The following is a 60,948-nucleotide window of genomic DNA, read 5'->3' as shown; positions in this document are numbered from 1 at the left end:
TTAGCACCAATCAGCATATCATCCACATACAATAACAGAAAAATAAAAACACCACCACCAAAGCTCTTAACATAGACATAATAATCATACTCACAATGTGTGTAGCCAATTTGAATCATTTAAGCATCGAACTGCTTTTACCACTACCGTGGGGCTTGTTTCAACCAATACAATGATCTTTTAAGCCTACAAATCATATGCTCACCTCCAGGTTTAACAAACCCTTCAAGTTCTTTCATAAAAAAATTGTTCATCTAGATCACAATGCAGAAAAGCAGTCTTCACATCCATTACTCCAAATACAAATCTCAAATAGCTAACAAAGCAAGTACTAATATGATAGAAGTATGTCCAACAACAGGAGATGAAACTTCATCATAATATATCCCCTTCTGTTGAGAAAAATGCTTTCGCAACTAACTGAGCTTTGAATCTTTCCCCTTCTTTTTCTGATACTGATGGCTTCTTCCTATAGACCCACTTGCACCCTATAACCTTATTACCTTGAAAATGATGAATAACTAGCTCCCAGGTATGATTCTAATGTAAAGATTCCATCGCCTCAATCATACCTGTCATCCATTTATCTTTCTCCTAGCTAGAAATAACCTCTTGAAAGGTAACTGGATCATTAATTATTAGTAACAAGAAGTACAAAAGAAACCGTATCCTCGAACCCATACCTGCGAGATGGTATGACATTGGTGCGTCTCGGTCTATCTCTAGCCAAACAATAATCTTGTAAATTTTCTAAATTCAAACCTGCTACAAATGTGGAATCTGCAACTTCTTGAGTCTCAACCGTATGTGGATTATCTGCTCTTTCATTTAAAGGTACACTATCTATATCCACTTATATTGTGCTAGAACCATTAACTAGTGTATCTCCTTTCTTCGTCTAAAGCATGGAATGCTCATTAAACATTGCATCTCTACTAATCACCACCTTCTTGGTTGCAAGATCCAAAACTTGTATCGTTTTACACCTTTCTTGAAGCCTACAAAGATGCACTTCTTTGACTTGATATCTAATTTTGATCTCCCATCACTTGGAACAAGAACATATAGCCGTGACAACAAAACACTCGCAAGTGATCAAAATTCATAGGATTACCTGTCCAAGCCTCCTCAAGAACCTTGCCGCAAAGCGATGTCAGTGGTGATTTAATTTATTGATCAAATAACATGTCATGTTCATTGCTTCTACCCAAAAACAATTAGAGAGCCCAACATTCAATCTGAGACACCTTGTTATCTCAGCAATGGTCTTATTAAGCTGTTCAGCAACACCATTCAATCTATTGTGGTGTCTTACACACCGTACAGTGCCTTTGAATTTCATATTCTGCACATAATTTTTGGAATTCTTTCTAAGTATACTCTGTCCCATTGTTAGACCTCAAGTACTTTAATTTATTTTTCTGTCAGTCTGGTTCTCAACCTCAACCTTCCACAGCTTGAATTTTTCAAACACTTCAGATTTATGTTTCAAGAAATACACCCAGATTTTCCTAGAAAAATTGTCAATAAATGTAACATAATACCGAGACCCACCCATTGAAGGATCATTGGTAGGTTCCCAAACATCAGAATGCACATAATTTAGAACCCCTTCAGTTTTATGCTTCCCAGTAGAAAAACTAACTGTGGACTATTTCCCAAGGACACATAACTCATAGAAATCTAGCTTACAACATTTAACTCCTTTTAACATATTCCTTTCGTGCAATTCAAACAAACCTCGTTCACCAATGTGACCTAAACATAAATGCCACAACCTAGTAGTATCATCACTAGACTCAACAGAATGTGCTCCACCTACAACAGTACTGACCAACAACCTATAAATGTTCCCTGTGGTCATTTTTCCTTTCATTACAGTTAAAGCACCATTACTGATTTTAAAGGTTTCCCTATCACTTTCAAATTTATGAATAAAACCATTAGCATGCAAATTGCCAAGAAAAATCAGATTTTTAGTTAATCCTGGTATATGTCTCACATCATGCAAAGTTTGACGATACCATCATACATATGGATGTTAACATCGCCAATACCCACGGTATTATGACGTCTATCATCACCCAAAAAAATCATAACTGAAAGTACCTGACTTATAGGTTGTGAACCACTCCTTGTTAGGTGTAATCATATGATAGGAACATCCCGAGTCTAGAATCCAAACATCTGACAATTGACTCGATGAAACTGCTAGAACATCACCTTCATTATAATCTAAGTCATCAGCATGTACCACGTTCGTAGCCTCTTGTTGCTTCTTCAACTTTTGACAATCTCTTTTCATTTGCCCAATCTCCCTACACTTGTAGCACCGAATTTTCTTACTATTTCTAGACTTAGACCTAGAGTTTCTCTTCCAAAAATTATCCATCTCTTGCTTCCTTCCACAATCCTAACTCCCCTTAGCATACAAAATGTCACTAACAGAGCCCTCTCATGTATTCTGTTTGCGCTGATTATGAGCCAACATGACTATAGAGATCTCATTGAATTTAATCATGACTTTCCCGTATGTAAGAGTAGTCATCAAATGTTCAAAGGAAAAAGGTAGTGAACATAGCAAGATCATCACCTTGTCTTCATCTTCAATTTTGACATCATGTCTAGCCAGATCTGAGATTATCTGGCTCAAAACATTAATATGATGCACCAAGTCAGAACCCTCCTACATCTTAAGCTCATAAATGTCTTTACTTTATATACAGTTTGTTCATCAGAGATTTTTCCATGAACTGAGTTTCCAATTTATCCCATATATCTTTTGGAGTTTCGAAAGCCCGTGATACACGATTTCATCTGCAAGGCATAACGGAATGGTTCCTGTTGCCTATTCTTTTAAATCCCCCAATCATTTTAGCTGGCTTTTCTGCCCTCAAGGTTTTCAAAAGACCCTATTGTGCCAACAAACCTTAACCCTAAACTGCCACAACCCGAAATTCACTGTATTCCTTGTACCATCAAACTTTGATACATCGAATTACGTACTTGAACTGGTCATCCCAACAATGCTCTGATATCAATTTGTTGAGATTAACAAGAACAAGAAATAATAACAATGACAAAAAGGTAATTAAAGGAGACAATATATATGTGATTCGGCAATATGCCTATATCCATGGGAGTAAAACTATTCCTCTTTTAATTGCATGTGATGGTGATACCACACATAGGGATACAATCAATATATTTATAGACATCTACCATTGTACTATGGGTCCGACCCAATCCCCTTCACCCTTATTTCTTATAGGAAAAAAACTTATATTCTCCATGTGAAACAAATTTTTATTTTTTATATAAGACAAACTCAACATAATTGATAGATCAATGACCATGAGAATGAGATTGACATTTAGAAACATCTTCCTTGATCCCTTATTACAATGGGGATATGGGTAACCTGATTGGTGTGGGTAGTACTATTAATTATGAGAATCACCAATAATTATGAGACGAAACCATCCAATGAGTATATCAGTTGACTTTTCTACAGACGTGTGTAATTGTGCATTCCCACTTGCGATTGATCAACACTGTAATAGCACATCTATATATATATATATATATATATATATATATATATATAGGCTACCTTTCTAGTGCACACTACTCTTAATGTGTGAATTTGTGGAATAATGCGGTGCATTGATATTTTTGATCTAGTGGCTCATGTTCGCAGTGCACCGGCCATTCACTGATCCGCACAACAGGGTGGTTTGGGGGCACTCCCGTAAAAACACACTCTTTATGTTTGAAATGGATAACGATGCATGTTATTCGGGATTCGGTGATCGAGAGTAGCAGTCTGGCGTCTGCGGGCGGTTGCGGAATTTCAAAGCTTCCGATGTGTGACGGTGCGGGAGTAGTGATGATGGGCGGAGAACGCAATTCTCACGCCAGGGTGGGCTTCGAGAGTGTGCATCCCCAGTTCTGGAGACCGGCTGTTGACAGCGCAATCACGCCGGCTGTTGGGCGCCGGTTTACGTCTATGGCCGAAGGCATCCAATTCTATACAGACTACGCTCGGGCGTGTGGGTTTGACGTTCGGCTTAACACCCTCAAACGGGACCGCGAGGGCGAAATCGTGATGCGATACTTGGTTTGCAGTCGACAGGGAGTTAAGGGTGGTGGTACCCGCAAGCCGATACCGGAACACGGCAGTACCGGCGGGAAGCCTAAGCAGCGTAGACGACGGGTATCTAACCGGGTCCAGTGCCGAGCAAAGATCTGCTTTAAGAAGGAGGGCCCCGAGGAGTTTGAGATCGGTATCTTTGTAGAGGAGCACACCCACCGTATGTGCTCTGAGACGTCAAAGTATTTCATGCGAATGAACCGGAAGCTGGATGCGGCTCAGCAGTCGTTGGTGGCAAGTTGTGTTAAAGCGAACATTGGATCTTCCAAAAGTCTGAATTTATGCAGGGAGGTAACCGGGTCGTATGCAAATGTGGGTGCTACTGAAACCGAATTTCACAATTTTAAACGAGACTTACAGACATATGTGTCGGCCTACGACGGTGAGATGATTATAGAGAAGTTTAGAATGAAGCGCGAGGCATCCGAGAAATTTTATTCCGATCACTACCTTGACGGCGAAAACCGTTTAACGCGACTTTTTTGGGCTGACCCAATTGGTTGCAGCAATTTTTCCATGTTCGGTGACGTGATCTCATTCGATGCAACGTATGGCACAAACAGGTACGAGTACGAATGTTGTTATACAAATGAATGGTAGTGTAGTTGTATGTAGGTAGATATGTTGGTAAGGGGGAATTAAAAGAAGGGTTAAAAAGAACAATGTGGTGGTGCGTACATGTGTGTGTTGTGTTGCAATAGGGGTAATATATTGTAGGGGAATGGATGGTTGGTGATGGGGTCCAGCTGGGGGGGGGCGGGGGGGGGGGGGGGTATTGGAACTGGATCTTTTATTAGTTAATGGTGTGGCAATGAACCTGGGATGCATTCATTACTTGTCTTGTAGTATGTGGTCCTAGGGGTGTTTTAGTGTAATTGCAATTGTTATGTGCATGCATTTCAGTTTGGGGCAATCAAATATGTATTCATATAGGGACGTGAACAAGTGCACCAGTGTTTCAATACATACACTACTAAAACTGCAATCCAAATTTGTTATATGGGACTAAATTTTAAGCTTAGTGTTATGCACATTTAAAACTGTTATGGTGTGTGATTAAATACTCATTTGATGGAAAAACTATATTCAAAGCTTGATGGCATTCAAAAAAAAAAAAAAAAAAAATATTCAAAGCTTGATGTTTTCACTTTGGGACACTGGTCTGCAAATATTGTTTGGCAATAAGGTGTTTGAATACTCATTTTGATGGACAATTCGAATTAACAGCTAGATTTTTGGAAACCAGATGCTTACCAACGAATACTAGATGGATTAAAAAATGGATTATTTGCATTATGCAGGTTAATTAGTTTTGGTGGGGTGTGTGGCAAGCTTAACATTCCGAATGGACTAGATGGGTTAAAAAATGGATTATTTGCATTGTGCAGGTTAGTTAGTTTTCGTGGGGTGTGTGGCAAGCTTAACATTCTGAATGGACTAGATGGATTTAAAAATGGATTATTTGCATTATTAGGCAGGTTAATTAGTTTCTGTGGGGTGTGTGGTGTGGCGTCCATGCGTTTGTGTTAGATTACAAGTTACTGTGATTAATTATTGTCCATCGTGCGGTGCGTACTACGAATTGTTTACCTACGTCCTAACCCCAACTATTAAAATGGTTCATTTTGATACAGGTATAGTTTGGTGTTCGTACCTTTCACTGGGGTTGATAATCATAAGCGGTGCATTACTTTTGTTGCTGGTTTGCTGACTAAGGAAGATGTTGAATCGTATGCGTGGCTGTTGGATAGATTTAAGGTTGCAATGGGCAAGAGCCCGACATGCGTTGTCACTGACCAAGACCCTGCTATGAAGGTTGCGGTTGCAGAAGTTTGGCCGGAGTCTCGCCACCGTTTCTGTATGTGGCACATCATGACAAAGGTCAACGAAAAGATCGGTCCTGATTTGGTAAAGGACCAGGATTTTCGTAGCAGACTGAATGGCATTGTTTGGAACGAAACTATCAGCCGCAACGCATTTGAGATGCAATGGGGTCTATTAATGGAGGAGTACAATTTATCTAGCCACCGATGGTTCACCAAATTGTATGGTGAGCGGGAGTTTTGGATTCCAGCGTACTTCACAGACATCCCGATGAGTGGGTTGCTCCGCACTACGTCTCGATCTGAAGCAGAGAACGGCGTATACGGGAAGTGCACCCGGCCACACTTTAGTCTGGTCGAGTTCTACATGCAGTACGAGAATGTTTTGGAAACCCAGCGTCTTAAGCAATCTAAACTGCACTCACAAAGTGAGGGGTACTTGCCTGATTTGAAAACGCCCTTAGCGTTAGGACGTTATTTGGCACGGGTGTTCACAATAACAATTTTTTATGATCTCCAAAGGGAAATTGAGGCTGCTTGTTTCTATTGCAAGGTGGTGGGTATTCGTGAGACTGAGGGTGTTATCAGTTACATCATTACCGGGGGTTGCACCACCCAACACACTGTGAACTATACCCCTATCGATGGCAACGCATCTTGCAGTTGCAAGATGTTTGAGAGGTTGGGGCTAGTTTGCCGGCATATGTTCTTGGTGTTTAAGGATGCCCAAATGGAGAGGTTGCCACCGGCGTGTGTGATGACACGTTGGTGTAAGGGAATTGGAGTTAGCGTTTGTTGTGGGTGGTGAAACGTCCATCCATCCGAGACTGTTCCTAGCCAACTATGGAGTGAGATACACGCATGCGTTGGGTTAGCAGGGAACAATATAGCCCATCAGTCACGATTGGTGCAAGTTTTGAAGGATCTTAAAGCTGAGTTCCTAAGAACGGGAACTAGCGTTGGCCCTACAATGGGTAACGGTGCAGCCATTGCTGCTTTGTGTGGAGTTGAGCGTCCGACGTCCATAACCATCCTACCACCAGCTCAAGCTAAGAATAAAGGGACCGGGTAACGTATTAAAAGCCAAAGAGAGTTAGCAGTGGAGAAAAGTGCCAAAGCGGTGCGGAAGTGCGGGGTGTGTGGCGAGTATGCGCACCATAACGCCCGTAGTTGCCCATACAAGTGAAATGCCCACACAAATGTGGTTCGTGCTGGGGTTTGGTAAAATCATTTACTTCATTTGTTGTCACCGTTCTATTATTTTATTTTTCGGGGTTTCAAAGTATCTGTTTGTTTTTATATCCAGATGTGCTGGTGGATGTGCTGTTCGAAGTGTTCACTACTTGGGGTGCACTTGCCTGGTTCGCCACATCGTCTCCTTTGCACAGGCATTTGTTGATTAATTTTTGGAGAGATCTGGTGTTTGAACCGTGTTTTTAGAGGAGCCATGACGTTTGTCCGTGGAATTCGTTTCGTTTTTTTTTTTTTTTATTGTTGGTTTTGGTTTTTTTTTTTTTTTGTTTTTTTTTTTTGTTTTTGTTTTTAATGCATTTTTAGACCAGTCCTTTAGTGCTTTAATAATTTGGTTGTTGGCATTGCTCGTTGAATGTATTGAACATCTCGCACCGTGAATTAAATTGGCATCTATACAACATATGTAGACAGGGAAAAATATAGCACACAAGTATGAGCCTTATGAGGGATCAAATTGACACATCAATCAAATGTCAACTATGAGCGTTATGACGGACATACTCATAACGAGCTGTTATGGGGTGGTGGTAAATTGTTGCTATTACTAAACTAAAAGGAAATAAACTAAACTAGCAGTGGGTGACAAGTACATGTCAAACAGGTTTCAAAAGGGAGGCTTCACATCTCGGATCCAGGAATATGTTGCTTTCATTTTCGGATTGTGTTATTACTATCAATCAAGTCACCGACATTGGGAATACTTACAATAAATTAATTTGGCATCACACATTGATTACTCCCATTACTGTGGCAAGTAACAATTACGCATCTATTTTAAAAGCTCAACATAAGTGCATTTTGGCAACTTTCTTTTGTTTGGCGCATTGGAAATACTTACAGTATATTAGATTTCTTCTCCCAAAAGTATATTAGATTTCTATTAACATATTGCTAGGATACGTATACATAGTACTGCACCACTGCACCTAGAAATACAATGCTAAGTATTCATCTCATATTCGTTTAACAGAGCAGGAAACACCAAAGAGAGTATTCGTTTACCAATATATTACTTAATATTTAAATATACGTACATACAAAATACACAGAATCACCTCCAATGATTATGAAGGCATATATATACGAACATATGTATACAAGTATGAAATGGCAGGATTATACTTAATTATGAACATAATTATTTAGCAACCCAAATCTAGCTTCTTAATACCTATATCTTCATGTTAATATATATATATATATATATATATATATATATATATATATATATATATATATAAGCAAACACGAAGCAAAATACTCACTAACCTCATATACAGAACTCATACCCAGACAACATGTACCCGATGTATTCAAACAGTTTATATACCGGATGCAATTTTCATATAGAACATAATATCTACCAAGATCACGAATCACATAACAAATGTCAAAATAACAAAATAGATCACCTATTTAGCACAGCAAGACTACACACCTGCCCAGATTATTTTTGCAAAAAGGATAAGTTAGTTGACTACTGCAATCGGTCACAGTGAACTAGCCCCAACCTGAAACATCCCTGTACCCAAAATCAAGTCCCAGTTTATTAACTATTGCTTTTCAGAGCTGCCCCCTAGGCAGTTGTTAGGACGGTTGGCGCGCCGTTGATTGGAGCATCTGTGCAGCCCTCATGCGGTCGTACTCCCCCACACGTGCGATAATATTTTGCACGTGGACATTTGCGGCGCTGAGGATGATGTTGTGCAGGAAACGCTTGCGAAGGTTGAGCATCAGCGCCGCACCCCCTGCTTGTAGCCCGCAATACCAGGTGGTGGATTTCTGACCAACATATTCCTCCATGTGTCTCATCGTATATACCGCTGACTCTACACCGGCCGTGGGTTCTCCCCATGCCACCATCATCCTTTTAGGTTGCATGTCCCTCAGACGTAGTGCACGCACCGGCTGTTGTTTTCTCTCGAGATATGCAGCTAGGAGGTCCCTCTGTAATGCTGACCAACTTAAACTAGTAAGTGGATTAGAACTAACGGGTGTGACGCATGGTTAGCCGCATGTGATAGTGTGATACTCACCAATTCCCCCGGGATGCGTCCGTATATCTCTATGCTATCGCTGACCGCTGGAGCGCTGTCAATAATGTCAAAGGTCCCATGCTTGAAACTGATGCTGATCATGAAGAACCGCCTGTTATGCATAATCGGGAAGATATACTGCAAGAACAAGTACAGAATATTACACGGTAAGCACATGCAAACTTTAATATTGCAGGCAATTAGAAAGCGTGTACGACTTGGTACTGTAGCAACTGCCATTCTCTTTTTTACATCAACGAACAAGATTCTAAATTACAAGGCAATATAGAAGATAGCAGCAGTAATTCTACTTGAAACTGAGAATATAGTACTGAAATGCACAACTATTTCCCATGGTATTGTTACTCAATGCAGCTTTGTGTTTTTTTTTTTTACTGAAATGTCGTCACCAACATAGCATTTGCACAGATATACCGAACAAAAAATCAGTAGTAATTCTATTCGAAACTACTAATACAGTGCTCAAATGCACAACTACTCCCCATGGTATTGGTGTTAAATGTCGCTCTGTGTTTGTGCCTCTCATTCGTGGAGAGTTTTTTTTTTTTTTTTTTTTTTTTTTTTTTTTTAAGTTTACTGAAATCTTGTTGGTATCACAATCCCATTTTTTTGTTAACTCACACTGCCCTTTTTTTTTTTTAATCGAAATGTTGTAGGTATCACACTGCACTTTCGTTTTTTTTTTTTAAACTCACAGTGCACTGAAATGTCCTAACGTAGCTAGCAGTGAACTAGAACCAACACTGTAATCTCGGCCACCCTAGTAGGACTACTGCAATCTCGCCCATTAATGAATCTGACTAAAATGTTACGGGATCCCCACATTACAGGACCCTGAAAGTTTACCATGTCGAGCGTGGCGATCCCCACATGGTCGGTAGCTTGCACCTCTATATCAAGTCTTCGTGTGAACCACGCTAGTCTATCATTCCGGTTGCAGGTAGCAGCGACCACCGTCCCAATCTGCAAGCACACATTGTTACGGACTGCCAGGGAGCACATAATTAGTGCATGCACAGACAAAGTAGCCCCGCAAGTGGTTTCTGTTATTTGTTTTTTTTTTTTTTTTTTTTTTTTTTTTGTGCAGTCTGTATTACTAATGGATTGTATTTTTGTTACAGCGAGTCCTAATACCTATTGTGTAATTACACACTGAGAGAAACCTGATTTTTAGATTCGTAGGTACTAACAGTAACACTAGGTATGCATTATAATCTTCCAATTAACCGCCTTTTAAAGTTATGATAAACCCAGAGGCTAAAACTATGACTACCATAATTATAGTGCACAAGAAACAGAAAGGACAATGAAGACATAGGGGACTGCTAATGGTACGTAGAGCTACATACCGTAGTGGCTGGAGTTAAAAACATGCGTGAAGATACCCCGGGTTTCCTATAGTTTTCCCTCGTATTGAGTACAAAGCACCAGGCATCGACCATCACTTTAGAGATGTTTGACCCCTCCTTGAGTGTGCTGAAGTCCGCCCATCTTGCTTTCCGGTCCGCATGCTGGAACAACACTTCATTGCTAATAAAGCAACACATACAAACGCGTGTTACATAGAGTTCATGCCCCCCCCCCCCCCCCCCCCCCCCCCATTTTCCAAGGTATGGTGTACAGTACTTACCGGTCGCCGTGCGGTGAGTCAAAAAGCCACTTCCAGACGACATAAACGGGTGGCAGGGGAGCCGTGGGGTACCCCTTTGCGGCGTTGAAAACCATGCAAAACGGTTCGCTCTCATTCCCAAGTGGGCTCTTTCCTTTGTGGACTGCTCCAGGCCTCCCGCCCAGTGGCACACGCGGCGGTGGCGATTCCAGGACAGCAGGGCGGTGCACCTGCACAAGCTAATTAAATACCCCTGCATTACTGCCCTAGTGCACACACTGCGTGATGTCTAACCTGTTACCTGGGGAGTCAGTGTGGTAGCATTTGACAGGCCATGCGTCCTACGCTCAACCCTCAATGATGCCAGCGTGCGCAACCCCCGCTGCGGCGTAATGGTCCCCCCCGTCCGCTGTCGCTGTAATGGTTAAGTGCACGCATCAGTAGATAACTCATGTAAACCCTCAAGATAGGCAAAACTAAAGTAAATCAGTAACCTGCATAAGTGGTGTGGCCGCATTTGACGGGCCAGCTGTCAACCCCTCCATCTCTGGACGCGTCTCCCTCGCCTGCACCACCTGACATGGGGGAGTAAATCAATCACCCATTACGATCGAAATGAAAGCTTAACTAAACTACACCCCAGCACATATTACATTCAACGAGCCAACCGACATATCCTCTACCCTCTGTGATGCCAGCTCTTGTGTCATCCCTAGGCTAAAACTCGGTGGCTCAAACCCTTCCGGACTGGGCTCCCTGACTTGCACCCCCTGAAACAAACGGTTGCATAAGACATGTAAGTTTTAACGCCCTCCCCCCGCAGTGCACTGTTGATAAAATAAAACAAAATTATTTGCATCGGCACTAACTATAGATTCTAGATTGATAAAATTGTAAGTGAAGAGATAATCGGAAAACTAAATCAAAAGAAAACTTCCATAATGGTATCGAAAGTGAATAGAATATAAAAATAATAGACAGCAGAATGAGTGGCGTTTAGGCCATAACCTGTCGAGATTGCATGGTTCCATTTGCCTGGCCAACCGGCATACCCACCATCCTCTGTGTCGTTAGGTCTCGCGTGACGGCCTCCTCAACCCGATTGACCTCCCTGAATAACTGGGAGGAGTGCCAGAACGGGTCTTCATGGTGCTCTGGAGGTAAGACTGGTGCGGTGGTCACTTCAGGGATCCGATTGGGTGCGACTTCAGCCAACTCTTGTGTCATCCCTAGGCTAAAACTCGGTGGCTCAACCCCTTCCGGACTGGGCTCCCTGACTTGCACCCCCTGAAACAAACGGTTGCATAAGACATGTAAGTTTTAACGCCCTCCCCCCGCAGTGCACTGTTGTTAAAATAAAACAAAATTATTTGCATCGGCACTAACTATAGATTCTAGATTGATAAAATTGTAAGTGGAGAGATAATCGGACAACTAAATCAAAAGAAAACTTCCATAATAGTATCGAAAGTCAATAGAATATAAAAATAATAGCGAGCAGAAAACTTCCATAACCTGTCGAGATTGCATGGTTCCATTTGCCTGGCCAACCGGCATACCCACCACCCTCTGCGTCGCTAGGTCTCGCGTGACGGCCTCCTCAACCCGATTGACCTCCCTGAATAACTGGGAGGAGTGCCAGAACGGGTCTTCATGGTGCTCTGGTGCGGTGGTCACTTCAGCCGGGGTCGGTATCAAACCCGAGATTAAACTGGCGACCCCGCCGAGGTGGTGGAAACACTGGCGTCCCTGGGCCTGTCTGGGGTCTTCGCGAACCTTATTTGCAACGCGTGAGGCTACTATACGGAGGTCAGCAATCATGGAATCTAGTTCACAGCCAAACCCCTACAGGATGAACATGGCCCACCAACAAAAATAGCGCGGGGAACAAGTTAACTACGCCAACATCATGATGTCTTAGCACATTTAGCAAATCGCCGCATGAATATTTATACCTTGTCTGTAGCCGGAATGAGGCCATGGTGCACCGGGTGGTCCCCTGTAGCGCCACGGCTGCCCGTGGTATCCCCTATAGAGCTTGGGACCGTTGGAGCACGGGACGCTGCGCTGATCTGCAACCACACGTAGAGGGTGTCTAAAAGATTTTGGCAGTTGTAGAATTTTAATTACCTAACACTAGAATATCAAACTAGAACTTCTAGCTCACGCCTCCAATAAAAACTACTAGGAACGTACCATGCTAACACCTGGTGTGTGATCTTGGTGCACTGGTTGTGGTCTGCTATCAGCCCGGCCATACCGTGTCTGTTCCACGGAGCTACGACGCGCGGGACGCGCGGCTGGTGTCCAAAACGGTTCCTCCAACCGCCCGTACCCGAACCCCCCCGCATCAACCTCCTGTTGCTCCCATGCATCCAACGCCCTTTTAGTCCATCCGTGTGAGGCCGGGTTGGCCCTCGGCACATTCCGCTCGCCGACTTCGACCCTGTCAACATATAACAACTGCACAAATATGTTTGCACGCATTATACCCCCATAAAACAAGCACCAGCAAGTGTACACATCTAATTATACACCCCAAGCGAATGCATAACTTACAGTCAAGAACAACAACGGGCCCGTGAATTTCCTTGCGGTGTTCTGGGACCAGCTATCATGGGTATTTACCAGCGAGCTTAGAAGATAACCACACCAATCAAGATCCTTGATCATCCTCACATCCTTAAACATGTGTACGGTCTTCTGGTTGGCATAGCCGTTGGGTGTGCTCGCTACCAAAGTGCTCGCCACTACCAGACAGAAATGGCGTTTGAACCACACCCCACCTTCTTTGAGACTTAACGCCAGCGTGGCCAGCGCGTGCACCGTGATATTACCGTTACGCTTCTTAACCTTACACCGCCATGCAAGCAAGTCTGGACCAACCATATGGCAATCCCGTTCGGTCATCGTAACGGATCCATTCGGGAGGTCCAGCACAGCTGCCACGCCTTCCTCCGTGATGCGTAGGAACCTCCCGTTGCTCAACTTTATGGCCATTTGTGCAGGGTTGAAGTTGCTTACCAACCAATGGCCTAGACGCAAGGGTAAAGCCTCAACCCGGAGGCCTAGAAACCCCCCCATGCCAATAGAAATAACATCCTTCCTCTGCTTTGTCGATAATCCAGTGAGCAGCCGTACAAGCTCACCCGGCCTCCCCCGCGTCTCAATCTGGGAGAACGGGGATGCACCGGCTCCGTATCATCCAACTCCTCGGGGTCACTAGGGGGGGTGTGGGCCTCGTCATCCACATCGGTCCCATCGTCACTTAAAACGATTGGTTGTCTAGCATCAGCCCCTGCACCACCACAGAATTTGGTTACTAGCAGCATGAAAATGAAAGGGAATTTATATTAGACCCTATCATAGATTAGAGTGTATGGCATGAATTTATATTAGACCCTATCATAGATTAGCATGAAAATGAAAAGGGAATTTATATTAGACCCTAAATATAGGGGAGCATACATTTAGGACACTACCTGCCTGTATTTAAGAAGTTACCCCCTGTTAAATGACTAGGTTTCATTACTGAAACTGCTTACAAGTTATTTAATTCATTCCCTACTACTTACGAAAATTTGAGGGCTGTGCAGTAGTGCCTCGGGCCAGAATTAGGACTGTGCAAAATTAAACAGCTTTTAAAGACCTGATTAATTAATTGGCAACCAGATGTTCATTTGGAAACCAGATGTTTAATGTAATTGCACTGCATGTAATTCTGCTGTAACAAAGAATGCAATATGATTTATGAGTCACCCCAAAAATTAGGACTGCGCACAATTAAACAACTTTTAAAGATATGATTAATTAATTGGCAGTTCATTACTGCATGTAATTCTGCTATAACAAAAAATGCAATATGATTTATGAGTCACCCCATTTTTGGAAACCAGATGTTTAATCATATGGTTCATTTGGAACCCAGATGTTTAATGTAAGTGCACTGCATGTAATCCTGTTGTAACAAAAAATGCAATCTGATTTATGAGTCACCCAATTTTTCACCAGTAGGCCCTTCACATGTAACCTTCCTCTGCATATACATATGTAATTACTACCATATATTTGGAGAATCCCTATCTAAAATGGAGTTATTGAGTCTGAAATAGTCGCGGATCATTTGAGATGATCACCAAATATATAATGTCAAGAAGGATTTGGACATCATTTAGCGATATGATTAATTAACTGGTAGTTAAATCAGGAACTAGATGTTTAATGAAAATGCAGTGCATGTAATGGGAATGCAGACAGGCAGCGTCGTGTTGTACACCATATTAGTAGTTTTTGTCTGTTCCAAAGTCACTAACTACCTTTTAAATGGGAATACTCCTAATAAGGATGCAACCATAAATCAAAAATTAACAGTTTTCATCAGATTGTGGGAATGCAGACAGGTAGCACCCTACTGTAAAACATATTAATAGCATATATTAGGAGAACCCCACAACCAAATGAAGAAGGCAACTGTGATCAACTAAACTAATTCTTTGCCTAGTACTGATGAGCATTTGGTGGGCTATGCAGTAAGTGGGTTATGCAGTTGTGCCTCAAGCCAACCTTAGTGATCAAGTGAACCATCAAACTAAAAAAATAAATAAAAAAGTACTTAATGCTACCAGCCAATACTGTCCACTAACAAGAAAAATTAACAAATGATGTGGCAAATAAGCTCAGTATATAACATAGAACATTAAAAATGCTAGCTTCCACATAACCTGGAGTTTGAATTTGTTAAAATCCCATTTTAGTGTTGAATGTACCTCAGAAACCCCCACTGTCTGCTTACTTCTGATAATCCTAGGAGCTAAAACTACGCCCAGGCCCAGTTCAATTCTCCCAGCCCCCAAAGAACTACCCTAATTAGAGTTCTAACCTGAGAAATCAAGCTGGAGCGCCGCCTGCCGCCGGGCTGCGACCCTAGCCGCTATGCCGGACGCAGACAGAATCCCGCTGCCGGACCGGCGTTTAAACGTCCAGGAGCCCCTCGACGCTCGGTGCGAACCAGCCGATGGCGGTGTCACCGGCGACAGTAGCTGCCCCACCACCCTCCTCCTCGAACCCCGCGCGCCACTCAATCAAGTCATCACGAGCTTGTGAATGCACGGCGTTACACCGGAGCGACCGTTCTGGTGAGTAGACTAGTCCGATTAGTCAGCTGGTGAAACACCACCCCCCCTGCCTTGGGAGCAAAAAAAAAGACTCGGGAATGCACTCCAGTGCTTGGTTGAGATTACAAACACACCCATTCCACAAGTAAAGTGTTAATTATTAGCCGTGATCCGGTGCAGCAACCTAATGTGCACCCTCGCTGATGCCCGTGCATCATGCCACATGCACGCCTGCTAATAGTGCACAAGTGCACATGATAAGAGGGATTTGCACCAGAACTTTTTCCTATATATATATATATATATATATATATATATATATATATATATATATATATATATAAGTAAAATTCTCCTAACAAATTTTTCCCCCAAAACTTTTGTAGTAAAACTTATTTGGTAAGTAAATATCAAATGGAAATTAAATAAAATCTATTAATTGGTAATATTATATATGGTATTATATTCTATAATATAATATAATTGATAATATTATTGTTCAAGTATAATAAAAATATTATTGTTCAAGTATATATATATAAAAGTAAAATCCTCCTAACAAATTTTTCCCCCAAAACTTTTGTAGTAAAACTTATTTGGTAAGTAAATGTCAAATGGAAATTAAATAAAATCTATTAATTGGTAATATTATATATGGTATTATATTCTATAATATAATATAATTGATAATATTATTGTTCAAGTATAATAAAAATATTATTGTTCAAGTATAAAATAAAATTAAAATAATAACAATAACATTAACAACAACAACAACAACAACAACAACAACAATAATAATAATAATAATAATAATAATAATAATAATCCAAACAAAACTATATACAAAATAAAAATAAAATTAAAATTAAAAAAGAAAAAAAAAAGACAAAGATGGCCCCCGTTAGTAAATGATGTAGAATAATATAACAAAAAATGTATATGAGTTGTTTTAGTTTTAGCAGTTTCGAGCAAATTGTTAATTTATTAAATAATATTTTTGGTGTTTTGATAAAATATAAAATGTTAAACAGGCGAATTTCTAAAAATTATGACGAATTTGCGAAATAATCAAATAACAATATCACAACAACAACAACAATAATAATAATCCAAACAAAACTATATACAAAATAAAATTAAAATTAAAATTAAAAAAGAAAATCAAAAAACAAAACAAAAAACAAAAAAAAAAAAAAACAAAGGGGAGTCACGGGCTCCCTTTGTAAATGATTTTGAGATCATTTTTATCCCTCATTGAAAATGTTTGAAAAGAGAGAGCTCCTCTATATAAGAGGAGCAATGATCCACTTACAAACATAATTTCTTGCCCATTAATATGGGCAAGTATTGAGATGTCAAAATGTTCTTATTTAAGAAGCCTCAACTTTGTCTTCTTATTTTAGTTTGTATTTATTTGTTATTAATGGGGGTTGTGAAAGATTAACACAAAATGTATATGTTGTATTAGTTTTTAACTATTTGGAGCAAATTACTGAGTTACTATATAATTTTTTGGGGATTTTGATTAAAGTTAAAATGTTAAAATGACGAATTTGTTAAAATTTTGACGAATCTATCAATAATAATAATAATAATAATAATAATAATAATAATAATAATAATAATAATAATAATAATAATAATAATAATAATAGTAATAGTAATAGTAATCCAAACAAAATGATATACAAAATAAAATTAAAACTAAAATAAATAAGAAGAAGACAAAAGGGTGCCACAAACTCCCCTTTGTAAATGATGTTGGATCATTTGATCCCACATTGAAAATGTTTAGAAAAGGAGCTCTTGAGTTCCTCTATATAAGAGGAGCAATACTCCTTTTTCAAACATAATTGTTTGCCCATCAATGTGGGCAAGTATTGAGAAGTCCAAAGTTTTTTTTTTTTTTTAGTACTATTGACCCGATAAATTATGCTTTGGAATTGTGTCCACCTTGCAAGGTACACACGATTCTAAAATTCTTCATAATTATGAATATATTGTTCAACAATTATGAACATATAGTTCTATAATTATGAACATAGTGTTGTGAGCATAATTATGAACATATAGTTATGTAATTATGAATGTAGATATTCAAAACTTATTTGGTAAGTAAATGTCAAATGAAAATTAAATAAAATCTTTTAATTGGTAATATTATATATGGTATTATATTCTATAATATAATATAATTGATAATATTATTGTAAGTATAATAAAAATATTATTGTTCAAGTATAAAATAAAATTAAAATAATAACAACAACAACAACAATAATAATAATAATAATAATAATAATAATAATAATAATAATAATAATAATAATAATCAAAACAAAAATATATACAAAATAAAATTAAAATTAAAAAAAAAAAAAAAGAAGAAGAAGACAAAGGTGGCTCCCCTTAGTAAATGATGTGGGATCATTTTGATCCCACATTGAAAATGTTTGGAAAGAGAAGCTCTTGATCTCCTCTATATAACCATACAATTGCCTACCCATCAATACTGGCAAGTATTGAGAAGTCCAAAGGCTTTTTATAGTACTATTGACCCGACAAATTATGCTGTGGAACTGTGTCCACCTTGCAAGGTAGACATGGTTCAAAAATAGTTCATAATTATGAATATAATATAATAATCAATATATAGTCCAAAAATTATGAACATAGTGTTATGAACATAATTATAAACACATAGTTATCTAATTATGAATATAAAGATTCAATAATTGTGAATATGAAGTTTTAAAATTATGAATATATATCTGTATAATTATGAACATATAATTCAATAACTATGAACATAGAGTTCTGTAATTATGAATATAGAGTTCAATAATTATGAATATGAAGTTCAAAGAGTATGAATATATAGCTTTATAATAATGAACTTATAGTTTAGTATTTATGAACATAGAACTGTAAGGTGGACACGGTTCCACAACCTATTAAAACCCAACGTGTCAAATGACTCTTATTTAAAAAAAAAAAAAAAACTTATCTTAATGTATTCTTAATTTTTTTAAAAAATTTATTAGGGGGTTTGGGAATGATTAACCAAAAATGTATATGAGTTGTTTTAGTTTTTAGCAGTTTCGAGCAAATTGTTAAGTTATTAAATAATATTTTTGGTGTTTTGATAAACTATAAAATGTTAAACATACGAAATTCTTAAAATTTTGACGAATTTGTCAAATAATCAAATTACAATAACAACAACAACAACAACAATAATAATAATCCTAACAAAACTATATACAAAATACAATTAAAATTAAAAAAAAAAAAAAAAAAAAAAAAACAACAACAACAACAAGAACAAAGGGGAGTCACGGGCTCCCTTTGTAAATGATTTTGAGATCATTTTTATCCCACATTGAAAATGTTTGAAAAAAGAGAGCTCCTCTATATAAGAGGAGCAATGATCCACTTACAAACATAATTTCTTGCCCATCAATGTGGGCAAGTATTGAGATGTCAAAAGGTTCTTATTTAAGAAGCCTCAACTTTGTCTTCTTATTTTAGTTTGTATTTATTTGTTATTAATTAATGGGGGTTGTGAAAGATTAACACAAAATGTATGTGTTGTATTAGTTTTTAACCATTTGGAGCAAATTACTGAGTTACTATATAATTTTTTGGGGGTTTTGATTAAAGTTAAAATGTTAAAATGACGAATTTGTTAAAATTTTGGCAAATCTATCAATAATCAAATAAAAAATAAAAATAATAATATAATATAATATAATAATAATAATAATAGTAATAGTAATCCAAAGAAAATGATATACAAAATAAAATTAAAACTAAAATAAATAAGAAGAAGACAAAAGGGTGCCACAAACTCCCCTTTGTAAATGATGTTGGATCATTTGATCCCACATTGAAAATGTTTAGAAAAGGAGCTCTTGAGCTCCTCTATATAAGAGGAGCAATGCTCATTTTATAAACATAATTGCTTGCCCATCAATGTGGGCAAGTATTGAGAAGTCCAAAGAATTTTTTTTTGTTTAGTACTATTGACCCGATAAATTATGCTTTGGAATTGTGTCCACCTTGCAAGGTAGACACGATTCCAAAATTGTTCATAATTATGAACATATACTTCAATAATTATGAACATATCGTTCTATAATTATGAACATAGTGTTGTGAGCATAATTATGAACATATAGTTTATGTAATTATGAATATAGAGATTCAAAACTTATTTAGTAAGTAAATGTCAAATGGAAATTAAATAAAATCTATTATTGGCGAATTAGTATATGTAATTATATTCATAAATATAATATAATATAATGATATATTATCAAGTATAATAAAAATATATGTTTCAAGTATAATAATAATAATAATAATAATAATAATAATAATAAAAAAAATAATAATAATAATCAAAACAAAACTATATACAAAAATAAAATTAAAATTAAAAAAAATAATAATAAGAAGAAGACAAAGGTGGCTCCCTTTAGTAAATGATGTGGGATTATTTTGATCCCACATTGAAAATGTTTGGAAAGAGAAGCTCTTGATCTCCTCTATATAACCATACAATTGCTTGCCCATCAATGTGGGCAAGTATTGAGAACTCCAAAGGCTTTTTATAGTACTATTGACCCGACAAATTATGTTGTGGAACTGTGCCCACCTTGCAAGGTAGACATGGTTCAAAAATTGTTCATAATTATGAATATAATAATAATCAATAATCAATATATAGTTCAAAAATTATGAACATATAGTTCTATAATTATGAACATAGTGTTGTGAACATAATTATGAACACATAGTTATCTAATTATGAATATAGAGATTCATAATTGTGAATATGAAGTTCAAAAATTATGAATATATATCTTTATAATTATGAACATATAATTCAATAACTATGAATACAGAGTTCTGTAATTATGAATATAGAGTTCAATAATTATGAATATGAAGTTCAAAGATTATGAATATATAGCTTTATAATAATGAACTTATATTTCAGTATTTATGAACATAGAACTGCAAGGTGGACATGGTTCCACAACCTATTAAAACTCAACGTGTCAAATGTCTCTTATTTAAAAAAACTTATCTTAATTGATTCTTAATTTTTTTTTTTTAATTTATTAGGGGGTTTGGGAAAGATTAACCAAAAATGTATATGAGTTGTTTTAGTTTTTAGCAGTTTCGACCAAATTGTTAAGTTATTAAATAATATTTTTGGTGTTTTGATAAAATATAAAATGTTAAACAAACGAATTTCTTAAAATTTTGACGAATTTGCCAAATAATCAAATTACAACAACAACAACAACAATAATAATAATAATAATAATAATAATCCAAACAAAATATATACAAAATAAAATTAAAATTAAAAACAAAAACAAAAAAAAAAAAACAAAAAACAAAAAAAAAAAAAACATAAACAAAAAAAAAAAAAAAAAAAAAAAAAAAAACAAAGGGGAGTCACGGGCTCTCTTTGTAAATGATTTTGAGATCATTTTTATCCCACATTGAAAATGTTTGAAAAGAGAGAGCTCATCTATATAAGAGGAGCAATCATCCCGGCCTTACAAACATAATTTCTTGCCCATCAATGTGGGCAAGTATTGAGATGTCAAAAGATTCTTATTTAAGAAGCCTCAACTTTGTCTTCTTATTTTAGTTTTTATTTATTTATTATTTATTATTTATTTATTTATTTATTTATTATTAATTATTAATTATTAATGGGGGTTGTGAAGGATTAACACAAAATGTATGTGTTGTATTAGTTTTTAGCCATTTGGAGCAAATTACTGAGTTACTATATAATTTTTTGAGATTTTGTATTAAAGTTGAAATGTTAAAATGATGACTTTGTTAAAATTTTGGCTAATTTATCAATAATCAAATAAAACAATAATAATAATAATAATAATAATAATAATAATAATAGTAATAATAATAATAATAATAATAATATAATAGTAATAGTAATTCAAACAAAACGATATACAAAATAAAATTAAAACTAAAATAAATAAGAAGAAGACAAAAGGGTGCCATGGACTCCCCTTTGTAAATGATGTTGGATCATTTGATCCCACATTGAAAATGTTTAGAGAATGAGCTCTTGAGCTCCTCTATATAAGAAGAGCAATGCTCCTTTTACAAACATAATTGATTTCCCATCAATGTGGGCAAGTATTAAGAAGTCAAAAGATTTTTTTTTTAGTACTATTGACCTGATAAATTATGCTGTGGAATTGTGTCCACCTTGCAAGGTACACACGATTCTAAAATTCTTCATAATTATAAATATATAGTTCAACAATTATGAACATATAGTTTTATAATTATGAACATAGTGTTGTGAGCATTATTATGAACATATAGTTATGTAATTATGAATATAGAGATTGAAAACTTATTTGGTAAGTAAATATCAAATGAAAATTAAATAAAATCTATTAATTGGTAATATTATATATGATATTATATTCTATAATATAATATAATTGATAATATTATTGTTCAAGTATAATAAAAATATTATTGTTCGAGTATAAAATAAAATAATAATAATAATAATATCAATAATAATAATAATAATAATAATAATAATAATCCAAACAAAACTATATACAAAATAAATTTAAAATTTAAAAAAAAAAAAAAAAAAAAAAAAAAAAAAAGACAAATGTGGCTCCCCTTAGTAAATGATGTGGGATCATTTTGATCCCACATTGAAAATGTTTGGAAAGAGGAGCTCTTGATCTCCTCTATATAACCATACAATTGCTTTCCCATTAATCTGGGCAAGTATTGAGAAGTCCAAAGGCTTTTTACAAATGAGAAGTTTAAAGGCTTTTAATTTTTTTTTTAGTACTATTGACCCGGCAATTGTGTTGTGGAACCGTATCCATCTTGCAAGATAAACACGGTTCCAAAATTGTTCTTAATTATGAATATATAATTATACTATTATGATCATAATTTTGAACATATAGTTTAGTAATTATGAACATAGAGTTCTGTAATTGTAAATATAGAGTTCAATAATTATGAATATGAAATTCAAAGATTATGAATATATAACTTTATAATAATGAACATATAGTTCAGTAATTATAATCATAAACAGTGTCCACCTTGCAAGGTGGACACAATTCCATAGTATAACTATTCGATTGACCCTGTTACAAGTATACTTTCTCAACCTATTGAAGACCAACGTGTCAAAATGCTTTTATTTAAGAAACCTTATCTTAATGGCTTCTTATTTTATTTTTTTTTTAAATTTTTTTTTAATTTATTAGGGGGTTTAAGAAATATTAACCCAAAACGTATATGAGTCGTTTTAGTTTTTAGCAGTTTGGATCAAATTGCTAAGTTATTAAATAATATTTTTGGTGTTTTGATTAAATATAAAATGTTAAACAGACGGATTTCTTAAAATTTTGACGAATTTATCAAATAATCAAATTAGAATAACAACAACAACAATAATAATATCAACAACAACAACAACAACAATAATAATAATAACAACAACAACAACAATAATAATCCAAAACAAAACTATATACAAAATAAAATTAAAATTTAAAAAAAAAAAAAGAGTCACGGGCTCCCTTTGTAAATGATCTGGGATCATTTTGATCTCACATTATAAAAATGTTTGAAAAGAGAGAGCAATGATCTTCTTACAAACATAATTGCTTGCCCATCAATGTGGACAAATATTGAGAGGTCAAAATGTTCTTATTTAAGAAGTCTTAACTTTGTCTTCTTATTTTAGTTTTTATTTATTTATTTATTTATTTATTTATTTATTTATTTATTTATTATTTATTATTAGTGGTGGGTTATGAAAGATTAACCCAAAATGTATGTGCTGTATTAGTTTTTAGCAGTTTGGAGAAAATTACCAAGTTATTATATAATTTTTTTGGTGTTTTGATTAAAGTTAAAATGTTAAAATGACAAATTTGTTAAAATTTTGGCGAATTTATCAATAATAATAATAATAATAATAATAATAATAATAATAATAATAATAATAATAATAATAATAATAATAATAATAATATAAACAAAACAATATACAAAATAAAATTAAAATTAAAAATAATAAGAAGACAAAAGGGAGCCATGGACTCCCTTTGCAAATGATGTTGGATCATTTTGATCCCATATTGAAAATGTTTGAAAAGATGAGCTCTTGAACTCCTCTATATATTACTTCTCTTACAAACACAATTGTTTGACCATCAATGTGGGTAAGTATTGAGAAGTCCAAAGGCTCTTTTTAATTGCACTATATAAACGATCTAAACCATATCTTTAATTGCACTATATAATATTTGATGTTCTAATTTAAATAATTATATATAAATTCATATATTCTTAACAAATCCATTCCGTGCATCGCACGGGTGCAAATACTAGTTTCATATGGTAATAGTGATCTCTAGTCCCGCCTACTACTATTATTCTTCACACCATTTGACATGAAAGATTTCTTACGAACTTTTGGCTTATTCTCTAAAATTTCACTAGCTAATTATTCATTCATGTGGTAATAATAACAAAGCTATGGGAAATTGACTTCAATGACTTCCAACAGCAGAAATGGCCAAACGGGCCAATAGTGGACATGTTTTAGTAATCTTATCATCAAATCATGGTGGGAAAAGGATGTGCCTTTTAGGCCACCTCAATTCCTTAGCAATCTCAAATCTGAATTCCCAAAATTGAAGGGAACATTGACAGATTTCTCAATCAACGAGCTAATGAGCACTGATAAGAGGTAACAAAATTAGTAATAATAATAATATATAAATAAATAAATAAAATCAAGAATCTTTACATTGTTAATGACGAAAACAATAGCTTAAAAACGCAAAATGGTTGATTGCTCTTGGAGAGCAAACAAGTAGAAACATGACATTTTCTCCTTTCTTCATCTTTTTAGTTTTCATTGTTTACTCCACAGCTGGTTTCTTCGGTCAAATTCATTTTGTCATTTCGCGGAGGAAAATATATTCTTAAATGTACTTTCTGAAAGAGTTTTTCGCACTTTTGGTCCCACGAGTATTGTAACATTAATAGAATTGCTCCACGATTTTCGAACATTGCAAACTTGGTCCAACATTATCATTTTTTTTTTTATCACAAATGGTCCTTTCGACTCAATTTCCGTCCATTTGTGACTGAGAAATTTTTTTTCCCTTTTATAATAGGGTTGAGCCATGGATGGAGATTTAGCCAGAAGGACCATTTGTGCTAAAAAAAAAAAAAATGATAATCGTGGATTAAGTTTGCAAGGTTCAAAAATCGTGGCGTAATCCTGTTAGTGTCATAATAGGTGGTTGAACAAAAAATTAATATTTACCTCCTAATGTTGTAATAATTTTTTTTTTATATATATATTTATTAGTTGCTCATAAATTGGTTAACCAACATTTTTTTTAAATAAAATTACTTATTAATTATATATATAAACATTATATGTGTCAATTCATTTTACTTTCCTTATTTTTGTCTCTTTTTTGTGTGCTAATAAAGGTGTACATTGTAGTTTAAATGTTATACATTTCATTTTTATTAGACAAAATTATGTTTAATGTATTTTTTTATATAAAATTACTTTTATGTACATCATTATAACTTTGTAACTATTTAATAAATTTTAATATTGAATGACTCCTTCACTATTACTATATATACACCAGGGCTACATCTACTATACTTTTTCATATTCTTTAATTACATTTTATTAAAATAAACATAATTAAAACACTTAATTTAATTGTAGATTATATTTTACTTTTTTTTTTTGAAAGTGTAGATTATATTTTACTTAAATAGTTAAGAATGTCAAATCATGTGTGTCTGTATATAATGCATACGTTATTTGTGTATACATACCAATACCAATATATTTATTAGGTGTAAGCTTCGTAATATATATATATTTTTGTTTCATTTCTATTTTTTTTGTATATATAAGTCTTTTTTGAAAATTGTTTACATTATTACTAAATAAAATATAAAATATTACATTTTCTCTATATTTTTCAAATATGATAATAAAGGAATTCAAAATTATAATTTGAACTAATTTTTTAAAATTATTTTTATTTATAAATATTTTAAAAGTGAGCATGATATTTCACATATCGCGCGTACAAAATGTTAGAATATTTTTATTCTAATATTAATTATTGTGGCACATGTACCAGATGGTCTGCACAATTAAAATCCATTGTGAAATCTCATTGTGATAGGTAATGGCAATAAAATATGTAACAGATCAAGAGATTTTTATTTCCCCCTCTCTGGCTTTTAATGAGGCTATTTAAGCCTATTTAATGATTTAGTTTGTGGTCCATTATTACCATAATTTCAATAATCAATATTAGAATGTCAGTTATGTTAGAAGGCAATATATAAGGGCATAAACATTTTCCTATACTATCACCTGTGAAACTTAACGTGAGAGAACAGAGGGAAAAAAACATTATGTAAACACAAAGGGCAAGAAGTGGTGAAAAAAGAAAGGTTCCATGGAATCAGGTTATTATTTTAACCTTTTCTATGAAAGTATTGGTTGAATTATTCAATATCTATTATAATAGTTTTACAAAAAAAATGCTTGTGTCTGTGTTTCTATGTGTGTATAAACTAATTAAGTAGTCCCATATAAGAATTTAAGTATTTAGAGATAAATTTAATTGGGAAATGTAACATTATATCGCTCTTCAACTTTATGAATTATGAATGAAGTATTTCGAAAAAACATATCATAACCCATAGTTAAATAGCTAAAAGGGTTAGTTGAATGTCCAATTAATCTCTTAGTTATATTATTAATAGGTGTCATTCTTAATTATATATGCTTCAAAGTGACAATTTTAGAACACCAAGTGATCGATTATGTTAACCAAGGATAACTCAGAAATTTTGCAAGGAAATTTCTAAGATCATAAGGATAAGGCAAAAACCATAAGATTGACTTAGGAATTCTTGGAATTGTTTGGAAAGAGGAACTTGATTAATCATGCAAGCATTTATGGTTCTTAAGTACTAAACAAAATCCAACTACTAAATGGAGTTTACTAAAGCCTAAAGAAAACTTAAACGGTTGCCTCGGACCAAAGTTCCTTTGTACACAATCTTGATAACCAAAGCTCAACCTTGCCCCTGATGGACCATCTCTGAAGGGACCTCGATTCCAAATCGGGATTCAACATTCGTCATCCTTAGGTGAAGTTAGAAATGTCTTGATTCATTCTCTACCAAGATAGGAGAATTCTAACTCCACACTATTCTGTAGTACAGTTCATCCATCACTTATAACACGAGTTCTTAATCTTGACCTTTCTTTATTCTTGTCTCTTTCAACCTTGATCGTCATTCATAGAAGCATTGCTAGAATCCAGTATCTCATAATCTTCCTCATTACCTTTTTCATATTGACGTCCTTACCACTTCTTCAGTCTCAACACCTTAACTTCTACGTTTCTTGCATGAAATTTGAAGGCGATTCATAAACACTTTTCTTCTCACTCAAAAACAACTTGCTATTCTTTACAAGGGTCAGATACTCACAATTTCAATCTAATACAAATTGTAATATCTTTTGTTTGGAGTATTAAGTACTTCCCTTACAGACTGTTTACCGTTTTCATCCATCACTGATATGTTACATGTAACACTATCATGTTCACTTCAATCATAGCTAATAAACTTCAACCATGCACTACAACCACCACATTTGATCATCATCAATTCCTCACCGTTGCTTAATTCTCCAATTATCATTAATAAACATAGTCAACCCTCATTATCGCCTAATCATTATATTCATCATTTGGTCTCTATCATCAAACTAGTCATAATATCATAGTCTCATCTTTCCTACCATACATGATAACTCATCTTAGAGCTACGTAGGTCAATCCATTTGTCCACTTAGTGTGGTCCAACTCAATCTTAGTTTCCTTTTACTGTAGGTTAAGTGTAGTAACTCCCTTTAATCTGAACCGATGTATTCCTTTTATAATTTCTTTGTTAACTTCAGGAATATAACTTAACCAATTAATGAGCACTTTATCCAAAAATTCTTGATAATACAAACTATCATTTACTTCATTTGTCAAGTGATTCAGGATAGAGTGTCATGCCTCCAATAACAGAAGATCTTAACTATCCTTGCTGCTTTTAACAATTTGTTGCTTAGCCTTGTTCACTTTCTCTACTTCAAGAGAATTCACACGCGACGAATTACAGTCATACTTCTTCAATACGCTTTAAATACTTATCCACTTTAGTTGGCATTGCCAACCTATAAGTCTCTTTTCCCAAATCTTTTCCAAGATTTCTTATGGTCCAATAAACTCCGAGTTTTGATTTGCTCTTCTTACTGATCTTCATCGTTTTCTTTCAGACGAAACTCTTGGCAATACTTTCTTTCATGCCATAACCATGATACATCCCTTCAAAAATCCTTCGATACAAAGTCTCATTCTTTTTCAAGAAAGTTCAACAATTGAACTAACCCTTTAAGTTTACTTCTACCAATCTTAGTCTTTAAATTATTCATTCATTCTATCATAAGTTCAACTACCCCCTGTTTCATTCTTATTACTAAAATTCCTTCTTTAAGCTCTCATATAAGTTATCGTTTCTAAGTCTTCATCTCTTAACTTGTCCTTTACTTAATTCATTTCTTAATTTCATCACACTTCATAGGAACCTACAACTTATTTACAGCGTTTCTTCTCACATTCATACATCTCAAAAGTCCAAAATTTTCTTCTCTCAATCACCTTAAGTATCCATCCCTTCCAAGTTCACCACTCCTAACTTATCTCTTCTTTATATCTTTAAAGATGAAGGGATTTATCTTCACATTCGTATATTCCAACCTTAAGTCCAAGTTCTCAGTGCTCCAAGTTTAACCTTTAACCTTCGAGTTTGATCTTTGAAAGTCCCTTTCACCATTGATCCCAGAAGCATCCACTTGGCGTGAGTTGACTTCTTCTTATTGCATCAACATTTACACTTGTCTTTCTTCCAGGATTGGGAATCCTTAACCCGCAGCCTTTAAACTCTAATCTTCCTTTTCTTCATATTTGTCTCCAGTTGCACGAAGATTCACTTCAATCCTTGGGGTTAACTTAGGTCTTGCAGACGATACTGCACGAGAGAAGACACTGATTCCATCGAGCGAGGACTGCTACGGCTGACTCCGAACCGCAACAGAGTAGTCTTCTTCATCAGGTTTTTCGATTGTTTAGATGCATAATTAAACTACCACTTTACCTTTTGCATCAATAGACTTCCAAACATCATTTTTCTTTCTAATCAGGTCCTTAACATACCCTAAACGATACAGCTACTTGTCTAAAAGATAAGAACTTACCCGATAGGTGCACACCATCAGGGTGCAACAGCCATAGAATTCAGTTAGAAAATATAAAGCATAGCTCTTACACTTGTCAATTTAGCAAAACTTATCACATAACTTTCAACTTATGAGAATAAAATAAACTGAATGCTAAACAAGTTAGATAGCATATAATCATGTTATGCATGCGCATGAATCTCACAACCTCACCGCGTTTCTACACATAACTGATAACCTCCAAGAAACTTCATAGCCTGTAAATATTATTCTTAAACACTTAGCTTATGGTCAAATTCTCTAGGCTCAAGTAAGGCAATCTTCTTCACCCTATAACTTACAACTTAGGGCTCATTTCTTTAACTTTAACTACCCTAGGACTTCAACCTAGGGCTCTGATACCAACTTGTAACACCCCTTTTTTCAAAACTCTAGAGCCCATAAATAATCATTCTAAATAAGTTTAATCAAGGAAAGATTAATTAAACTAGGATAGAATTCAAAACGTAAACTGAGGGGAAATGTTACCGTCACAGCTACCCACTCATGAGTAACTGCAAACGTAAACCATGGGTTCTTTCAGTATCCATGTAGATGGAAGTATTTCGGTTTAGGTCGGGTTAAAATTTATGTCTAGAAAGCATAAAAACAAAACCCTAGCGCACTTCTTGTTCTCTACATAATGATCGAATCCATTGGGCTGCACAGTGAGTAGTATTGCCTGAAAGTGAACTATACAAAGATCCTGTAGCCACCCAACTCGAGCACTGATGAAGCTTGGCGCGATATTTATTCACCGCGGAACATGACATCGTCAGATTGGATTAGTTTCATCATTAGAGCATAGTTGTATCATGTATATTTTTACTTTTCGTGCTAAAGATGAGTGTCAAAGTGCATATTCTTCAGCTATTGAGGCTACATGTCTGCCATGGATAATTTTATGCCTCCTGAAGAAGCTGTTAAAAGTTAAAAGGATGAATTTGAAAAAGCGGTTGAAAATATCAAGTGTGAATTTTAAAAAAGTTGATGAAAATTCAAAACGTGCATTTGAAGAAGTTAATGGAATTAAGAAGGATGGCGTAGAGTATAGATTATTAGATATAATGGAAAAATATCATAATGATCTACCGTGTTTTGTTTCAAAGTTATTTAATTTTGAGGAAGCCATTAGATATACTCTGATGAACTCAAAGTAGATCGAACATGCTCTGATACCATGTCAAATGGATAATTCCATAATTTTTTTTCAAACATGGATCTCTGATACCATGCTAAATTAAATATATTCCTACCATAACAGGTTTCAAGCGAACAATAATGAGGGAACAAACATGTTTTTGAGACATGGCATTTGATCTGATCTCTATAACTCTCAAGGTCATCGTTAAAAGGGGTCGCCTGTGATATCAACATCTTCTTCGGAGGAGGACTGTCGTGCACCTGCTGATGTAGATTGAGTCTTGATAGTGTTAATCATCGTGTTCAAGGTCTCTATGTGCAACTGGTACTGAAAAACCCTTATTGATTCCCAATCTATAACTTGCGGAAACCTAGCGGAGACCACAGGTAAATTGGGTAGTGGGGCTTTAGTGGCAACGGGTGGTGGAGCAGGCACCGTAGGTGGAGTAGGCGAACGTGGTGACGACTTAGGTGATAGTGGGGTAGATGCTTGGGATTTTACTTCCGCTTAAGCGAAGGAATCGGAATAACCCCTTCCATATCAAACTCTGATAATGGAAATGAAATTACAATGCATAGGGGGCACCCATCATAAGGTGACTTTTCCACTTTAAATAATTTTAATTAAGGTATTTGCCTGGTTGAAGCCAATAGTATTTTCATTGGTTCTCGCTCTAAAATTGTGTATATATATTCAGTATTTTAAATACTTTTAATTAATTAATTAATTAATTATTATATCTCACATTTTTCCTTTTTCCCTTTTTTGGTCCACTCCACATTTTTAGCAAATATTTTATACTTTTATAAATAAGTAATCAAAGAATCAAATTCAGATGACAACTAATAGCCGATAAAAATGTATAAAGGCTATATTTGGCAAACCTAGCTGAAAATGTATCTGAAAGCTGAAAAGCTATAAGCTCGAAGCTGAAAGCTGAAGAGTTGTTAACTAGCTGATTATACTTAAAAGTGTTTGGTAAAATTGACTTTTTGATAAGCTGATAAATATAAAAAGACTAAAAAGGACATTTTCAGCCATATGAGTTAACGACTATTTAACTGTTATATAAGTGGGAATAACAAACATGCTCTGATACCATGTTAAGTGGAGAACTCCATATTTTTCTATCAAACCTCGAGCTTTTGGGGAGCCGAATTTAAAAATAAGTTTGCCCATCCGTTGATGGGCAAGAAGTGAGCCAGCGAAACTTGCTCTTATTATTCAAGTAGTCGAAATGACTTACAGTTTTAACTAAAAAAAAAAACAAAAAAAAAAACTATAGAGGTATTTTGGAAAAATCATTCTCAAAAACGCTAAGTGAAAATATTGTAAATTGCAATGTTTGTATATTCAGTGGCTTTGAACAAATTGTTGCTTCAAAGTGTTGAATAACCAAACACTTTCTTTAGCATTTTGATCTTTGGGTACATCATATTCACCAATCGTATAATATCTTTGGGTTACATTATAATTAAAATTTTTAAACTTTTACTACTTCATCTAAATTCTTTAAATTAGGAATTTCTTTATCCATAATAATTTATTCAACAATAATGGTTGAACTAAATTAACACTGAGCAAAACACCTAAAGGACTAGTACCGTTGATTCATACATTGATCTTGTATATATGTGCATTCATTAAATATATTAGAACCCTTTGCAACAAAAATACTTGATTACTATTTTAAAAAAAAAAATTAGTAACAATTATAATGAATCTCCTATATTACATTATATTCATATACTATGAGTTACATATTTAAATAAACAAATTTGACATTAATTTAAATTACTTATGTATGAATTTCTCATATATAATCTTGCATTGATATACTTTCAAATATTTATTTAATTATAAACATTGAACATTAGTTCATTCGCGCAATGCGCATCTAAAACTAGTATATTCATAATTATGAACAGTTTTAAAACCGCGTGTGTCCATCTTGCAAGGTGGACACACTTCCACAACACAATTTGCCGTAAAATTGTTGGTTAGTTAAGTATAATTTATGGATTTAGGGTTAATTAACCCTATTGTTGTCCGGTTCCATGCATTATGCGGGCAATTTATATCGTGCACCGGGGCACGCATTGTATTGTGCGCCTTGGTACAAAACGACGTCGTTTTGGATTTTTTTTATTTTTTTTTTTTGGAATTTTACTTTTCTGTGTCGATTGTTAATTTTCTTTAAAAAAAAATCATGTTTTAAAAATGTACATAATTGAATATTAAAATACACATAATTGTATACTAAAATGTACATAATTGTATAAGAAAATACACATATTTTGTTTGAAAAGATAATACACATAATCTAACATAATACATAATACACATAAACTCTTAACATAATACACATAAATTCCTTGTTTCGGATGTACATAATTGTATAAAAATATGTATATAATTGTATAAAAAAATGTACATAATTATATAAACAAATGTACATAATTGTATACCATAATGTACATAATTGCGTCAACTTCCTACACAACTTGACAAAACGACGTCATTTTGGGAGGCGCGGAGTGCTGTGTGCGCCATGGTGCAGGGTATAACGATTGCATGATGCGCGTATGTGTTTACGGAGTGAAGTTAATTTATTAATTAATTTTAATTTTAACAATTACATTTGCAAACTTATTCCTAAGAGATTTACTAAAAAGGTCACAACAATTAATTTTGTAAGATTTTATTTCAAAAAAAAAAATTTGTAAGATTTATTCCTAACTTCTTTCGAGTGTATGATTATTAAAAATTGAATCTAAAATATCTTATCTTTTTTGCAGAAAGCAAGGGTTGGAAAAAATAAAATGAAAATAAAGGTACGTATATATGGTGGAGCGTTATGCTGTGGGGCCGTGCCCACCTTGCAAGGTGCACACGATTGTAAATTCATAATTTTTATATTATAGATTCATAATTTCTATACTGTAGATTCATAAAATCTATATTGTGGATTCATAATTTCTAAATCGTAAATTTAATAATTTAAATACAGTAGATTCATAATTTCTATACAGTAGATTCATAATTTCTGTACTGCAGATTCATAATATCTGTACTGTAGATTCATAATTTATGTACTATAGTTTCATAATTTCTAAATTGTATAGTTATCAAATTATGAGCATATAGTTTTGTGATTTGTGAATAAAAAGTTCAACAATTGGATATATGAACATATAGCTCTATAATTATGAACATAGATTTATAAAATTATGAACATATAACTCTATCACATGTTCACAAACCTAAAACTGTAGATTCATAATTTCTAAACTGTGCGATTACAATTGCGAAGAGAGAAACGCTGTTAATAGCAAGTGAAAAATAGTTTTTAAAAAAAATTAAAACGGGTCGTTGTGGAACTGTGCCCACTTTACGTGTCCACGGCATAATTTGCCATATATGGTACTTTTCATTTCTGGCCTTGCTAAAGATCGCTATTGCTCGTGAAAAAATGGGTCATAACGTTAGATGTGGAATGAGACATATAATTGTTTGGTACAAACTTTGAATGACAGATTGTGTGTTTAATGTAAGTAGTTATACCACTTATACATACTTCCTCTCTTTTAATGTCATGTTTATACTCACCTAAAAGAAATTACGTTGACTAGTACTCTAGTAGGCTTATGCACTCTGATTTGACTTCATTCTTACCCTTAGCTCGCCGTGTTAGTTAAACTTAATTGATTTTATGGTCACACTTGTGTGCGAATGACCCTATGGTCAAGTAACATGAAGTAACTTTCTCAAATAGAAGGTCATGGTTTGAGCCTCAGTATAAGTGATATTGATTTTTTGTACTGCAATAGGTTGAGAAAATATATTAAACAGATACTACATTATAAGAGGGTCAATAGTGCTAAAAAATGGTCACACATGTGTGACATCGTCTCATAAATTCTTACATGTGAGACGGATTTGATTAATATGAAAATGTAATATTTATATTGAAAATGTAATAGTAATTAGGAAACAAACGTTTGTTACATATAATGGAAAATGTACATATGTAATTCTTCATAAAAAATATTACATTTTCCCTTATAAGTAATGTTGTCAACTGTTTGTTATTTATAAGGGAAAATGTAATATTTTTAAGAAAAATATAATACTTCTAAGTCAAAATTTAAAAGTATTATATTTTTCTTCAAAAATATTTCAATTTCCAATATAAGTAATAAGTATTTTATTCCTTATTAGTATTATATATTTTTTTAGTGGTGGGGGCATTTATTCTTTATAGTGAAAAAGATTGAAAAAGTATAGAACAAATACTACATTGTAAAAAATCATGTGTGTTTCAAAAAAAAATAAAAAAATAAACGTTTTATTCATTATTAGTATTACATTTTTCAGTATAAGTATTACATTTTATATTGACCCAACTTGTCTCACGAATCGGACAAGGATCCGTGAGACTATTTCACACAAATTTTTATCTTCTTAATTTACGTATAATGGGAAATAAGCAAGCTAATTAGTAATTTAACTCTAATTTGCCAACTACTATGTAGTGTGATAATATTTTTGTTACCATTCCAAAATGGTCACGGGAATGAATTGAACCTCAATTATATTCTTTGATATCAAAAACACTTGAGAAAGTATAAAACAGAATTATGTGTGTTTGAAAAAAAATAAAAAAAATAAAAAAAACTCTAATTTCATTATCTATTACCCTCAATACATATTATCCATTTCTTAATTTCACAAGTATAATATTAATTTTTATCTTTAGTGTTATTCAATTAGAAAATATTTTATAATTCTTTTTACATGTGGTGATATTTTAAATGTGTTGAACTGTATTAGATGTGTAATAATGTCAAAAAGTAAATAATTGGTTATTATATTAATCTGATGATATCTTATAGATTCAATGTGGAATCATTTAAGATGGCTTTATACAATGCCATTTTTTAAAGATGGCTTCACATGGTGGACGGTTTTGACTTGTATAAGAATTAAGTTTTACTTAGCCTTTTACTAGTGGTTTTTAGGTATTGGGCATACTTATATTGTTAAGAAGGAATTTGTTTTTCTTCTAGAGATAAATAGTCTTCCACCTTGGGGTAATCATTTCAGTGTTATATTATATTTTTGAAAAAAGTTATAGTAAAATGATATAGGTTTTTTTTAAAAATAATAATAAAAGATGTGGAATACTTTTAAAATTAAATTCGGAATTTTGATATATTAATGAAAAATGTAGTCCATTTTTTTTAATGAGTTCTACTATATGTGTTCTCAATTTTATTCCACGATACAACAGATATTGATAAACTACATTTTGATCATGTGAGTTCTAGTATATCAAAATTTGAAGTGTGAAAGTAAAAATTTGGTTTATGAAAGTCTCATGCCAACTCCAAAAAATCAACTAAGCATTCTCGTTCTGATCTGCTAGAACCTTTGGCTTGCTAGAAACAAGAAAATCTGAAACAATCGCACTTCAACAAGAAGAAACATTGTGGATAAATCCAAGTCTTTCTTTCAAGTTGGAATCCAGTTCACATACCGATTTCACAACTTTCTTCCCGTCTGAGTCCAAGTGGAAAGTGGGGTAAACCGCAAAATGGATTCTTGAAGCTCAACGTCGACGCAACAGTTGACACGACCAAGAGAAATCTGGGATTCAGATGGGTTCTACGGAATGATTAAGGCAAATTTGTAGCAGCCTCCAATGTCTCAAGGACTAGACTTTACTTCCATGGAAGCTGAAGTTCTGGCAATTTAGGAAGCTCTTAGCTGGCTCAAAAGACTCAACATCGACAAAGTTCAAGTGAAATCTGATGCACTTACTATGGTTCAATCAATCAATTCTGAGAGCCAAACTTCTTTTGATCTTATCATCATTGATGTTAGAAATTTATTGAGTCAACTAGTTTTTCTACGCGCTTTGCGCGAAGAGGATAATGCCCAATAATTATTTTTAATAAGTATTTTAAAGTATATCAATACAATATTATATAGGAGATCTTCATGCATAGGTAATAAATGTTGAATTTATTTATTTAAATCGGTAATTTAAAGTATATAAATGCAATATAATATATGTGAGATTGATTATAATTGTCACTAAAATAAATGTTTGTAACTTTGTAATAACGCTAGTTTAAATACTTAGTCTTAAAACGATAGTTTAAATAAATAATACTTTTGGTTTAAATTTCTCAAATTCTTCTTAATTCTCTTTTGGGTAGCATTGTTATTGTTTTCATCTTCAGTACATGTCCTCTTTTTTTTGTGTTTTTTTTTTTTTTTTTTTGGTTTTTTATTGGTAGTGTGTCATGTGCAATTAGGTTACTAGTAGCAGCATAGAGGGATTCATCATGCAATGAGATTATGGTGTAGGAAGTTTTGTTGTGTATATGACTGAGATTTTAGTTGTAATATGAACTCTTTAGCGTACAAACACCTATTGATATTTAGTAGTGATAGTTTTTTCCCTACATGTTTCATGTGTTGTGAGATGTGTGTCGTAGGTTATCATGTGAAAGTATTGAACAAAATATAAATATTTATTATATTTGTATAAAATACTTGGTAAATAAATATATAACATATTTTGTATTATAACTTTGATATTTTTTTTTGAATGCTACTAGCTATATTTTGTATTATAACTTTGATACTACTAGCTCTATTACATTGTAGTATCTGTTCATATACTTTCTCAACCTACTAAAACACAAAAAGTTAATAACGCCTCCACTAAGCCTTGAACTCACAACCTTCTAAATGGAAGTCCAACCCGAGTACCATTGGACCACATAGTCCTGGTATAACTTTGATATTTAATTACAAGAACCACATAGTCCTGGTATAACTTTGATATTTAATTACAAGATAATGTAAAAAAGAAGACAATAAACAATGTAATGAATATAATAAATTAATAAATTTGAAGGTAAGGAATCTTTGAATTGTAGAAAATAAAGATAATATAACTAATGAAATTATATTTCTTTTAAGTTTTTTTATAATAAATAATTTTTTTTTAAATAAAGAATTATAGACATCTAATTCTAAATTAATTAAATGCATATGTATTATTTTTTGTTGTAACTACTAATTTATTTAATGAGTTAATACCCAAAATCGTCCTCGACTATAGTGGTTTTTCTCAATTTCGTCCTAAATGACTTTGGTGACCTAATATCGTCCCAGACTTTTGTGTTTCGCTTAATTTAGTCCTAGACTTTTGTGTTTTTGCTCAATTTAGTCCCTCATTTGTTATTCTGTCCATTTGGTGTTAAATAAATAGACAATTCAGTAATTTTAATATTAGCATATCTTTACTCATAGACATGTGAACTGCGAAATCCTTTTTTTTTTACGAATTACTCCCAGAATTACTCCTAAAACTGCGAATATAAAATTTGATTTGCAGGTCCGGGAGTAATTCTGGGTGTAATTCGTACAAGAAAGAGGAATTTCGCACTTCACAAGTTGAAAGTAAAGAGAGATCAATATTGATATTACTGAATTGTCTCTTAATTTAACACCAATTTGACGGAATAACAAATGGAGGACTAAATTGAGCGAAACACAAAAGTCTGGGACGATATTAGGTCACTAAAGTCGTTTAGGACGAAATTGAGAAAAACCACTATAGTCGAGGACGATTTTGGGTATTAACTCTTTATTTAATTCATAAGAGTAATAAAGTGTCGTACATACTTTTCTTCAACAATAATGAAATAAATGATTTTTTTTTAAATTTCCATTCCTTGTTGAGACAAATTGTTTTGAGAGTTTGTCCATGACAATTGCTACAATTGCTGTCAATAGAGGATGATAATAAATAATTCAAAATATATGGTTACAATATATATTAATATAATGATATATTAAAAATTAACTTACAAATTTCTTTAGAAGTTTTCATGCATTGATAAAATTTTGATGGAGAAAATTTCAATTCTGGTCCATTGACTATTAGTGGTCTATTAATTGCAGCACTTGACTATTAAAACTGTTAATGTAGTACCTTGACTATGCGATTTCTATCAATTTTGGTCACTCCGGCCAAATCAATGGCGAATTTCCACCGGAAAAATTTTAGTCAAACATTTCTCCGATTTGGCAGGGGCAAATAAGACATTTCATGTGCTAATATGGTTTGTATATCCGGATTGTTGACCCTGTAAATACCCGACCCGTTTCTTTCTTCTGAGCAGATGAAGTGTCTAGTTTGTGCTTCAAACCTGCAACTTGATCCTCTAGAGTTTTCGCCTGAGCCAATGTTTGTAGCTTACTCTCTTCCAATTGCTTTACATCGTTTGATTTGGACTCCATTTTCTCTTATAGGGTTCTGGTTTGAGCCATGGAGGTTTCCAGTTTCTGCTTCAAATTGGCAGCTTCATCCTCTAATTCCTTCGCTCATAGCTCGTATGTCTTGGTAACAGACAAAAGCTGTTCTTCTTTCTCCGCCAATTTGTCCTTTAAGGTGGAGCATTCTTCCCCCAGCTTCTTCGTCATGCTCTCTGCTACTTCAGATTGAACGCCCAAGTCTTTGATGAACTGCTCTGTTGCCGGCACCGACGTAGGCGATCCCGGCCGCGAAACGGAATCCACGTTTACAGTCTCCTTCATCACTACTTCCGTGGTGGATGTTAATGTGTCCTTTAGGATGACATTCTCTGCGGCGTCAGGCGGCGGCGGCGTTGTTTCTGCAGCCGCCTTGAGGCTGCGGTTGCTGGCCTTCCTCCTGAGGTCGCCGCTGGATGAGCCGCCCCGGCGAGAAATATGACTCGGAAACGGGTCGGGTATTTACAGGGTCAACAACCCGGATATACAAACCATATTAGCACATGAAATGTCTTATTTGCCCCTGCCAAATCGGAGAAATGTTTGACTAAAATTTTTCCGGTGGAAATTCGCCATTGATTTGGCCGGAGTGACCAAAATTGATAGAAATCGCATAGTCAAGGTACTACATTAACAGTTTTAATAGTCAAGTGCTGCAATTAATAGACCACTAATAGTCAATGGACCAGAATTGAAATTTTCTCAATTTTGATGTGTAAACTTGTTCAATTGGAGCTAGTAGGATGTTAACATTGTCAATTATTTGGAAAATGATCCTATCGTTTTAGCGTCCATGTATTATTGTATTTATGATCAACAATTTTGTAGTTAGGCCGCGCAAGTCTGACAATGATGTAAGAACAATTTTGTCTGATAAAAAAATAATAGTATAATATTTATAAAGTAATGTACAATTGTATCATTATAAAAAAAAATACAAAAAATATTAATACCATAATGGCCTAAATCATTCCAATAATGCAAAAACATAATTGAAATATTAAGTTTTGTTCTAAATAATCAGAAGAAGATTAATTTAAAAAAAAAAAAAAAAAAAAACCTTAACCTAAATTTCTTTTTTTTTTTTTTAAATAAAAAATTCAAGAAAATCAAATGATTTTAAAGTAGTTCCTGATTTATAATCTTTGAATGCTATGTATTTAGTTGAGCTAATTATTTGACCAAAGTTTATGTTAAATTTTATATTATATATATTTTTTAATACATTTTAACATATTCATAATATATGTTTAACAATTATGCCAACTCTACTTGGGATGAGGTTCAAACCTAAGACCTTATATAAATTAAGAGTATGTTAAGAATAATAAATAGTTAATGGAATATTCCGTTACTAAAGTTTAAACTAACGGACTTTAGGATTATTTAAGGGAAGAAAATAATATAATAGAGGGTAAATAAGGAAAATCATTAAAAGATACTAAAATCAAAATAATATGAATCATTCATTTTAAGAAACAATTAGTACCGACATTTTTTTTGTTCCAGTTAAGGGCTTAACATTATTCGCTCTTATTAAATTTGTAGATTTGTAGATAAATTTGCTAGTATTACAATCTCTTTTGTTAAACGTTATGCAAACGGAATAGTCCACTTGTTAACCCGAGACTCTATTTATAATTCTGATCTTAAGGAATGGTTCTTTAAACCTCAGGACTTTATTTGTAATTATATTCTCTCTATTCTGATCTTTCATAATGAAGTAGTTTCTTCTTTCCAAAAAAAAAAAAAAAGAACATTTACTGATAATACTTTTCTTTTTTAATAATGCATTTAGTATTTCCACGTACTACTATTCCTCTCTAATCCGTACAATGCAGTACTCAGTAAAATTCCCAGAATTTCAACTGAAACTTCTTCACCCCTTCCAAGTGGTCCCAATTCTTGACCAACTTGCTTAAGTCTGTTCTAAATGTATAGTTTAAGACCGCCACCACGACACGACCTTTCTCGTTGCGTTCTCACCATTTCCCGACAAATTATAAGAGATAGATCGAATTGAAGGCAAATTCGTGAATTGAATCGAAGGGTCAGCGCCATCGTCTGATCAGATCGAGCTTAATTAATTACTACTGTATGTATATCGTCTCAAAAGCTTGAAAAGACATCTATCTATAATCTATCCCGGCGAGGCATGGCCACAACGGCGGCATATGAAGTCACGGCGGCGGTTCCGGCGTGGCTAAACAAAGGCGACAACGCATGGCAAATGACGGCGAGCACCCTGGTGGGGCTCCAGAGCATGCCGGGCCTCGTGATTCTCTACGGGAGCATAGTGAAGAAGAAATGGGCGGTGAACTCGGCTTTCATGGCTCTCTACGCCTTCGCCGCGGTTCTCATCTGTTGGGTTCTTCTCTGTTACCGCATGGCGTTTGGCGATAAGCTTTTGCCTTTCTGGGCTAAGGGCGCTCCCTCTTTAGGCCAGAAGTTCCTCATCAAACAAGCCCGGATCCCGGAAAGCACGCACTATTATGAAAACGGGGAGATTGAAGCTCGCATGATTGAGCCCTTTTATCCCATGGCGACGGAGGTTTATTTCCAGTTCACGTTCGCCGCTATTACGATGATCTTGCTGGCCGGTTCAGTTCTGGGCCGGATGGACATCAAAGCTTGGATGGCTTTTGTGCCTCTTTGGCTTGTGTTTAGCTACACGGTGGGGGCGTTTAGCCTCTGGGGCGGCGGCTTTCTCTTCCACTGGGGCGTTATTGACTATTCCGGCGGCTATGTTATTCACCTCGCTTCAGGAATTTCTGGCTTCACAGCTGCTTATTGGGTACACTTTTAATCCCAATCATATTTGACGAATTTGAGATTCAATTTGACAGATATGATGTTTTTTTAAGGTTGGGCCGAGGTTGAAGAGCGATAGGGAGAGGTTTCCGCCGAATAACGTGCTGTTGATGCTGGCGGGGGCGGGGCTTCTGTGGATGGGGTGGTCGGGTTTCAACGGCGGCGCACCCAACGCCGCCAATCTCACGGCTTCTTTAGCGGTGCTAAACACCAATATTTCCGCCGCCACCAGTCTTCTGGTCTGGACAACTCTCGACGTCATCTACTTCGGAAAGCCGTCGGTGGTCGGAGCTGTTCAGGGAATGATGACCGGACTTGCCTGCGTAACTCCCGGCGCAGGTACCTATTCATTTCCGCCAAATTATACCATCAACCAGGACCTACCTACCTTGTATTGTGGATATCCTAATCCAACAATAATTTTCAAATTCACCTGCAATTAAGGGTATGTTTGGAAACCCAAAAAATAATTTCTGGGAATTATTTTTCGAGTTTCCAATGTTTGGAAAGAAAGAAAATTTGAAGTCAACTAAAAATGAGGTATTAGTCAATGGAAAATGAACCTATTTTTAAGGAAAACAACTTCCCTTTTAAGAAAGGAGAAGTCATTTTCATATGTTGACTTCTTCATTTCTTCATTTCAGTAGGAAAATTCAGTCAACGGAAAACATTTTTTGTTGACTAGGGTAAATAAAGCTATTTTTAAATTATACAATTCTACTCTTTCAAAAAATAAACCAAACACACCAAGTTTTCTAAAATGCAACCAAACACGAGAAAGAAAAATGTTTTATAAAAAATGACTCGTTTTTCAAAAAACATTTTCTACAAGTCATTTTCCTTCTTTCCAAACAGACGCTAAATAATTTTTAAACCAAATTCATAATGCATAATGAACCCTGAAACAATGATATTAACAATTATTAATTTCTCCACCCCTCCTTCTAAAACCCATGAAAATAATTAAATTTCGGAAATAGTATTTGTCACATTATATATGGATCAAATATTGTGTGTGTTTTGCCTTTTAACTAGGTGTTGTTCAATCTTGGGCGGCTATAGTGATGGGAATACTTTCAGGCAGCATTCCTTGGTTCACCATGATGATCCTCCACAAGAAATCTACCTTTCTGCAACAGGTTAGTTTGTTTTAACTTTTATAAGTTAATGGACTTTATTCTAATTTAATAATAAAAATAATTGAAAAGAAGAATAGTATATTATTTTAATTAAAATTTTGAGAATGTGAAAATATGGGGCCGGGATTGGTCAAAGTTAGAGGCTGCTAAAAATTAAATTGGGTTGGTGGTTGGTATTTCAGCACATCATTTCTTCCAATCACTTTGAATCATCCATGTGAATAACTAAAAAAAATTCATTCTTAATATATTAAATATTCAATTTTAATGTACTAAACATTTATTTTTAAATATATTACAAACTTTTAATACATTAATAATAAACATCAAACATACTAAAAATAAATATTTAGTTGTGATTCAATAATTTGTATATATCTTTATGTGTTTCTTTCTTTAATGGAAAATACTTATTTTGTTAGGGAAAATGACACTTCTTCCCCCTACGTTATATACTTATAGCACTTTCTCCCCCTCAATTATTCAAGTGGCTGTTTTTCCCCCTAAAATGTTAAATGGACATATTTACCTTTAAAATAAATATTTAAAATAAATATTTCATTTATTTTCATTCTCCAACAAATTATGACAATAATTTGGTTCAAACCAAACAAACACTATAGCAACCAAACCGAAATATTCCAATTACAATTTAGAATCGAAACTCGATATTTAGAGTTTATTAAAATCGCAAACCGGAACGGACGATTCATGTTCCGAACTGAAAAAATAAAATACATTTATTGTTGAATTTAGATTATTTAAAATAAAAAATAAAATTTTAAAATAAAGACGGTTCAAAATCGCGAACCGGATCCAGAACCGCCGATTCACAGTTCAAGATCCAATTTTTTTTATTCATAATTTTAATAAATTGAAATCCAAATATTAGGTTCTAGATTTGAATCATAACCGAAAACTTTTAATTCAATTGCTATAGTGTCCGGTTCAGTTTGATCTGAACCGTGGTCATCCCTACGTATACGCGATAATTTGTTGGAGAAGTAAAATAAATAAAATGTTTACTTTAAGGGTAGAAATGTCAATTTAATATATCAGGGGAAAAATCACCACTTTTAGAATAATTGAGGGGGCTAATGTGCTTACCTAAATAATTGAGGGGAAAAATGACTATAAGTATATAACTAGGAGGAAAAAGTGATATTTTCCCTATTTTGTTAACATCAAATATCTCTCCTGATATTACTAAATTAAAGAATTTTTACTAAATACAAAACTGTTAAGACCCTATTTGGTAACATAGTTAGCTTATTAGTCAATTTTGTATTATTTAATCACTATTAGTTGTTTGATTTGGTTAAACAACAAATATAAATGTTTGATTAATTAGTTTATTGTAACAATTTATTGTTTCTAACGCTAAAATTTAAAAAGCTGCTCAAAATAACTTTTTCGATTAATATTTTAAAAAAGTTATTTTGTGTGTAATTAATTATCAACTAACAGTTAATTTATCAAACATCTTTCTACAATCAACTAATTAAACTCTCTAACTCAATCGAGTAACGACTAATTATCAAACACTCCTAAATAATCAAAATATTTTAATGAGTAAAAAACACAACTTTGCTTATTCCAAGTAAAATGGCAAAAAAAAAAAAAATTAAAAAGGTACAAATTAAAGAGGTGTCTAAAACTGTAAAACATTCTTCTTTTATTTCATCATTTTTTTTGAGAACCTTTTATTTCATCATTATATTGGATAAGTCAAAATTGATGACATCATCCACTCCCGGACTTTTCAACTTTATCCATATAATCTTTTTTACCCATCGTCTTCTCCCATCACATCACATCACGTCACGTCACGTCAGATTTATTTTTAAAACAAGCTGTCATAATATAATAACTGGATTTGCTATTAATATATTAATTAATCTTAAATGTTAATTTTAATTTTAATTAATACTCCGTATCATACTACTAATTTTGCTTAATTAAAGAATTTGTCCATTTTTTATTTTTATTACGTTGTCAAATGATGATATGTGGTCACTTTTTTTTTTTTAATTAAACATATAAAAAATCATCCATATATAATTTTACATGTCTTATTTAGAGTTAATTACCGAAATGATCCCTTGACTATATCGAAATTACCAATTTGGTCCTTGACTATTTTTTTGATCAATTAAGTCCCTCAACTTTAAAAATCTTAACCAATTTAGTTCTCTTTTTGTTTGACCGTTAGTCAACTGTTAACTTGTGACCAAATTGGTAATTCGCTATAGTCAAGTGACCATTTTGGTAATTAACTTTAAGGGTGGGCAATTCAGTTCAGTTTTATCGAACCGAACCGTACCAAACTAGTTAGATTCTGTAATATACTGAACAACCGAACGCTAATAGATTCTTGTATACCGAACGGTTCAGTAAAAACTCGAACCGAACTGAATTGTTCGGTAAAACCGAACCGAACCGAATATCGTTTGAACTTTGGATTGCTATTTTGTTATATATTATACTTTGGATATGAATTATGTAAACACCATAGCGCATAATATAGAACTTTTGATAACAAACCATAAAGAAATCAAATAAAACATTTACGAGAGATACCCGTGAGAATATGAGCTGAACGACAGAGCAAGCAGCAAGGGACTTGGATTTACTTTTTATTTATTTATTATTGTTATTATTATTATTATTATTATATATTTTTTAAAATCATACGGTATTTGGTTCAGTTCAATTTTTTACCGAACAATTCGGATCGGTTTTTTATCGAACTGTTCAGTATACAAAAATCCAATACCGTTCGATTATTCGGTATATTACCAAACCAAACTAGTTTCGTTCGGTTCGGTTCGGTTCGGTACGGTTCGATTCGAGAAAACTAAACCGAATTGCCCACCCCTAAAGTTAATTACCAAAATGGTCTCTTGACTATAGCAAAATTACCAATTTGGTCCCAAGTTAACGGTTGACTAACGGTCAAACAAACGGAGGACCAAATTGGTTAACATTTTTAAAGTTAAGGGACTTAATTGGTTAAAAAATTAATCAAGTACCAAATTGATAATTTTGCTATAGTCAAGGGACCATTTTGATAATTAACTCTCCTATTTACTATTCATTAAATTAATGCACTGCCGCATCAGCTCAATTTGCGCTTATGCGCTAAATAAAATAAAAATATAAAATATCCGGTTAGAACCGTCGTTTGAACTTGAACCGCGGGTTCTGGAACCGGACATGAACCGTCTAAATAAGGTTTCTGTTCCATCTATCTTGGAACAGTGAATCGGGGTTCCAAATTGAAATTGGACCGGAACTGAAGCGTGGGCATCTTTAAGTACCAGAAGTGTTATCACATTACATAATAACCGCCAATTGGCTAAGAGATTTGATGTTGTGTGTAACGGTTGGTCAGGTGGATGACACTCTAGCTGTGTTCCATACACACGCAGTGGCAGGGCTACTAGGTGGACTACTAACCGGGCTATTTGCAGAGCCAACACTTTGCAGCCTGCAACTAAGAGTGACCAACACAAAAGGGGCTTTCTACGGTGGAGGAATTCAATTTGTGAAGCAATTGGTGGCTGCTCTTTTCATCATTGGGTGGAACATTGTCTCCACCACTATCATCCTTCTCCTCATACGACTGGTTATACCCCTGAGGATGCCGGACCACCAGCTCATGATCGGAGATGACGCCGTTCACGGCGAGGAAGCCTATGCGCTTTGGGGTGATGGAGAGAAATATGACCCAAATAAACACGGCCCTGACTCCCCTGAAAGGGCTACAACTTCTGGTATTGGCAATGGTGCTAGAGGTGTAACTATAAATCTGTAAACAATATAATGATGATGATCAATTCATAATTCATTTGCATGATAGTACTACATCTACATGTTCCTAGATTATTTCATTCAAATCATATAAGGTTGGTTACAAATTCTTCAAAATTTGACGTTCACTTATGGCCTTAGAGCACCCACATCTGTGAATTTTGCTCTAATTTTTACAGGTCAAACTCATTCAATGGTTTTTAAACAAATGGGGCAAATGATTTTTGTTTTTCTTGTTTTTTCTCCCGTCAGACACAAGTTTTTTGTGAGTCCTGCAAGAGAGAGAAATTAAAGAACAAAGCTCCATTTATACGCGTTTGGTGCACATTCAGCGCCCAGCGCGTGCAGTGCACACGCCAGTTGGGTGCATTCACCTGTCATTTTTTTTTTTAATAATTTTGTTTTCAGATTTTGTTTTTTCTTTATTTTTTTTTTCTTTTATCCATTCCTCTCATTTTCTTTTTCCTAGGTCTACCTACAAAACTCATAAAAAACTTAACAATTGAGGATGCCCGTATTATGGTCCATATATGAAGCAATCCAATGAATATGTGTGCAACTCTGTGGAAAATTGATAATTTATTAACAAAGAAAATTGAAATTTGAAGAAAGAAAAGTAGATAATTTAAAAAAAGGAAAATGACACTTTTTCCCCCATGTATTGTTTGCTTATAGCACATTTCCACCCTGTGTTATGTATGCAATCACTTTATCCCCTTCAATTATTTCTAAAGTGGCTATTTCTCCCCCTCTCCGTTAAATAAATATTAGGGCTATTAAAAATGAGGGTAAAAATGGTATTTCACTTTTTTTTTTTTTAATGAAGATTTGTTAGCTTCTCCAACAAAAAATTACTCCACCCTGGCTAATTACAGCTAGTTTCCTTCCTGATATTTCACTTCCTTCCATTAGAAATTCATATTTTACTGTATTAATGAAAATGTACTCCATAATCCATTCTCATCCGTCGACTTTTGCATCCCCTTTATATATATAATAGTCATATAACACAGATTATTAAAATAATTTTATAAATAAAAAATATAAATAATTAAAATTGCATTGTGGTATTTATTTCGTCTTGCTGGAAAGTATATGCACTATATTATTACGATTAGTAATTATATATAGCCATATAACACAGATTATTAAAATAATTTTGTAAATAAAAAATATAAGTAATTAAAACTGCATTGTTGTATTTATTTCGTCTTGCTAGGAAGTATATGCACTTTATTATTATGATTAGTAATTTTAATCTAAAATTATATTAGGAATAGGAAAGTAAGAAGGAATATATTAACCATGTTTGATAAATGACGGATTCACCAATTTTTTTGACAAATTTGTCATTTTTTGACGTTTTGAACATGTCAAAATGTCAAAATGCCTTTGCTTTTGCAAACGCTGCAATTTGAAACATGTGCAATTGACGTTTTGGGAAAAATTTAAATTTTTCCCAAAACACCTATAGTAATATGAAAAAAAAAAAAAAAAAAAAAACTCCAGAGCGAGGAGCTCCTCATTGTTGCCCAAGATAAAGAAATGCTAATATGAAAGAAGCCTTGAGGCTCCTTAAATATGAGCCTCAAGGCTCCGTTCCCACTTTTCCTACCGATGTGGGGGTGGTGAGACTCATGGTAAAACAAAAGGAGAGTCGCGCAAGCTGCTCCCTTCTTTTATTATTATTATTATTATTATTATTATTATTATTATTATTAGTAATTTTAATGTAGAGTTGTATTAGAAATAGGAAAGTATGAAAGAATATATTGTATTAGGAATTGTATTACCATATTTTAATGTGCAATTGTAGTACAAATATGAATTGTATTATCATAATTTTACAATATTTCACAAACCTTAATGGCCCGTTTGGTTCGCAGAATAGGCCTGGAATGGAATAGCATTCTCGGTAATAGGCCTATTCCGGTGTTTGGTAGAGATTTCTATTCCCAGGAACATTGTCCCTAGGAATGACCTATTCCCGGTAATAGGCCTATTAGGGTTCATGTATGCCATTGCTTGGCTATTTCTTTGATTCAAGTCATTTTGTTGTATTTGGTGAGATTTTGGATGTTTTGGACTTGAATTTGAGCTTGGTGTTGAAAATCCCAGAAGGATATTTTGTTCAGGGTTCGGTACCCGCGGGCGGAACGGCAGGTAGGGGTCCACCCGCTGCCCCACCCGCGGGGTACGTTGGTCGTGGGATGTGGTTCCCGTGGGCGGAACCACAGGTGGGGGTCCACCCGTGGCTCCACCCGCGGGGTACGTATATGGTGGTGGTTGGGGATTTGTTCTCCGTGATTCTTTTGACTCGGTATTCGATGCTTTGACTTCCCGATGTTTTTTTGTGGAACTATTTGAGTGTCTTCTTGATGTTTCGTATGTCTAGAACTATATGGTAGGATTCCATGTAGGTTTTGGTGTGTTGAATCGTGCTAAGTGTTCAACCTCGTGATTTATTGAACCGTGATGAGTCTTGTGTGTTCTTTGGAACGATGTTTAGTTTACCCGTTTGATAAGCATGCTAGTTCGGTGTTTAAATGCTAGCGTGTGTTGTTTATCCTTTCCTATTGTGGATGATGACTTGTGTTGATCACGTTGTTGTCGGATTGTGATCCTTTCCTTGTTGAGTATGCTTTCATATCTTCGTTGTGATCCGTTGATTGATTCCTATGATGGTGTTGTGTGTGTGGTTGTACCTGGATTGCACGATTAATGGAATGGGACATTAGTCACCAAGGTACGACAGTGGTCCTCGTGGTGGCCATGACGTGATTATGGAGTTTGTGACCTGTGTGTCGGGTTCACGTATTTCTTCGGAGGCATGTGTTGCCAAAGTGTGTGATCGGTACCCTCGTGTACTATGAATTGGTGGAAATTGTTGGCGGTTGTCGGCGGATGGGGACGACGGTCCTCGGAGGGATAAGGTTGGACTTGGCTGTACAGGGGTCCTGGAGGTAATGGTTGGAACTAGCTATAAGGTTGGGGGTAACCATAAGGTTGGAACTGGGCATAAGGAAGGATTATTGTATTTGTGACATGTGTTGTCACGAAGGCATGTGTTGCCGATGTGTGTTTCCTTATCCGTGACGAGTGATGTCACGAAGGCATGTGTTGCCAATGTGTGTCTTTATTCTCTTGTGTCGAGCATGTCGGGTGATATTCTACTGAGTAATGGTAGAATATACCTTGAGCCTTACTTGTGTGGTCGTTGTTACTTCTTGATGTCTTGGGATGTGTTCCCTTATTCTTGTTGAGAGTGTTATAGAGTCTTTATGGTTGACTTCTATCTTTGACTTTGAACTTATATATACAGTATTCCGTTTCGAAATGATTTTGCAATAAACTATCTATCTATATATGCTATTGACGCGTATTGATGGGTTACCAGCATCATTCGCTGACCGGGCGTCGTCCCATTTATTTATGTGCTTTTCAGGTCCCGAGTAGTGACGAGCGCGTTATAGAGATGGCTAGTGTAATTCCCCGGACTCTGTTAGTTTTGTTATGGGCATGTGTGCCTCTTATGATGAACAATAGATTGTTGTTGGTTTGACCTTGTCTCTTGTTAGACTTTTAGACTATTGATGTTGATGATGTTCTTGCCTGTGCGTTCACCTTAGTGTGGGCGTGGCAAAACACTCTTCGTTTTCCAGTTTTATATAGTTAGACTTCCGTTGTGTTTTGATTATATTGTGGTTAGATTATCTTGCATATTTAAGTTTAAAATGGCATGGAAATCGGGGGTGTTACAGCAGGCGGTCTTTTACTTGTTTGGAACAAAAATCTCCTCAACTTATAAGTGGTGGGAAGCAATTCTCAAACTATTCACTGTAAAGTCACGGAGGGTGAAAACTCGTTTATGTATCACTCTTTCGCATACGTTAGGCCTAGTTTGAGGGCCAAAGAAGTGTTCTGGCACGACTGTAGAGTCTTTACTGAGTCCATTTCTGGGTCGTGGGTCATACAGGGGGACTTCAACGACATTGTGAAAAGAAATGAGCACTAGGGAAACGATCATGCTAATCCCCATAATCTGAACATGTTCTGTACAGCTTTTGGGAACTGTGGTCTCATGGAAGTAAACTTCATGGGACCGTCCTTCATGTGGTGTAGACATATTGGGGGCCTTTTAGTCACTAGACGTAAACTTGACCGTGTCTTCTGGAACATTGAAGCCCAAGAGGCTTTCCCGGAAGCTAAAGCCAAAGTCCTTACTAGAACTCATTCGGATCACCACCCTATTGCTTTCATTAGTCATGCTGGATCGGCCCCGGTAAGGGGTAATAGGCCTTACCGGTTTGAAGCAGCTTGGCTTACTCATGACGACTACAAAGGGATTTAGAAAATAGCCTGGAATGACAGAGATGGTAATGTGGTGGAAGCCATCGAAGAAGTTACAAGGCTTAGCAAACAATGGAATGAAGAGGTGTTTTGTAATATTTTCAAAAGGAAACATCAGCTGCAAGCCAGATTACAAGGTATCCAAAACTTGACTTGGTATCACTCCCTGGGGCTCCAAGTGCTGGAAAAGAAGCTTAAGGAGGATCTTAATGAAACCCTAGCCCAAGAAGAGCTCCTTTGGTTTCAGAAATCCAAGAAAGCTTGGATCAAAGACGGGAACAAGAATACCCGCTTCTATCACCGTTCCACTATCATTCGGCGAAACAGAGGAAGAATCAGAGCCCTCAAAATTAACGGCGAATGGAATACCGATGGTAAGACTCTTAAAGATCATGTCATCCATTTCTTTTCTAACCTTTTTTGTAGGGCCAACCAGGATGGTAACGCACCAACGAGCCATTACGGAAATAGGCTCGATCCGATAGAAGCCGAGAAGTTTGTCCGTCCGGCTGACATAGACGAAGTTAAAGCTGCAGTTTTCGGCATGAAACGTATGGGTAGTCCAGGCCCTGATGGCATTCAGGCAGCGTTCTATCAAGACTTATGGCAGGAGGTAGGTGGATCTATAACTAAGATGGTGAATGAGTCCCTTACTTCGGCCACGATTCCGTCTACTTTATTGGAAGCTTTCATCACCTTGATATTGAAAAAAGACAATCCGGAAACCGCTGCAGACTTCCGGCCTATCACCCTCCTCAATGTCATGTTCAAAATTGTATCAAAAGTCATTGTCAACAGATTGAGACTGCTGATGAACAAGTTGATTGGTCCCCACCAGAACAGTTTCTTACCGGGGAGATCTACCTTAGACAATATCATCCTCACCCAAGAGATTGTCCACAACATCAATCAAAGAAAAGGTAAAAAGGGTGTCTTTGTGATGAAGGTGGACCTTCATAAAGCTTATGACAACATAGACTGGCGTTTCCTAGAAAGGGTGCTCGTGGACTTTGGGTTCCCGAGTCGTTTGATCAAGCTAATTCTTTTCATCCTCAAAGAAAGCAACATCAAGGTTCTCTGGAATGGAGAAAAGCTCGCTCCTTTCCAACCGGGGAGGGGTCTAAGGCAAGGGGACCCCCTAGCCCTTTATTTGTTTAACTTAGCTATGGAAAAGTTGTCTTACATGATTCAGCAAGAGGTCAATAGGAACCATTGGAAGCCTATCCACATCTCAAGGAGAGGAATTGGTGTCTGGCATCTTTTCTTTGCAGACGACCTCATGCTCTTTGGAGAAGCATCGGAGAATCAAATCCACACGACGATGGACTGCTTGCACGAATTTTCTAGTTGGTCAGGTTTGCAAATTAATCTCAATAAATCTTTGATTTTCTGTTCTTCTAACACGGTGAACAGGGTCAAGAGGAGGTTAGGTACCATCTCGGGCATTTCGGTGACGGAAAACCTTGGGAAATATCTTGGCATGCCCATTCTGCAAAGGAGAGTTACTAAGAGGCACTTTTCTTATATCTTGGACAACATGAGAAATAAACTGACGAAGTGGAAGGCTGACACGTTAACTGTTGCTGGCAGACGTGTGCTGGTCCAGTCTGCCCTCGCAACCATCCCAGTCTACTCGATGCAATCCATGGCTCTCCCCGCAGGTACGTGCAACGAAATTGATAAAATTTGCAGGGGCTTCTTGTGGGGCTCCAACGATGCGAAAAGAAAATCCACCCGGTGAATTGGAAGGAGGTTTGTACCTCACGGGAGGCCGGGGGCTTAAGCCTAAGAATGGCCACGGACTTTAATCTGGCCCTCTTAGCGAAGCTAGCTTGGCAACTGATCAATGACTCGAACAAATTTTGGGTCACAGCCCTGAATCATAAATACGTCCACAATGGTAACTTCTTCACTTTTGGCATTCCTAAAAAGGCCTCCTGGAGCTGGCGGAGTATTATCAAAGGGAGAAATGTTATTGAAATCGGGGCGAAATGGAGAGTAGGGAACGGGGAGTCATTAGATTTCTGGTCTGATTGGTGGATCAATGAAAACCCACTGGGGTTGGAATCTTCGATAGAAATCCCTGAAAGCTCCTACAACAAGAGGGTAGCCGATTTCTTTACTAAGGATAGGAACTGGAATTGGCGTGCCTTAGAGGATGTTTTACCTGCCGAGCTTATCAGTAAAATACGCACTATCCCAATTCCAGTCGATGAGACCACGTCCGACAGACTCACCTGGCCAGGCTCCACATCAGGTACGTTCTCCGTTAAATCTGCGTACAGGTTAATTGCAGGTACTGAGATGGAGAACAACAACTGGGAATGGATCTGGAATATGAAATGTGCGGAGAAGATCAAGTTCTTCATGTGGCTCCTAAACAAGGACAAGCTGCTCACGAACGTAGAAAGGCGAAAGCGTAACCTCACCGATGATGCCAACTGCTTGAGATGTGAGAACGAGGAAGAATCGACGAATCACATCCTCCGGGAATGCGACTTCGCTGCTCAGTGTTGGGTGCACGTCTAGAACATGGGAGGGATGACCTCTCACTCTTTTGCACCTTTCTGCCGATGGTTCGAGTGTAATGCCCGAAACACGAAGCTTATGTAGGATGGGACTCCTTGGAGCACTATGTTCACGTATACTATCTGGCTTCTCTGGAAAGCAAGAAACGAGTTCATTTTCAATAACAACGTAGGTGCACCGCGCCAGGTGGCTATTCTCACTCACAATTTGGCAAAAGAAGCCAAGGAAAACCTCATGCTGCATGGGGTAGGCCTGAGCATCGGTCGGATTCGGACGGATCGGATGGCCAATCCGTCCATCCGATCGGATTTCGGATTGGGGAAAACTACCCCAATCCGTTCGAATTAAGAGGGAAATCCTCTCGGATTTCACCTGTTCGGATACGGTCGGGTTGGGGTTCGGATTTCGGTTTGTAGTCGGATTATAAAACATACCAAAAAAAACTTTAAAAATGTTGAAACTTAATAAGTAATATTGTAATAACCCTAAACTAAATTACCAAAGTTATGTAGGCATTTACATACATAATTACATAATTACATATTGCAGTTCAAAAAGCAAAAATGAAGTTCACGAAATGAGAAAATCAACAACACTAAACTACTAAGTACTAAATACTAATTACTAAAGTACTCAGCAGTTAGCATTCAGCATTCACCAATCAACCTTTAGCAATCAGCATTCATCCATTCCCATCTTCCTGCTCAATTATAAAACCATTAAACGATTTAAACTTTAAAGCCAATAAAGACAAAGAGAAGTAGAGAACTAATAATAATTAATAAGATAGGCTCAGATTGCTTTTCTTCATATCATTTTAGAGTTGGGGGAAATTGCTTCATGAGTTTTGTCTCAGAGCAACATACCAAACAGCCAAAGTCCTTTAAATTCAGACAAATGGTGGAAGCATCATCATAGCCATAATAACTAAACAGAAAGGAGAATATGAGAGGAAGGGAAGTGATATACCAGAATTCCAGAGATGTAACTGAGTAAGGGGCTAAGGCCTAAGGGCAGCAACATTTATAAAAAAGTTACCAAGCCACTTAGCAATTAGCAGTTCTGGAATCTTACCTGAGTTGCCTCAAAGAGTCCACACATTTATCAATCAAACTAAACAGAAAGTCAGAAAGCAATGTTATATAAAAGTATTACAGCAATTGTTGGTAGTGTTCCAACAGCACTTGGTAAAGAACCAGCAGCTCCAGTGGACAATTCTGCACAAAAAGGATAAACAAAAAATAGTTTAGAATAAAGGTAACAATTAACAATTTCTAAAGTTGAAACCTAAAAAGTTAGAAAAGGTACCATTCTCTAATCTTTCAACATCATCCAAGTTTTCCTCAACAGAGATTGGATGATTGGGTGCCCTCAACCAATCTTGTGCACATACTAGGGCTTCAACAATTTTAGGAGTTAAGGAACTCCTAAAGGGATCTAATACCCTACCACTAGTACTGAATGCACTCTCAAAGGCAACAGTTGAAATGGGAACAGCCAGCACATCCTTTGCCATTCTAGAGAGTATAGGAAATCTATCACTGTTAACCTTCCACCATCTTAGGACATCAAAGTCCACATTTTCTTCATCTTCCACTAATTTTTCACTTAGATAAATCTGGAGTTCAATTTCTTTACTGCTTCCACCAGTCTCCATTCTCTGTTTTTTAAGCTGGCTTTTCATTCTAGCCTGAGGTTTTCCAACTGAAGTTTGAGAATGGACAGGTTCAGATTGGGTAGGTTGCACAGTAGGGGATGCAGACTGCACATGGTAGGTGGCTGTATAATCATTAAACAGCAGAACCATAGAAGATTGAACATTTTCAAAGCATGAAATTTTCCTTTTTCATCACCATACAACTGGGCAAATTGGGCAGGCATGTACTCAATCTTATCCTTAGGATCCAAAATATTGGCATAGAATATCAAGAAGTTCATTTTTTCAGGATCTCCTCAATATTTTTCAAATTTTTGTTTCATATGGGACCCCATTTCCTATAAAACAGACATAACACAGAAAAAATTAACAGATGCATACAAACACATTCAGAAAAATGTTAACAGTTTAGTGTTTACCTTTTCAGAGGTTGAAACAGAGTTAACCATGTCATCCAGCATGCAACCTAAGTCAGAAATCTCAGAAAAGAAAGTATTTGAAGTGACATAGAGAGAACCAGATATTCTCACAGTCATCTCATAGAAGCCTTTCAGGAAATGGACTAAGCTTTGCACAGAAAGCCAATCCATAAAATTTGGAATAGAATCAGATAAATCAGCATTCAATGAGGCATCATTCTCATAAGCTTCAAAGGCCCTCTGGTATTGAAGGGCAGTGTTAAGCATCATGTATGTGCTGTTCCATCTTGTTGGAACATCAAGTTGTAATGCACATTTGGCTTCCACCCCATTAAGCACAGCAATCTCTCTAAACTTCTTAAGTCTGGCAGGAGAACTCCTCACCCATCTCACAACATCTCTAACTTTCTTAACAGAAGGACCTGCATATCTCAACCCATCCTGGACCACTAAGTTCAACACATGGGCTATGCACCTCATGTGCATATATTGAACCCTAACAGAAGACCCACCCCAAGACAGAAGTTTGTTCTTGAAAAACCCCAACGCTGTGTCATTTGAAGAGGCATTATCAACAGTAACAGTGAAGACATTTTTAATCCCCCAATCAAGAAGACAACTCTCAAGGGCTTTGGCTATGTACTCTCCCTTATGAGAAGAAATTGGGACAAAGGAAATGATCTTTTTGTTTAGCTTCCACTGATCATCAATGAAATGTGTAGTAATGCAAATGTAATTGATCCTTTGGACAGAGGTCCATGTATCAGTGGTCAAGCTGACCATTTGGGTGCTCACCTTAAACAACTTTTTTAGGGTTATTCTCTCATCTAGGTAAATCTGATAAATGTCTCTAGAAATGGTCCACCTAGAAGGGATTTGAAACCTAGGACAAGCAACTAAAATGAATTTCCTAAAGCCATTTCCCTCAACAATCCTAAAGGGAAGTTCATCAACAATGATCATCTCACACAATGCCCTCCTAATAGCCTCTTGGTTGAAAACCCAAGTCCCCAAAACCCCCTCAGAAGCTTCTGTTCCAGAGGCATTAAAGGTGAGAAGAGACTGCCTTGTGTCCTTACAATGAGGATTTTTTAGGCAGGCCTTCATATGGTTTTTCAAAGAGGAAGTACCATGCTTTTTACTTTCACATTTATAAATTTTGGCACAATAAAGGCATTTGCCCTAAACTACTGGTCCCTCAGTTTCACCTTCAGCAGGTGGAGCACGGATCTTTTCAAAATGATCCCATACTATAGATCTAGACTCCACATCTTTCCTCTTCTTTGTAGGAACAACAGGAGGAGAAGGCATAGGATTTGTCTGAGGATTTCTCTCAGTACCTTGAGCTTCTACTCCATGCTCCTCATCAGTTGAGGTTGGAGGGTGTCCAGTTGCACTGATGCTTTCCATCTATAAAGATGGGCATCAGTATCCACATTTTAGGGAGATTACAAATCATACAATCATATTAAAGCTTCCATCATACAATCATACATAGAAGTATTACATATTACACTTCCACATATTGAACAAAATCAGATATTCAGATAGTCACAGAGAACTGAGAGAACTGAGACCACATAAATTACATAATAAACAATTAAACATACAAAGATATCCAGAATCAGACACATGGACATAGTAGTTTGTGTCATCATTTTTCCAGATTTAACAATTACCAATTAAGGGTCATACATCCATAAACTGATAGACATAATAACATATACAATTATACAAACAAATCCAGATTCAGGAACTCAGTCCAGATCATCATTATCTGGATTTGAGTTAAGGGCTTCCACCAATAAATGGAAATTCCCACACTGGAGATTTCACATTTTAGCCTTTAACTCAGATTGTTAGATTACAAATTTGCATGGCATAAAATCCAGATTTCACAAAATCAACACTTAGAAATCAGTTTGTAAAAGGCTTCCACCAACAAATAGCATAATATATGAATATATCACCAAATATTCATCACAGACTCATTGTAAATGAAGATATATAAATTATAAAACTAGGGTTTACGATTTACTTGATTTCTCCCAAATAATCTCGGGAGAACAAGGGCTTCTAATCACCAATTCACCAGTAATCACCACGGCTTCCACCACTTAGACTCTCAGAGATAGAGAGTAAGAGATTAGAGATTAGAGATTGCAACGCTTCGATTCTGAGAACCCTGAGATTAGACAATAGAGATTAAGATATTAGAGATTTAGAGATTACAGATTAGAGAGTAAGACCGTAAGAGATTAGAGATTAGAGAAATAGAGATTAAGAGATTAGAGATTTACCTTACGGATTTACAGAATCAGAGATGACTGATGCGTGATGAGTCTTGAGTTCTTGACTCTTGAGAGAACTGAGACTCTGAGAGACTGAGAGTCTGAGAGAGTGAGACTCTGAGAGAGTTGAGAGTCTAAGAGAGTGACTGAGTGAGAGTCTGAGACTCTGAGAGAGTGAGAGACTGAGAGAGTGAGAGAGACAGAGAGTTGAGAGTCGAGACTCGAGAGAATGAGAGATGCGATCTCAGATCTCAAACCCTAGGTCAGCTGCGCGGATGAGAAAATGAAGACCAAGTGGTGGAAGGCATGTATATATACATTGATGAAACGACGCTGTATTATACAACGCCTTAGGGAACCCTAGGATAGTTCGGGTGGTCGGACGGGTTGGTTGGCAAAATTGTACACCCCATCCGAACCTTCTAAACCGACGCCGTATTGAATAGCGGATCGGGTAAGGAGAGTCGGGTACGAGTATCCACTCCGATAGCCAAGCAGGGGGGCGGGTCGGACGGGTTGTTCGGGTTGGACGGGTTTTGCACAGCCCTAGCATGGGGGGACATCATATGGTCTTTGGAAATTGATTATGTGGTTTCCACCGCAAAGAGGATGGAGGAAACTAAATACGGACGAAGCAAGGAAAAACAACCCCGTTATGGCTAGCGCAGGGAGCCTTATTCGAAACGAGGGAGGTATTTGAATTAAGGGTTTTGCTATCAAAATTTGGACTACAGATAGCTTCTCGGCTGAGCTGTGCGGCCTAAGGGAGGGTTTACGGATCAGTCTGAGAATGAGAATCGACAAACTTTGGGTGGAAATAGACTCGGCGGCCATTATAGCCATCATGAACAAAAACGAGAAATCCGAAACTATGGTAGCCTTAGTCAAGGACTGCATCGACCTTAAGATTTCACATAATCCAGTTCACCCACATTGAAAGGGAAGGAAATAAATGTGCTGACTGGCTAGCTAATCTGGGCCAGACGATCGACTGGGGTACTACTATTCTGAATCAGGCACCTGCGGGGCTGACCAATCTTCTTTCGACCGACTTATGTAACACACCCTATTTAAGGGTTAGATAAACTCTCTCTGAAGGCTTCTACTTCACCAAAAAAAAAAAAAAACCCTCCCGCGTGGGTGAAAATTAAATTTCAAAATGAGTGACTTAATTATGATTAACTCCAATTTTTAATCTAAGAATTAACCTTTTGTTAGGCAGAAATTCTCTAATCTCTAGTCTTTCTTAAAGGTTTATGTCGGATGTATGGTAGTGAAATACCCAATAATAATCCTACAAAAACAAAATTATGAATCTACATTTAAAAAAAAAAAAAAAATTGATGTAGTATAAAAATTATGGATCTACCCCTGTGTTCAGGGAACACGTTTCCACAACATAATTTGTGTAATACTCCTGCGCAGGCCTAAATTGTGATTGATCCTCCAAATGGAAAATTACACAATCAAACAATAGGGGCTTAAATTGTGATTGGCCCTCCAAATTCAAAATTACACAATCAAACAAAAATTGAACAGACCCCGTAACTAGTAAGATCATTTGTAAATTGTAATTGTACACTCAATTTTAACGGGCATCTACTGGATCTGATCTTGGTATTTTTGTCCACAATATAAGGTTGGAATCAATTAAATTCCTATTTCAGTTTTGACCAAAATGACGTCAGTTCCCATTTTAGTGCTCTGGGGCATGAGGAAAAAATGGGAATGTTATCATAATTTCTAGAACAGACTCCCATCCAACACGTTATTGAAAGTCACCAACACCACTCAAACATATATCATACAAAACTAGAAAGTTAAACAAGAAAACATTATAGTCCCTTTGTGTTTATCATATCGCACTTTAATTTCACATTCTTAAAGAAATAAAGAAAAGCGAAAAAGTAAAACAGTGGTAATTTGAACCCATTAAAAAGTAGAAGCATTTTAGAATTCAGCAATCAAATCCGCTTCTGCAAGCGTATGCCCCTCCACCGCCTCTAAAAGCTTGTCCTTTGTCGGCTGCCAAAATCTCATATTTATTCAATATATTATATAAAATAAACATAAAATTTAAATGCATAGTTTCTTGTATAATTTAAAATTTAAATACAAGTTATAGATTTACCCTTGAGTATTAGTTTTGTCATTTTTATTGTCATATCTGGTCCTACCAATATAAATTGGAGAGTTATCACTCAATTTAGTCATTGAGTACACTGTTTTATTTTTTAATTTAATTTTAAATGACTCTTTGTGCTTAATTAGATATCAACTTCGATAATTGCTCTCCAATTTAGTCATTGAGTACACTGTTTTATTTTTAATTTAATTTTAAATGACTTTTTGTGCTTAATTAGATATCAACTTCGATAATTTTATTCAATTGAAATTATCGGTTATTAAAATTAAAGACTAAATTAAGAAAAAATACTATAATCGATGATTAAATTGTGTAAAATCTCTATAGTCGAAGACTAAATTAAGTAAAAATATTATAGTCGAGGAGTAAATTGTGTATTAATAGATGTAAAATTACTAAGTTAGTTTAACATATGACTTAATTAAGTAAAATTATCAAAGTCGAGAACCTAATTAAGCACACAAAAAGTCATTCAGAACTACATATAAAAAAAAAAGAAAAAAAAAAAGGCACAAGTGTCAAATAGACCCATCTACTACTGCGAAGTGCTCAATTCCCACCACAAACTAAATTAAGTGTCAAATAGACCCATCTACCAGCTAAATTTGTTCAATTGGCATTTTTTATAAGTTGCTAGCATGTTGCCTATCTAATTATTAAAAATAAATAAATAAATAGAATAAAAATTTAAAAAAAAAAAATTAAAAAGAAACCTACTAGCAGGCTGATATTCTTTTTTTCTTTTTATTTTTTTATTTTTATTTATTCTAATTCTATTTTTTATTTATTTTTAATAATTATAAATAAATAAATAAATAGAATAAAAATTTAAAAAAAATTAAAAAGAAACCTACTAGCAGG

At 35.2% G+C, this 60,948-nt stretch overlaps 3 protein-coding genes and 1 long non-coding RNA gene across 7 annotated transcripts in view; 1 reads left to right on the top strand and 3 right to left on the bottom strand.

Moving 5' to 3' along the window:
* Positions 1–538: 538 nt before the first annotated feature.
* LOC109157733 lies at positions 539–15,388 on the bottom strand. Its single transcript, XR_002050280.1, has 3 exons — positions 15,378–15,388; positions 8,116–8,121; positions 539–611 (listed from the first exon to the last, which is right to left on the bottom strand). It is a non-coding gene; the product is annotated as an uncharacterized LOC109157733 (long non-coding RNA).
* LOC109157732 lies at positions 8,541–16,100 on the bottom strand. 4 transcript variants are annotated; one of them, XM_019305577.1, is made up of 14 exons: positions 15,776–16,100; positions 13,456–14,194; positions 13,093–13,359; positions 12,852–12,968; positions 12,412–12,741; positions 11,905–12,183; positions 11,550–11,666; positions 11,391–11,471; positions 11,198–11,311; positions 10,918–11,126; positions 10,637–10,817; positions 10,134–10,250; positions 9,267–9,404; positions 8,541–9,185 (listed from the first exon to the last, which is right to left on the bottom strand). In XM_019305577.1, the coding sequence occupies exons 2-14, from the start codon at positions 13,978–13,980 to the stop codon at positions 9,165–9,167; spliced, it is 2,496 nt and encodes an 831-aa protein (XP_019161122.1). In that variant the 5' UTR covers positions 13,981–14,194; positions 15,776–16,100; the 3' UTR covers positions 8,541–9,164. The 4 variants fall into 4 exon arrangements, with proteins under 4 accessions (XP_019161122.1, XP_019161119.1, XP_019161121.1 ...); XM_019305574.1 differs by having other exon boundaries at positions 8,541–9,177; positions 11,391–11,462; XM_019305576.1 differs by having other exon boundaries at positions 8,541–9,177; positions 11,550–11,608; positions 12,126–12,183.
* A 24,987-nt stretch (positions 16,101–41,087) lies between these two features.
* LOC109157859 (ammonium transporter 2) lies at positions 41,088–46,781 on the top strand. The gene is made up of 4 exons (XM_019305704.1): positions 41,088–41,726; positions 41,797–42,082; positions 42,779–42,882; positions 46,277–46,781. The coding sequence occupies exons 1-4, from the start codon at positions 41,088–41,090 to the stop codon at positions 46,697–46,699; spliced, it is 1,452 nt and encodes a 483-aa protein (XP_019161249.1). The 3' UTR covers positions 46,700–46,781.
* A 12,891-nt stretch (positions 46,782–59,672) lies between these two features.
* Positions 59,673–60,948, bottom strand: part of LOC109157860 (UPF0098 protein CPn_0877/CP_0992/CPj0877/CpB0906) — a 2,803-nt gene continuing 1,527 nt past the window's right edge. The window contains exon 2 of the mRNA XM_019305705.1: positions 59,673–59,966. Within this exon, the coding sequence (XP_019161250.1) occupies positions 59,892–59,966 (75 nt within the window). The 3' untranslated portion in view covers positions 59,673–59,891. The remainder of the gene's footprint in view (positions 59,967–60,948) is intronic.

Source organism: Ipomoea nil, unplaced genomic scaffold, assembly GCF_001879475.1.
Source record: "Ipomoea nil cultivar Tokyo-kokei standard unplaced genomic scaffold, Asagao_1.1 scaffold2792, whole genome shotgun sequence".
NCBI lineage: Eukaryota > Viridiplantae > Streptophyta > Magnoliopsida > Solanales > Convolvulaceae > Ipomoea > Ipomoea nil.
Note: the sequence above shows the minus strand (reverse complement) of the source record. Positions and strands in the feature narration are given on the sequence as shown.

Bases quoted from the DNA above. Each gene is read 5' to 3' on its own strand.
- LOC109157732 (XM_019305573.1), bottom strand. From the start codon at position 13,980: ATGGGGGGGTTTCTAGGCCTCCGGGTTGAGGCTTTACCCTTGCGTCTA. The intron at 11,667-11,904 runs GTTATGGCCTAA...CGTTTGTTTCAG, and splicing joins GAACCATGCAATCTCGACAG to GGGGTGCAAGTCAGGGAGCC. The intron at 10,818-10,917 runs GTAAGTACTGTA...TTGCTTTATTAG, and splicing joins GACTCACCGCACGGCGACCG to CAATGAAGTGTTGTTCCAGC.
- LOC109157859 (XM_019305704.1), top strand. From the start codon at position 41,088: ATGGCCACAACGGCGGCATATGAAGTCACGGCGGCGGTTCCGGCGTGG. The intron at 41,727-41,796 runs GTACACTTTTAA...TGTTTTTTTAAG, and splicing joins GCTTCACAGCTGCTTATTGG to GTTGGGCCGAGGTTGAAGAG. The intron at 42,083-42,778 runs GTACCTATTCAT...CCTTTTAACTAG, and splicing joins CTGCGTAACTCCCGGCGCAG to GTGTTGTTCAATCTTGGGCG.